General features: G+C 36.0%; 3 protein-coding genes across 3 annotated transcripts; 1 reads left to right on the top strand and 2 right to left on the bottom strand.

Moving 5' to 3' along the window:
* Window positions 1-42,238: 42,238 nt before the first annotated feature.
* On the bottom strand, window positions 42,239-43,583 carry LOC122278860 (probable LRR receptor-like serine/threonine-protein kinase At3g47570). Its single transcript, XM_043089066.1, has 2 exons — window positions 42,900-43,583; window positions 42,239-42,724 (listed from the first exon to the last, which is right to left on the bottom strand). Exons 1-2 carry the CDS (start codon window positions 43,336-43,338, stop codon window positions 42,711-42,713), a joined length of 453 nt encoding a protein of 150 aa, XP_042945000.1. The 5' UTR covers window positions 43,339-43,583; the 3' UTR covers window positions 42,239-42,710.
* An 8-nt stretch (window positions 43,584-43,591) lies between these two features.
* On the bottom strand, window positions 43,592-45,734 carry LOC122278458 (DNA damage-repair/toleration protein DRT100-like). Its single transcript, XM_043088647.1, has 2 exons — window positions 45,594-45,734; window positions 43,592-44,062 (listed from the first exon to the last, which is right to left on the bottom strand). The coding sequence occupies exons 1-2, from the start codon at window positions 45,732-45,734 to the stop codon at window positions 43,592-43,594; spliced, it is 612 nt and encodes a 203-aa protein (XP_042944581.1).
* Window positions 45,735-57,698: 11,964 nt separating this feature from the next.
* Window positions 57,699-59,150, top strand: LOC122278457. Its single transcript, XM_043088646.1, has 5 exons — window positions 57,699-57,764; window positions 57,859-58,068; window positions 58,180-58,272; window positions 58,526-58,621; window positions 58,739-59,150. The coding sequence occupies exons 1-5, from the start codon at window positions 57,699-57,701 to the stop codon at window positions 59,126-59,128; spliced, it is 855 nt and encodes a 284-aa protein (XP_042944580.1). The 3' UTR covers window positions 59,129-59,150.
* Window positions 59,151-72,089: the final 12,939 nt, after the last annotated feature.

Here is a 72,089-nt window from a genome sequence, read left to right as displayed (position 1 = left end):
ATTGGCGACACCATTTGGTGTAGAAGGAGTTTATTTTGACCACTGACCATAAGGCATTGAAGAACATCAACGGCCAATAGAAGTTGAGTAGGCAACATTCCGAGTGTGTTACCTATTTGCAAGAGTTTATGTTCTCACTAAGGCACCAATCAAAGAGTTCGAACTAGGTTGCAAATGCTTTGAGCCGATGTGTATCAGCTCTAACTACCATGAGCACCAGAGTGGTAGGTTTTGAAACCTTTAGAGACTTGTATGCAAAAGATTCTTAATTCATAAAAGTTTTTGTGGAAGCAATTGAAAGGAAACAAAGTGATTTTATTTTACATAACAATTTTTTTTTTTTTTTAATGGCCTAAACTTGTGTGTCCAAGATTGTTTTTCAAGAGAGCACATTGTAAGGATGTTACATGGGGATGGGAACTTTGGGTGATATAAGACTTTGGCTTTGAGCTCAATAGATTACTATTGGCCCAAGTTGACCGATGATGTTGCACATTACGTAGAGAGATGTTTTGTAGGGAGTCCTTTCCAATGCTGGGCTTCACACTTCATTACCTATTCTTGAAGGCCCATGGCTTGATGTTAGCAAGTATTCTTTTGTGGCTTGCCTTGAACCCAATGGGCCATGGATTCAATCTTGGTTGTGGATGACATGTTTTTCAAGATGGTCCATTTCGTAGTTTGCAAAAATAGCATGGAAACTACACAAATTGTCCATCTTTATTTTATGGAGATTGTTCACTTGCATGGCATTCATCAATTTATCACTTGCATGTGAAGTTTATGAGTATTTTTTGGAAGAGTTTATGCAAAAATATGGAAGCGAGACTAAATTTTAGTAGTGCTTACCATCCCTAAACAGATGGCTAGACCAAGGTGGTTAATCATAACTTGGGCAACCTTCTGAAGAGTGTAGTCATACAAAGCCGAAATAGTAGGACCTCGCCTTATCTCAGGTAGAGTTTTCTTAGAACCGATCAAAGAATAGGGATATAATCTTTCGGCTATACTTGACTTGGCACTCATTCCACATATTGGTTAAACATAAAGGCTGAGGAGATGGCTATGGCACTCCTAACCCCTGCTTAGGATTTAAAGGAAACTAAAGTTTCAGTACATTTAACACAAGGCTACATATCCTCGTATATGACAGTTAATATGCATGCACCAAGCATGTTTTTAGTAGTATGCAATAATTGTAACTAAAAAATTGTTTGTTCAAAATTTGTCCTGGAATAAACTAAAATTCCAAACATTTACATAAAACCATAATCCCGTAACATATTTTCATGCCTGACTAATCTTCATGATATGTACATATGTTTCATGAAAGATGAAAAAAAATATCATGATATGAATATTTTTGGATATGAGTGGAACTTCAAAACACAAACATAAATCGTAATGTGTGTTCATCAATATATAATCATACAATATTAAACTGTAAGTTAGCTAGAGGCTAACTTATTGACTTATCCTTAGTTTAATCACAAAAAATCTTCATAGGCTAAAATAAATGTACATTAAGATAAGAGACTTCCTAATTAACCAAAAAAATATTTAGAATGCATATGGACTTCCAAAAAGGGAAAATTTTCAAATCTACACCTTGACTCATTAAAATTGTAATTTGACCCCTTAATTAACAATAATTGAATTTCGGCCTCCAAATTTACCAAAATCTAAAAACTACATATATATTCCAGGAAAACTTGATTTATGTCCTCCTAAATAACATTTTGATATGGAAAATTTATAAACCATATTATCATCCTACTTGCATTCCACTAAGTAAGATGTGGCACATTTACCACTATTGAATGATCATTTATTGCATGCTTCTTTATCATCAAATGGTGATAAATGCACCACATCATATATAATAAGATACAAGTGAGATGGTAGTGTGGTGTATAACATTACTCTTTTAATATAACAAACTCAAAATAAATCCAAGAATTTGAGTATTATCATACACTAATTGTGATTAAAGCCTCGTGCCACACTTGTGAACAACTCAAACATGTTCACGTACACTCTTGATTCATACACTATATGTTCATCTTTGTAAAACACGTACAACCCACACAAATTTTAAACACCAAATATCAAGACCATATACTCAAAAGCATTCTTTCTTTGTATTGTGCATTTAATGCATAAACCATCAACGTAACCTAAAGCTATAAACAGAAAACATGTCCAAAAATCTGTCCATGAAATTATTGAGTCTAAATAACCATACAAAAATCGAAATGTGCATTGAAATAAATCATCTACGCAATCAATCACTACCAAACCAAAACATGTACAAATTCTTTGTTGCATTCTAGGTTCTAATATTGTGGATCTCATAAAAAATCATTTAACCAAGTGATGTACTCCATTTCATGTTTAAAAAGATCATCACGACTCCTCATGCAACCCAATAAAAATCCAATCTTCAAACAACATCAAAGCTCTAACCACCTATACCAACCATACATAAGTCAACCGAAATATATACCCACATGCATTAATTAGCCTTTCATTAATTTCTACTATCTTCTTAGATATTAACCAAAATCACATGTATACACACCAAACTCAATGTAGAGACTCAAATCGAAACTATAGTCATTAATAGCTTCATTTCAAGCTCACCATTAACACATAAAAACTATGAACCATCAATAACTGCATGTCAACCGAAACCTTAGCTCAACACCAACTCACAAACCACCCGTTTACTTTTATGAACACTTTTCTAATACAAGCTAGCATGTTCTACATCCAAGTACTGAAAATAGGAAGGAAAATCTTGTACTTACCAAAACTTGGAGGTTGAAGGAAAGTTAATTGATAAATACTCACTCCTCTTAATCGGTTTTCTAGCTAAGTAAAACTGCATGGGATACTAAGTTTGTGTGTGTGTGTGTGTGAGGAAAACTAAAGGATAAAAATAAAGAGTGGGTGTGGACGTGAGAAGAACCAAAGGAGAGACATGAGTCTTTTCGGTCAGGGCATGCATGGACGTAAAGGGAGGTATGGGTTGGTTGAAGTTTTCTTTGCACTCAAACTCTCACAAAATTTAACTTTATTAACATGTGTAAAGTGAAATCAAAATGGAGGGTGATGATTTCACTAAATGTAAGTTGTGGCAAGTTTTGGTTTTTTTTTGCGACGAATTCTGGCGCTGGAAAATGCCATTTTTCTTATAGGGTCCCACAAGTACTAATTACCAGCGCATTGGCATTGGTGCCCCATATATATTTTTTAATTTTTTATATTACATATATATGTATTATATGCTATATATATAAATTATACATATTGTAAGATTAATATAAAATGAGATTTAATCTTATTTTTTATGCTTATTTGATATAAACTTACTTTTAAACATGAATATTAATATTAAGTTATTAATATGATGTTATTACTTATCCTATATATTAAACATATATAATATTATATCAGTATAAGAGTACACTTTTGATTATATATATACAAAGGATATGGAGGGCCCATTTTTTATTTAAGCCCAATATATAAGCCCTCTGTAAGTAGGCCTAAACTGAAGAACCCGGGTCCAACAGGGATCTGCACACTACACACCGCATTACTTGGAAGGAGCGAGTTTCATGAACATACGTGATTGTTTCGGTTGCTTAAAGATGATCTAAGTCGATAAACACAGCACATGATAGACATCACGTGAATGTAATATCATATAGTACTGATCTAATCCAACAGGAACCCTCTATATATACCAGGTAATCCCAAAGACAATCCATTTTTGAATTCTGAATTACTTGAGGAATACACCTACTAACTTAAGTATTGGAGTGTTTACAGGAATAGCATGTTGGAGCCTTCTTAACATTTGCAGGTGAACAGTTACATTTGTGGTGGTGGGACATGTCCTTAACATTGGCGTTATCTGTAGGATTTGAATTTGGTCTCTCGTTACAGAACAACGTGGTTCTCACATGCCGACTGTAATCCATTCCTTAGCAAACCGAGAGATGGATACATTGTCAACAGCCATGGAAGCATGACTAACAGCAATTGAGGAAAAACTAAAGAAGGCGTTGGAGGCCATGGAAATCTTGAAGAAAGAAAACAACGATTTGCGGCAAAAGAATAGTGAATCTAACGACACCACCATACCTGGTCACAGCGGCGTTGCACCCTATCACAATGAGCAAGGTGAGGGAAAGACGCAGGGCAATGCAGAGTCAAGCCTAGGAAGGGCGGAGAAGAAAAAGATGCGTGATGAATTGAAAGAATTGGCAGGAAAGTATGAAGAGATGGCAAGGAGGATGAGGGGATCTTCCTCGGTGGAATGTTTGCTAAACTAAACTGACTTGCCATATAGTGAATAGATTATGGCCATGCCACTCCTTCCAAAGTTCAAGATGCCCCAGATAGACATTTATAATAGGTCCAAAGATCCAGTAGACTAACTGGAGAAATTCAATGCCCATATCACGCTCCATGGTTTTCCAAGGGAGATTGCATGTCGAGCTTTTCTTTGACCCTAAGTGGAACAGCGAGAGGGGGGTTTGGGACCCTCAAGCCAAGGTCTATAAGCAGTTTTGAAGAGTTGGATAAACAATTCCTAACCCAGTTTATGCCCAACAGGAGGCGTTGGTGTCCAGCCACCTACCTGCTAACAGTAAAGCAAAAAGAAGATGAGAACTTGAAGACCTACCTTACCCGCTTCAACAAAGGAAGGTTAACAACAGACAACCAGGATGAAAAGATTACCCTCGTAGCCCTCCTAGGCAGGATATGGCCACAGAGTCCCTTTATGGTAGAGCTGGCCAGAAAGACTCATTCCACCCTTAGGGAGTTCATGGATAGGGCGGATGACTTTTTTTAATGTAGAAGATACACTGCAGGCTCTGGTGGATCCTCGAAAGGAGGACAATATGGTCTAAAGGAGGAGTGGGCAGGTTGACAGAAAAACTAGTGTGAGTCAGCAAGTAAGGAGGAAAGAAAAGTGACCAGACCACAATCCCAGACTGATGCATAGTAATTTAAACATACAGGGAGAAGAGAATGAGAGTAAGGAACGACATCAACTTAAGACGGGTAGTCGCTACTGTAAATACCACCAAACAGAGTTGTATTGGATTAAGGACTGCACAACCATGACGAAATGAGTAACCATATTGGCGGGAATAGGAGATTTGGAACTGATGATGGCAGCACGCTCAAAACCCAGAAATGATAGGAGGAGCAATAGCCCTGAGCAACAACGTCAATACCAAACTGATGTTTGCCAAAATGATAGGGACAAGGCGCCCCCAAAGGGTGATAGGAACAGGGTGCCCATAGGAGAAATTCAGACAATAGTAGGGGGCTTTGCTGAGGGAGGCGTGTCCACATCTAGTAGGAAGGCGTATGCACGGAGAGCAAGGTATGAAGAGGTATACGTAATAGATAGAGCCCCTAAGCACCAAAAACTTAGTAAACAAATGAAAATATCTTTTATGGAGGAGGACTGGGAAGGAATGCTGTATCCATATGATGATGCTTTGGTGGTCACCCTTGTGAGATAACAAACTACACGACTAGGCGGGTACTAATCGACAACGAAAGCTTTGTAGGTATATTATTCTGGGAAGCGCTCGCCAAAATGGATATCAATGCCAATAAACTAAGGCGCTTCCCAACGCCACTAAAGGGTTTATCTGGAGATACAATATAACCTGTTGGGGCTATCACCCTCCCAGTAACCGTCTAGACTGGTACGTGGATGGCCACCACCATGACCGATTTCTTGGTGGTAAAAGCCCCATCTTCCCACAACGTAATATTGGGAAGACCAACACTCAACCACCTCGGGGTGGTGACATCCACATACCACTTCAAGATGAAGTTCCCAACTGATAGCAGGGTAAGAGAGTTGTGAGGTGAATAAACTCTAGCACGAGAATGTTATGTGCAAGAATTAAGAAGTGGCTGAAGCGAAGTTTGTGTCATAGCAAAGCAAAACGAAGCACTAGCACCACCCCTTCCACTGCCTTTGGCAGTAGTGTTAGAAAAGGCAGTAGTGTTAGAAAAAGGCTTGGAGGCCAGAGACTAGCTGAGTCAATAGCATGCTGAGACCAATGAAACGTTGAAACTTGTGACATTATATCTAGATCGCCTCGAAACTACCACACATATTGGGACCCAAGTCCCACTAGAGGAAAGAGAAGCCCTGAAGTAGTTGTTAATAGAGCACAAGGATGTGTTTGCATGGAGCCATGAAGACATGCCCGACTTAGATAACAACATCATCGAACACTGCCTGTGCATGGATCCCGCCCACAAGACACTTTGCCAGAAAATAAGGTCGTTTAGTGCGTAGAAGTATGCTACCATTAACAAGGAAGTAGAGAGACTACTCGCTGCTGGGTTCATCAAGGAAGCTCATTACCTAGAGTGGTTATCCAATGTTGACTTGGTAAAAAGGGCGAATGGGAAATAGAGAATGTGTGTGGACTTTACCGACCTAAATAAATCTTGCCCAAAGGACAGTTTTCCTTTACCATGCATCGATGTTATCGTAGATGCAACATCAAGACACCGTATGTTGAGCTTCATGGACGCCTACTTGAGTTACAACCATATATGAATGCATGTAGCAAATGAGGATAAAACCTTGTTTATAACGGATTGGGGGTTGTATTACTATTAGATTATGCCGTTCAGATTGAAGAATGCAGGGGCGACCTACCAAAGGTTGGTTAATCGCATGTTCAAAGAGAAAATTGGAAAGTCTATGGAAGTCTACGTCGATGACTTGTTAGTGAAGAGCAAGGAACCTGCTAGACACCTTGACGGCCCGCGAGTGGCGTTTGGAATCTTAGCCGCCCTAAGTAGATTCATAGCTAGGTCGACAGACAAATACTTTTCCTTTTTTTGAGTACTATGCAAGATGCACCCCTGGAATGAAGAATGTGATGAGGCCTTCAAAAATTTGAAGCAACACCTAGCTAGCCTGCCACTCCTAAAGCAGCTAGATAAAGGCAATAAACGTTGTGCATACCTAGCAGTTTCCCCACATGCAGTATCCGTCGTCCTAGTAACAGAAGAGGGGGCCACCCAACATCCTGTGTATTACATAAATTGGGCACTCAGAGGAACAGAAGTAAGGTACCCTTGAGTTGAGATGTTAGCCTTCACCTTGGTAACGGCAGCCAGATGATTTCGCCCATACTTTCAAGCCCACACTATAAGAGTGCTCACGGAGAGCTCGTTAGGAAAAACCCTAAGAAAACCTTACAGCTTAGGAAGATTGGTAGGGTGGTCAATTGAACTAAGTGAGTTCAATTTAGAATATATGTCACAGAAGGCGGTAAAGGGACAAACGCTGGCAGACTTTGTGGTAGAGTTTTCGAGTTTTCCCCAAGAAGACACAATGGCTCCAACGGGAAAGCCATGGGTACTTTTCATAGATAGCTCATCCTGTCGGGCGGGTGGGGGCCTGGGGATGCATTTGCTGAGCCTCGATGTTAAAGAGCGACACTACATAGCAACGCTAACATTCAAAGTAACCAACAATGAAGCTGAAAATGAAGCACTCGTGGCAGGGCTTTCTATAGCCACCAAGATAGGGGCAACCGAGATAGAGGCAAAATCAGACTCGTAAGTGGTTGTAAATCAAGTGTTGGGCCTATATGCTACAAAAGGGGAGAAATTGAAAAAGTATCTAGCATGAGTTTGGGAGGCATGTGACCTCTTCTCGTATTTCAATATAACTCAGATACCAAGGGTGGATAACGAAGTGGCAAATAAGTTGGCGCGAATAGTATCAGGAATGGGCTTTAATATCCCAGATTGGGCGAATAGTGTGATTGAGTACCTAGATGAAGGAAAGTTACCAGAGAAAAAGGAGGAAGCAAGGAGGGTAAGGAGAAAGGCAGCAAGGTTTGTGCTCATTGATGCAGTCCTTTATAAAAGGGGTTTCTCAACCCCGTTATGGCAGTGTATTTCCCTACAAGAATCGCAGTATGTCTTAGCAGAAATACGTGAAGGAATATATGGAAACCATTCTGATGGGAAAACTTTAGCCAGGAAGGCGGTAAGGGCAAGATTCTACTGGCCCAATGCATTAAGGGATGCTCAAGAATTTACTAAGAAGTGAGTCAAGTGCCAGACGTATCCATCAGTATCGCACGCTCCTCCAAAGGGGTTAACATCTATGATAGCATTATGGCCTTTTGCACAATGGGGCATAGACCTGGTTGACCTATCCCGATAGGGAGAGGCAGAGAAAAGTTCAAGGTTGTCGCCGTAGATTATTTCACAAAGTGTGCAGAGGCAGAGCCATTGGCAAGCGTGACAAGCAAGACTGTGATAAGGTTTTTATGGAAAAATGTAGTTTGCAGATTTGGAATCCTGCAAAGCATAGTGTTAGACAATGGGCACCAGTTTGACTCTAACCATTACAGAGAGTGGTGTGTGAAGTTGAAGATTAAGGTGAAGTACTACTCACCTGGCCATCCTTAAGCAAATGGGCAAGTAGAAGCAAAAAACAAGGCATTACTCTCAATTCTGAACAAGAGGGTCGTAGAAAAAAAGGGAGAGTGGGCAGACAAGCTACTAGGGGTACTTTGGGCGTATAGAACATCAGTAGAAACTCCAACAAGGGAATCCCCATTTGCATTGGCTTATGGGTGCGAGGCGATTTTCCAGTCGAAGTAAGGCTCCCAAGTTATCGAACGAGGCACTTCTCAGCTGCCTAAAATGATAAGAAAATAGAGGAGTACTTCGATTTAGTGGAGGAAGAAAGAGAAATAGCGGAAGCCAGAATGTTTCAAGAAAAAGCTAAAGCTGAACAATACTTCAACAAAAGGATAAAGACCAAGACTTTTAAGGTAGGATATCTGGTTTTGAAGAAAAGTGGGGTGACTACCCAAGATGAAAGGAAGATGGGGCCCCGATGGGAATGGCCTTACTTGGTGGTAGCAAATAATAGACTCGGGTCGTACTGTTTGAAAGACAACCAGGGGAAGGACCTGCAACACCCATGGAATGCAGAGCACTTAAGGAAATTTTATCAGTAACATTTGTAGTGATTCCATTTACTTTGATTTCATTTCTTTTGTGTTGATGCTATTACATTTATATATTCACATTTGCGGTAGCGTTTACATCTATTTATCACAACTTAAATCCTGTCACGCTCTGTTTCATTGATTATTTCCTAGTAGAAATAAATACACGTAGGCGGGCATTTGTGCAAAATTGGGTGAGCACGACATGAAAAAGGGGTGCGGAGGTCACTAGACCATGCCACCCTAAACACCTATGACAAGGCTTAACAACTTATGGTGCCATGAAAAAGGGGTGTGGAGGTCAATAGACCACGCCACCCTTAAACACCTATGACAAGCCTTAGCAGCTAGTGGTGCTATGAAAAATGGGCGTGGAGGTCACTAGACCACACCACCCTTAAACACCTATGACAATCCTTAGCAGCTTGTGGTACCATGAAAAATGGGTACGGAGGTCACTAAACCATGCCACCTTTAAACACATATCACAAGCCTTAGCAGCTTGCGGTGCCATGAAAAAAGGGCGCTGAGGTCAATAGACCATACCCCCCCTAAGTACCTATCACGAGCCTCAGCAGCTTGTAAGACAGAAGGCCAAAAGCAAGTAATCCAAATGAGACACAAGGCCAAAAGCAAGCAATCCAAATAAAACAAAATGCCAAGGGCCAAGGATGCACAGCAGAAAAATCAACAGATACTCATCATCAAGGCTTGGGTAAACCAAAGTCTATTATTAACAAAAAGTATCAAAAGTAAAAGTACAAAGAGTTACCATAATACAAGAGTAGTCAAGAAGCAAAAGAAAGAAAGCCGTCTAAAGGGAGTTAGGGGACGTCATTCCTAGTGGGCAGCGACAATGGAGGTATGCTTATGAAGGCATTAGACATCTTATCCCGCCTAAAGGTGGCTACTCAAGGCGGGGAGCTACTTTAGGGAAGAATAGGCCCCTGTCTAGAGCCACAAGATCTGTGCCAGGATCAGTTAGAAGGCGGGACCTGAGCCTTAGGATGCTAACACTATAACCATAAGCAAAGGCATGATTCCTAGTAGCAGGCGTGAGGACTAACTGGCCGCGTAGGGGTGCAATCTCTGCTTGAGCAGCAGCTAGCTCGTTCCTCTTCTCGATCAACTGCTGATCCTAAGCTCCTCATCCAAATTCTTGTGGCTATCCTTGTATTGTTGGTGGCATTCCTGGAGTTTGGCCAAGACCCCATGCACCTCAGAAAGGTCAAGGGCAGTAAGGCATGTCTTCTTCATAACAGTCGCCAACTCTTGAGCTAGCCCCTAAATGTGTTTCTGCAAACAGGTCAACTCCTCGGGGGTTGAGCCCAACTCCCTGCTGTGAGCAAGAAGCTTAGAATTAAGGTGGGCAAGGTCTGACTTGACGCCTTTCTGAGCATCAGAAAGTTGGGACTTTGCAGAGTCCCTTTCTGACTGAAGAAGCCTCAAGGCGTAGTCATCTCTAGCCTTCGACTCTTGGTCACGATGTACAACATCGGGAAGCTCAAGGACTTCACTTTCAAGGATCTCCATATTGCCGTGCAAGGAGTGAAAGTAGCCCTCCGACTACTCTAGCAGTATCTCCAACTCTTTCTTCTTCTCTGCCAAAATCTCAAACTCTAACCGGTCCACTCGCCATTTTTCAAAAGCAAGTTTGGCAACGTAGCACAACTTTTGCCGCTCTCTGACCTCCTCCTTAAGACGAGCTCGATCCACCATAATCCACACCGTCAGATGATTAATGCCCTACAAAGGAAAAAAAAGGCACTCAAGTAAGAAATGCATGAGAGCATATAGAGAAGGAAAGCAAATTGCTTGCTGGTGACACCTTAGAAAGCCAATCTTTTAGACGGCTAGCCATTTGGGTGGTGGCCTTAGCTTGGGCGTTGGCAGAAGAAGAGGAGGTGCTGCTGCTGGCCTATCCACCAAAGATCTCCTCAGGGCTAGGAACACCCCTTGGATGGGGGTGATGAATTTTCCAACACTCAACTTCTCATTTAAAACAACAAGGTATTATTCACTAATTTTCTTGTCCCCATATCCCTAAATAGAATGACATTGTTGAATGTTGTCATTGGAGCATCAGTGAACTCATTATGATGATGTTTTTCCATAGTGCTGTTTCGAAACGTCTTTGGGTTATATAGCGTTTGCTACTGCTACTTTTTTAGTTAATCGACTTGCCTTTAACACTTGATTTACAATTCCTTTTTTCCATACTTTATGAAACCTATCCCAACTATCGTTTCTTGCGTGTGTTTGGTTCCAAATGCTATCCCTACACTTGGGACACCAAACAAAACAAATTTGACCCCAAACCCTTACCATGTGGTTTTTTGGGATGCAATGATAAGCATTGTGGGTACAAGTGCTATCACCCTCCAACTTGTTGCTTATATTTCTCATCATGTTGTCTTTAATGAACATATTTTTCCTTATAAAAATCCTAGGAACCATCGCCTCCTCCACTTGCTGAGCCGACTCTTTCCACCTTTGACACTTGCAATTACCCCTCCCTCGACTCAATCTGCACCTACTACTATCATCCCTATAATCATTTACTTACCTATCCTGTTGCCTATTTCCTCCTCTCCCCTCCCTATCCATGATCCTCTCCCCACTACCTTGACTCACCACAGTCTCTCTGAACCTCCTACCCCACAGCTTGATTTTCCTACTCCACAGTTTGATCTTCCCTTTAGGCCCACTGAACACATCATGATTACCCATTCCAAAGTTGGCATACAAAAACCTAATCCAAAATATGCCAATCTTCATGACCTTGCTCCCATTCCAAAATAACCAAAAACCATTCACTCTACTCTCACTCACCCTAGTTGGTCCCAAGCCATGCTTGATGAGTTACAGGCCTTGTCTAAAAATAAGATATGGACACTTGTTCCTCGTGATCCCCCATGTTTGTTATTGGTTGCAAATGAAATTTTAAAACCAAACACAAAGTAGATGGCAACCTTGATCGATTAAAAGCTCATTTAGTCATCAAAGGTTTTCATCAAATTGATGGTATTGACTATCATGAAACATTTTCATCGATTATTTGCCCAAGCACCATTAAGATTGTTATCAATCTTGCCTTGGTCAACTGCAGGAACATTCGCTAGTTGGACGTTAAGAATGCCTTCCTCCATTATGATCTCCATGAATCTGTCTACATGGATCAATCTCCAGGTTTTATCCATCCAACTCTCTCTTCTTATGTTTGCAAGTTAAATAAAACACTATGGTTTAAAACAAGCACAATGTGCTTGGTTTGATAAGTTCAGTAGTTTCCTTCTCACTTATGGCTTTATTTGTTGTACTGGCAATTCATCAATATTTATTTATCACTCATCTCGTGGCTGTCTTATATTGCTATTGTATGTTGATGATATTTTACTTATTGGGTCATCCACTGCTTTTCTTAATGAATTTATTTCAACTCATCGTTGTCAATTTGCCATAAAAGATCTTGGCCCCCTTCACTATTTTCAGGGAATTCAAATTACCCAACCTTTGATGGTCTTATATTGTCTCAAACTAAATATGCTCTTGGTATTTTAGAATGCACCGAAATGACTGATTGTAAGCCCATGGGGACTCTCATGATGCTAAAGACCAAAGGCGTTACCTTTACCTCCCCTTTTTCTTGACCAAGCCCATTACTGTAATATCGTGGGTGCCCTTCAATATCTTACTCTTACCTACCCTGACCTTTTATATAGTGTTAATTTTGTTTATCAATTTATGCACTCTCCAATAGAAGCCCATTTTAAAATGTTCAAATGTATTCCTAGATATTTAAAAGGCACTATGGAACCTAGCCTTCATTTTAGGTCCAATTTTACACTTGATCTTTATGCTTTTTCTTATGCAGATTGGGCAAAGTGTCCTCTCACTTGACGTTCCACCACCAGATATTGCGTTTTTCTCAATAGAAACTGCATTTCTTGGTCCATTAAAAAGCAAACCACTATCTTTCGCTCTAGCTCTGAAGCTGAATACCATGGGATGTCTCAAACAACCGTTGAGCTCACCTAGATTTCTTTTCTCCTTCGTGACTTGGGCGTCAACCTACCGATTCCATTGTTACTATGTGATAATCTCAGTTCTCTTTACATGATAGTTAATTCTGTTTTTCATGCTCATAGAAAACACATTGAGATTGACTACCACTATGTCTGTGAACGTGTAGCTCTTGTTCTGCTTCAAACTTGACATGTTTTGTCCAAATTGCTGATCTCCTTACCAAACTGCTTTGTCATCATGCGCTCTCTAATCTTTGCACCAAACTTGGCCTTGTCCCTTGGAATAGTTTGCGAGGGCATATTGACATTTCTCACATACCAACGATGTGATGCCTTAAGCCCCCGCTTTGGATTGGAAGGTGACTAAAGTGTCGAGACAAGTAACTCAAGGCTACATACCTTCGTACATGACAGTTAATATGCAATGCACCTAGCATATTTCTAACCATATGCAATAATCATAGCAAAATAGTTTGATTCTATATAAAGTTTGGAGAAATTAAAAGCATGGTACCATCGTTATATAACTAAAAATCTCCAAAGTATTTCTTAAACAATCTTACTAATACAAAATAAGAAGGGTTTAAAACCATAACCCTTGAAATACCAGGTTCACAAAAGCCAAACAACTTTCACATAGCCAAACTAGGACCCTATGTGGCCTTGTCCTTGTTAATAATCTTTCATAAATTCTTAAAAACCTAAGTACTTCATAGATGAAGTGGTCTGTAGCTTCTAGCCTTTCCTCTACAGTCGGCTTCGTTGTGGGCTCAGGGCTCTATAGGGTTTCTATAACGTTCGGGGGACCCTCCCTCTTGCTTCCCCATGGTCCTTTAAACCTGTCACAACTTCTACCATTCTGCGTGAGGAATGATATTGGAAACTACCACAGTGAGATCTTAAGAAATCTCAGCATGTTAACCAATATCATACAAGAAGATAATAAAAGCATGCAAAGGCAAACCATGAGAATGTATGCATGGACGTGTACTTGACTTGAAAACTTGTTTCATGCTTGTAATCTTTTATTTTCTTTCTTTTTCAAGGAAACAATGGACTTGTGAACTTGTAAAGAATATAATCAAATAACAGAGTGTCAATTTCTTATTAATCTCTTGTACTTTTTTCAATATAATGTGGGTGGACACCTCACGGCTCCCTTATGCACCGTGGGCTCCCTACTAGTTACCGCATCACATAATCGGCTCTCTCAACTGGGTGTGAGTACGTCAAAATTCAAATAACATGGTAGTTTGCAATTCGGATTCACCATTTTCAATGTAGTGCACCCACTAGCGTTAGGTGCTATTTTACTATGCAATTCTTTAAAAAGGACCCATTCAAAATCCGTTGACTATTCTTCGTCAACCCCTAGGTTATCACTCCAATTTAAGTAAGTAGTCCAAAGTGGACAGAAGAGTTCCACTGGGATCTTATCCTATCCTAGCATTTGGGGTCATGACATAACATGCACTTGACTTTTAGAAAGGATGCACAACCCGTAATGCATGTGACATGTACTTGGGGTTAAGTTATTTTGTTCTCATGTATGACTTGAATATGCATGCTATGGACAATGAGGTTTTCAAGTCACAAAGCACATAGTCATTAATCACATGTCAAAGTGCACAATCTTTACGGGTTGAAGATATTATAACATACGTTAATCTTATCACAAAGCAAGGAACAAGAGCTCAAACACCATATAACAACTCGGTTTATGACATGTTATATCTAAGGAAATAAATAATTTATAAATCCGGTAATCAACAAGCATGACTGAGCATTACAAGCAATGATTTCCAACCATTAAAGGCATTTATTCAATTGCAAGAATGTACTTAGCCGATTACAAAGCATGTGACAAACAACCAATTCATATTCAAATTTAATCAATGACATGCAAAGTTCACTTGCTACATACAAACATTATCCAAAAGTAGGTTAAGAGCTGACTTAAAAATATCCAAAGAAATGAAATATCAACGACAAGCAAGCTATAAATATATTGCACAAATGGTTAGATTAAGTGAAATAACGAAACTCTAATTCGACAGTGAGTGTGTGTCATGCTTAAGGTTCATCCAACTCGCTTCTATGCATTCTTCTTCTCTCTATATGACCTTTCATGGATTTGGACCTAAAGGGAAAACCCTAGGCCGAATGGTGTTTGTGCCTCCTCATAGTGGTTCAGTCCTTGGAACCCTCATAGTAACTCGTGTGTGTGATGTATGTGTGAAATACACTTCATATGTGGCAATCTATGTTCATGGCTGAAAGCTTCATTAGAAGGAAGACCCTTCTTCAAAACCCTAGTGATGTCCATGTGTCATCTATCCTTCAAGGTTCTTTTACTTCAAATCTTGCTAGTTGTGGTTCGGTTTGCTTGAGAGAAAACCTTCTACTCTCACACTTGGTAAGATCTAACGTGGTTGAATGGACATTCATGAATCAAGACGAAGGGATGTTACACACCTCGCACTCACCCAAGGCAAAACCCCTTAAACCGACAAAACCCCTTAGACCAGCAAAACCCATGTGAGTGCGTGTGTGATTTAAAGAAAAGAAGTGGAGTAGAAGTGTGAAGATTTCTCACTGTGCAAATCCTTTGAGCGTGGTCTTCTTGCTTCTCTTCTTACCCTTGTGGTTGGATGGCAGGGAATGCTATGGGTGTAGGAGGTGTGTCACTGGTGAGAAAGTGAGCTTTTCCCTAGGGTGGTCGTGTGTGTGTGTGTGAGAGAGAGAGGGAGAGAGAGAGAGAGAGAGAGAGAGAGAGAGAGAGAGAGAGAGAGAGAGAGAGAGAGAGAGAGAAAAGGAGTGAAGTTCTGATCCAAAAAAGCAAGATGGTCAAATGACTCTTAGGTATCCCCTTTGGGTTCTGGGCCCATAAAGCTCCCTTTATATACCTCTTCATTTTCCCTCACAATCCCCTCATAGAGAATCCAAAAGTCTCCATGCATGGGCACCATATGGCACCATACCTCTTATTTGGCTGAAATCATTCCCTTATCTTCTTCATCATTGCCTTACATTGGGAATTCGAAAAGTCCCTCTGTATGTAGGATGATCCTTATGTGGTCTAGGTTCATCAAAGCTCCAAGGGCATGTAGGTCTTTTGTGACTGAAACAATAGTGTGACTCTTCAAAACTTAAGCCTTCTTGTCCCTAGGCATGTGCATGCTTGCCATTTGGCATTGGTGTGTGGGTGTTTCTTGCCCTAGCCGATCCTCTCTCTTCTGTTCTTGTCTTCATCTCCCACTAAGATTCTTCCAGAATCCTCAAAATACATGTGCCATATCTGAAAGGCATCTCTTCCTCTTTCTCATGATTGCATATCTTCGAAAAACTCTCATACCTCATGCATGCATGAAAAGTGGCAAAGTGGTGGTTGGCCTTCTTGGTTAGGCGTGTCGCTCCCTTGGCCGAAACTCTAGAGTGTCTTTGAGACTTGTTCTCCAGATTTTAAAGCCTCCCTAGGTGCCTATTTTCATTCCTCATCTTTCCATATCTTCTAGGAACTCACGAGATTGCTCGGGTGGGCATGTGCTCCGAAACCCTCTTTTCTCTCTCCTCTTTCTTCCTCTTTCATATCTAGATTCAAAATATTTTGGAGGTAGGTTTGTATGTGAGCCATGTGATACGTGGGTAGGTGAGATGGGTGTGTGCCCTATGTGGGCCTAGACTCTTCCCTCATCCAATTTGGCTCATTCTACAAGCCTCCATGCATGCTTGCCAAGTGGCAACTATGTGCTAGCCAAAAGTGCTTCTTCCCTAGGGTTCAAATGATGGGATTTCTAGGGAAAGCCAAAGACCTTTCCCCTTCCAAGTGGGCACCTCTCATGCCTAGGGTTTTTCCTAATCGTTGGGCCCTTAGTGGCCAACTCTCACTAGCCCAAGATGGGCCTCCTAGTGAGCTTGGGTGCCTCTTCTCTAAGATGGACAAGGTCCTTCCTACAACTCCTTTCATGCAAAAATCTGGGCAATATCTAAGTAGGCTAAGATTAAGATATTGAAAATGACAAGTAAGGACTTGGCAAAAGTTTGAGTTGTCACAAACAAACAAAAAATTAAACTCAAAACACTTACCAAATGAAAAGTAGTATCTTCTATGGAAATTTCACACCCAACAGCTATAACTCCATCAATGCTAGAAGACCAACAACGCAAGCACCCCAACGAGAGCATTGACTAGAACTTGCCTTTGTAAACCGATTGTGAATATCTTGTTATAGAACTTTCCATGTATAGTTTACTTTCTTTCCAACAGTAATATACATCTTGTATAATTGTAAGCCATGGTATAAATATGAATAGAGACTCTTAATATTCTCGTGGTCATTGAGAATCTTCATTAAACACTTTGTTTTCGCTGTCTTTATGTGATACGCCGTATGATAAGGATAAGGGTGAGTGATGTATAGGATCCCACATTGCTTGGAAAGAAGAAGTTCTTGTTCTTTATAAGATTCCAATGAGGCTCCAATTATATCATTGACTAATCCTTTTAGAGTATAGGTCATGTGGTTTAGATCTCCTACTGAAACGTTACACTTTATCTGTAAGAAATATGCATAGCAAGAGGCTAATTTTATTATTACGTGGTCATATGCATGCCAAATAAAAAGTTATTAAGTAACTTTCATTATGAAGGGAATTCCATCACTACAACAAAAAACATATTTTGGGACGAAAATTTTCGTCCCAAAATATATCGATTTCGTTCCGAAAGATTTTTTGGGACGAAAAAATTTCGTCCCAAGCTCGTCCCAACATCACTGTCCCAGAAGATATATTGGGACGAAAAACACAATTTCGTCCCAAAATATATCTTTTGGAACGATTTTGAAAGTGACCGTTCGATACCGTTCGAACGATGCTTTTTTTTGTCACGGTTAAAATTCGTCCCAGAATGGCGTTCGAATGCTTCTCATATACCGTTCGAACGTCAATGTTTGTTTTGAACGGTTATCAAGATACGTTCAAACGATCAGTAGAAATACGTTCGAACGTTAAATGAGACGATCGAACGGTATAAGAGATCGAACGGTGATGATCAACGTTCGAACGATATGGTAATGTCATGCGTTTGAACGGTTTTTTGAGCATCTGGTATCGTTCGAACGGTTTGCGAGTTGACGTTTGAACGTTACATTATCGTTTGAACGGCATGCCCATTAATGTTCGAACGTGACTTTGTCGTTCGAACGGATATTATTTTTATTAAAACCAATAATTATAAAAAAACTAAATAGACATCCATATTATTTGAAAAATATAAATTAAGAACTGTTTAATTACTCACAAAAGTTTTATAATAAGTGCGAAGAAATAAATAACCATAAAACTAGCATTGTTCATACATAATTAGATAATGTCATAAGCTAGACGTAAAAAACCATCAGTTGGTTGGAGGCCTGTACTGTTGCATAAGCTGTTGCATTTGGAGTTGCATATCTCTCCTGAACTCTGCTTGTTCTTCTTCATGTTGTTTGAGGCGCATCTCCATGTCTCCTTGTCTCGCCAATTGAGCCTCTAACTCTTGTTGTTTTGCAATCAATTCTTCAATTCTACGATTCGCATTCTCTTGAGCTATAGAGGCAGACCCGGAAGAAGAGGAAGAGGGAGAAGGTTTTACACAGCGACCCAAACCCCTCAAATATCCTGAACGTTCACCCAGAACTTGTGTAAAAATCTCAACATCTGTATTTGAGGAATTTTGATCTGACGCAGATTCAGCACGCAGGGCAACCATTTTATCCTACACATAAGATAAAGAGTTAATATCATCATAAATATTCAAATATATTTATTTAAAACAAATTATAATACTTACATAATTTTCACGGGCATCAGGATGACTCCACTCTCCATTACGATTAGTATGTGATGCAGCATATAATTTTGTCAGATCATAATTGGCATCTGAATCTTGCTATAATAAAGATTTGTTAAGATATAAAGTCATTATGATTGATATATTCAGTTAACTATATACAAATGAAAGAATAGCAATACCAATTTTTTAGAGAGGCGGTGGAAAGATCTTGAGCCTGCATGATGAGTAATCTTCAATTTTGATCTATTTGTTTTGTTTATAGAACTTCGCTCCTACATAAGAATTGAAAATATTAGAAAGCGAAATTAAAAATAGGACTAAAATAATTAAATTAATTATACCTTATATGATGAATCCTCAAACATGTCACAAAGTTTTTCCCAATCAGAAGGTTGCACATCTTGAAAAGGATGTTGGCGTGCTTCTTCACTATTCTCAAACTTATTATAATGCTCATGACACCTCGCCTTATACTTGCGGAATGCATTACTCATAAGCTCTTCCACAGTTTTACGCTCCTCTCTCCGACCAAAATTTATTTCGAAATCATCCTTACAGACAAAAGTTTGGACAAAAATATTATCATTTATAATATTCTAACTTTAAAGTAAAATAAAATTATAAGTCCAATTAAATTTCGGCATGTATCATGTATCAATCAAGGAGTATGCCACCTTACACCGGGTAGTTGGTCCTATCCCATTCGGAACTGTAAGATCATAGTCGCAAACCTATCCTCTATAATCTGTCACGCCCAACAAAATTTCGGCAGCATATCCCCATAGTTCTCCAAATATGCTCGTCTGGTTGTGTGCACCGACTTATCCATCGTCGATACAACATCACCGAAACTGCATATCCGGAGAACAAGGGATAAATCTGCCAAAATCTTAATGCTGGACGTATAACAGATATAGCTCGATAGTTTGCGAGAATGATCTTACAATTCCAAACTGTCCACTCTGGACAATTCAAGAGTTATCAATCTTTCAATTAAGGCGGATTGATAACTCTCGAACGGGTCTAAGGCTAATATTGATGAACAAGCAATATAAGATATGCCAATATTTAACATGTATCAAACAAATAATTCAACATCATAAATAATTAAGTTTTGTAACAAATCTTAGATGATTTGTAATTTAATTCATTCTCATTTGATTATTTGAATCTTTTAAGTATTTAAGTATTATTAAATGTAGATTATATATATTTAATTTTTAATTACACTCCTGCATTTAAAATGTTAATTATTTTAACACTGCCCAAGAAATCGTTCAAACGGTGTTCGTGACCGTTCGATCTCCTATACAGTCGTTCGAACGGTACACGTACCGTTCGAACGGTTTACATCCAGAAATCACTCGTCTTCAACCTCCGAAAACCCCAAGTAATACAGTCCATATTACATCAAAAGATAGCAAAATATATGACTAACTCATGTAAGCAAACGAAAACACTTATATAAAAACTAAAATGAGGTCAAATTTAAGGAGAATACCTGATTTGGAGAGATAAAGCTTCAAAAATTCCAAACGGTAAAAACTCTTCACCAAACGGTAAAAACAACCTCTTAATCCGAAAATATAAGAGATTGATAGGAGTTTGTAATATTTGAGGGCTAGATTGAAGAATAATGGCGTTGGTTGGAACAAAATGAGCGTGGGAGTGATGCTCGGTCGACTGAAACGAGTCCGAGATTGTGAGGTTCTGTCGTGTAAATGCAGAACATTGCCGTTCGAACGGTTGTTTAATGAACGTTCGAACGTCAAATCGACTAGCGGGAAAAATTTCCCCCGCCGATTTGACGTTCGAACGTGAAAATATACGTTCGAAGGCTAATAATTAACGTTCGAACGGTTATATTATACCGTTCAAACGTCAAATCGATTAGCAGGAATAATTTCCCCCGCTAATTTAACGTTCGAACGTTAATATAAACGTTCGAACGTACTATTAAACGTTTGAACGCCAATAGTAAACCGTTCGAACGTTTAATTATATTGTTGCTTATTGTATTTTTTTTGCACTATACCTTTAAATATAATAATTTCTAAATATACTATAGTTTAGAGCCATAGTAATATAACTATATAATATATAATCAAACATATATTATATAGTTTAGTAACATATATAGTATAAAATATCATATTACATCTAATATAATCAACAAGTACTACATATATTAACCTATTATATATAACATATATATGGTATCATAGCATAGGGTTATATGTATCACATGCATATATATAATGTTTATTTCTATAATATTAATAGTAGATATTTAATAATAGAATATCTACTATTAATATATATAGTGTCATCTATACTAGTATATATATATGTGGTACTAGTTAATATCACATATAATATATATGTTATATAAATACATGAACATGGCTTCATGTATATAGTAGTCTATATTATATTAATTATACTATATAATATAACTTATACTATATACTATATAATATTCAATAGTATAATATATTTTAATTAAATATAATATAATATATACTATAAATTGCCAAAAAATTATATATATAATACATAGTGTTTAATAATATATAAGTGCATTAAATATATTGCATTTAATATTTTTAACAATTAAAATATATTATAATTGAATTAATTATTATATTTAATATAATTAATACGGAATATTGCATTTAAATATTTGAAAACCGATTAATTAGGGATGGCAATCAATATTTAGTTAATTCGTTCGAACGGTATAACGTACCGTTCGAACGGTACTGCATATATAAGCCCATCCCGACGTCATTTTCACGCATTTCCTCCGTGAAAAAGCCTCCAAACCGTCGATCTCCGCCGTTGAACGCCGTCTTCGCCGCCGTCAACAGTGCCCACTCGAAGCCCCTACCTCTAACAACCGGTATTTTTCATTTTTAAAGCATTTTACCGTTTAGATTTAGGTTTTTGATAGATTAATTGTTTAAGTTAGGGTAAACCGATTTATACATCAAAATAATCGGTAGATTTGCATAAATCCATGTTAGGAACATTTATTTAGGTTTCTATTGCATTTATTTTGGTGTAAAATCCAGGGAATCGAAGGATTCCATGGATTTCAATGGCCGAGTCGACTCGGCCTGGAATCCCGATCGACGAATATCGTTCGAACGCTATGCTTAGCGTTCGAACGTTATAACTTAACGGTCGAACGGTCTGTCTGTAACCGTTCGACCGTTACAGTAAACGTTCGAACGATATAAATCAACGGTCGAACGGTTTGTCTGTAACCGTTCGACCGTTAAGTTACATCGTTCGAACGATATAACTAAACGGTCGAACGGTTTGTCTGTAACCGTTCGACCGTTACGGTAAACGTTCGAACGGTGTTTAATATTATATTTATATTATTAATATTGATATTGAGTGACATATTTATTGTTGATAATGTTGTTCAGAATGGCAAATATTATTAAATTGCTGTTTGTTTCAAACTACTGTAAATAGTTCTTTATTGTATTTTTCTTGTTAATGTTATATATCTAGTTTGTAATTATAAATTTCAGGTTGATTATAATGTCTACTTCTAGACCGGCACGTAAGCGACGCAATCTTGGTGAGAGTAGTAGTGGTCCAGTTCGGGAGAGGACAGTTTCACTGGAGCGACCAGTGAAGATTTCTGATTTCCAGAGTCTTATCTGGGAGGGTCATTCATTGCCCTCAATATTCAGTGATCGTGGTTGGGGACCTATCTTGGATGAACGGGAGGAAGCATGGGAGCCAATCTCCTACATTGACATTGTTGCTGAGTTCTATAGAGAACTCGGCAGTGCCAGCGCAGATGATTCTGGGGCCTACAGTATCACTGTCCGAGAAGTACCCGTTGTATTTTCACGAGATGGACTTGCTGAGCATCTCGGTATTCCTAGGCTGCCAGATGCATATCCGAATGTGGTGCCTAGAGAGTCTGATCCTTCAGTTGAGGCGGAGACAGCTGAGGAGGAGGCATCAGTTTATACTGATGAGGTCGATACCCTTGCTGATCACGAGGTGAGGGATTTGGTTGTCGGTCCAGATGCTCCACCGTATGACGGGACGAAGAGCATCAAACAGGCAGATTTATCTTCTTTCTTTAAGATATTAAATTTGATAATTGCCAATAATATTGACCCTCGGCAGCACAAGACAGAAGTTGGCATTGATCGGACGAAATTTATGATACGGGTCGCTCGTGGCATTCCTATCGACTTGGTGGGATATATATTCGATAGGATTCGATCAGAATCTCGGTACATTTCGATGGATATACTACCATTCGGAGTCCTGATCACCCGATATCTACTATGTGCTGGTGTTGTGCCAGATGTTGCTGAGCGTAAACGGGAGCCGATGGGACCGATAAACAGCACCACCCTCTCACGCAGCACGGGACACTCGAGACTGCGTTTTCGTGCACATGTTCCAGAACCAGTTGATCCTCACAGAGATGCACAGCCGGGAGATCATGGAGTCTCAGCTGCAGCTGCAGAGACATCTACACGGGCCGAGGCATCAGTCCACAGTGTTACTCGTGAGGAGATGGCTGACATAGTGCGTGCAGCGATCAGCGAGCAGACATCAGCAGTGATCGATGCAGTGCGTATGGAGATCCATTCTGCTGTGTCTGAGCTTCGTACAGAGTTTGCTGCCATGTCTGCGACTCAGGTCACCATCAGTACTCGACTGACACAAATAGAGGAACGTATAGCTGCAGTCGAGGAAGTGTGCAAAGACTTGGGGTCTTAATTACTTTATGATAAATTTTATTTATTTATTTCCTGTTTTTTGTATGGACAATATTTTGTGTTTTGTAAATTCAGTATTTAAGTTATATGCAATGGTATTGTTTTATATTTTCTAAACTAATTCTTAATTTAGATTATTCATATTATTTAATTAACCAATTTTTTATAATTACTAGTTAATCTAAATATAATTTGGCAAAAAACTTAAAAAATTAAAACTCTGTCACCGTTCGAACGATTCAAATAACGTTTGAACGGTGAATATGCATCATTCGAACGGTTAATATTAACCGTTCGAACGGTTTATCAATTTCCCTCCAAAATAATTTTGCCTATCGCGCCAATATTACGTTCAAACGGTGAAAATTAAACGTTCGAACGGTTAATCATTAACGGTCGAACGGTTAACTTATTTGGGACAAAAATATTCGTCCCTAAGAATACCGTTCGAACGCGTTCGAACGGTATGGCATAACCATCGTCATTTTGGAACGAAATTCAAATTTCGTTCCTAAATCCCACTTTTTGGGACGATTTTCAATTCGTCCCAAAGTAATTTCGTCCCAAAAAATCATTTTTGTTGTAGTGCATCATAGTGATTGAAAAAAACAAACAGAAAAAAAGAAAAAGAAGAACGTAAGAGAGGAGTGTGCATTTCAGAAACAGTGACAAATAGTTATATAGTTTTTTATTTTTATTTAGTCAACATATTAACAATATATGTAGTGATTTGTTGTTATCCGCGTACATCACAAGCGCAAGAGGCTAATTTTATTATTCACTAGTTGTATGCAGGCCAAATAAATAACGGCAAATTAGTATACGTAAATCGTGACAATAAATGCATGGCTGCAAAGTGTTTTTCTTGACAATGTCCGCGCATTACTCCAGGCTGTCACCCAAGTCTCGCCCAAAGCACTAGCATCAGCTTGGAATCCTTATGTATTTCTATTTTTTTTGGCTAGAGTGGAGCCATTGGTAATGATACAATACAAAATGGATGAACTCAGTTTCCATTGAAATCAAATAACATAAATTTTTTCTTTCTTTCATTTTCTTCTCTATTTTTATATAGCACACTAATCCATCACCGGCTCTTCGATCTACCATGTCAGCAGTTGTAAGCATGCTTGAAGGCCGAATTGTTGTTCATGAGTTGATTATGGATCCATGTATTTATGGAGACAAATTGAGCTAATTTAAGAGTTCAAGAGACAATTTGATAAGATCCCGGGATAGAGCTCAAGTGACACTTAGAGTGAGGTTCCAAGAAAAATTTATAATCAAAATCATAAAAAATAGCAATAAAATCCCAAAGAAAATAATGAAAGTAATTGTAATTCCTAATCAAGTTTAGGAGACCAACAAAAAATAACCCACTATATACAATAATAAAGTATAACCGTACCACACATATAGTATGATCAGGAACCATTCACACAACAAATTATTATCCAAATAAATGGTTAGATTATCCTCAAAATTGATAACATGAGATGAGTTGAACTTGAGAAATATGGTTTTATGAAAATACTAAACCAACATCTCAGAATTTACAATAAATGTTTGGTTAAGTTCCAAATGTGAACTCTAAGGTGCTGTTTGAAAATATTGAACCAACATCTTACAAACTGACATGGTTTAATGGTCATTGCAAAAATGTGAGAATCATGTCATTTTTTTTAGATTATTTTTATTTGAGCTTGTGGTATTCATTGTAAGTAAATGCTACTTTGATCCCTATGAATATCTCTAGGAAAATTGATAGAATCCGTATGAAATTTTGGTGGGGCTTTGATCATCACAAAAAAACACAATTACACTCCAAAGTCTAGAGCTTTATCCCCGGTTAGAACTTGAGTAACAAAGACAGAACTAGTCAAATCTTTATTCTGTAAATGATAGGGATTTACTGATTGATCATCACTATGCATTTTATCTGAGCTTGCATTGCAACTAAAAAAGAGATGGAAGAAAGATGAGGATGTATCTATTCGACAGAGAGAATAAATTTATTCTCCGTTCAGTATGAATGGAGTTACAACAGGTCTCTGTTTTTATACATGTAAAAGGATAAAGGCTGTAAAGGTAAAGGTAAAAGAAGTAGAGTAACTAACTAGTAAAGAATAGAAAAGCAGTTACTTACAGACTTAACTGAAAATACTTCAATTAATGTCTCGTTTGTTTTGTTTTTAGTACTTTTTACGTATATTCTCGCTTTATCTCATCTAATCATTATAACTTTTTCAAATTCCTATACAAAATAAAATAAACAATTTAATTTTTTTAAATTTTAAAATAAAAATAATATTAAAAAATATATTTTAGCAATGTTTTTTTTCAACTTTCAATTTTTATCTCAACTCATCTCATCTCATCTCATATCTAATATTTACCTATATAATAGTACAAGGACCAGGCTTCAAACTCTGTTTTGTTTGTTGGCCTTACCTGACAACATTTTTCTCGTTCTCTTTACTCTTTAGCAACTTTTTTGGTGACAGTTTGACCCAAATATGTTGATAACGTTGAATCCTACTATCCCAATTGTAAACTTGTGACAAAATCGAATGGACTTCTAGTCTCCATGTGATTTTACGCGTAGTTAATTATGCCTGCTTTTGTTCCTGACTACTAAACGGACTAATATTTGGATAATATGCTCTCTAGTTTCCATCTCAATGGAACTATGTCAATTTAATTTCAATTGGCTCTTGTATTTGTTGCCATCGAAAAAGATCTCATTGGCTTGATTACGGCAAAAGAACCCGAAAACTAGCTTAAGACTTGCTGGAAAAGGCCAAGAATTTGGAATCAGGTTTAAAGATCCTGGTTGCAAACTTGTATCCACCGTGTCCAAAGCCAGAAGTAGCAATGGGCATGCCTTCTCATTCTGATCATGGCCTCTTGACCCCTTCTCATACATAATGGGATCTCCGGTCTTCAGGTGCAAAATAAAGGGGAGTGGGTCAATGTAAATTCCATTCCCAAATATTGCACTATAGATATACACACATTCGATTTTATTTCATTGATATAATCTCTTTACATCTGCAATCCATTAATATCGTCCCATCTAATTAATAGAGCATACCCATTACATTAAGTGATTCGACCACCAAATCATGATGACCAACACATTATGCTAAAGGCCTGTTGAAGAATTGTCCAACACATTTAATTCTTTTGAGAAATAGAGAAAAGACAACTAATCTGCATAAATAACATCATTGACATTCGCATAAGTATTTTAATTTTTATTTCCAGAGAATAAAAGAAAGCTTAGGTTGAGATTCTCCACCATTTGATGAAATTCTTGAGTAGTAGACATAAATCTAGCAGAGTAATGGCTTCCTTAGACTGACTGCTTTTCTGCATGATATAATAATGACGACTTTGAAGATTTTTATTTTTTATTTTATTTTTCTAATCAATGATTTTGAAGATACTGGGGTACAAAATGGCAAGAATTCATGCTGCTCTGTACTTATTTTCAAGTAACTGCATGTACAGAAAAATGTAATATTTCATGTATACATAGAAACATAAATGCTAAAGCCACAAACCGGGATTCCAAGAGTGGTTTCTGTTTTTCTATTTAGTGATTAAGGAAGTATTTTTATAATGTTGTAAATTTTTTTAAATATTTAAAAATATTTTAAAAATGCATGAAAAAGAAAGCAAAAAATAAAAATATGAACTGTTAGGATCCCAGTCGGGGATCCCCATGTGTGGCTGGCTATAGAGCCACTCATACTTGAAACCACCCTCACCTTTACTTAATTTGTACCAAGCATGTCTACAGGCAATGATATATACAAATAGGGCTGTTCATCCAGGCCAGTTTTTATCCGACCCAGCCTGGAACCCGGAAAACTGAATTTCCGGTTGCAGTTTTCAGCCTGGATGAAATCCGGGTCGGACCCCGCATTTGCAAAACCGGATACATCCGGTCTGGACCCGGGTATGAAACCTGGGTTCCGTTTTAGAACCCGGTTAACCGGGTTTGTATAAAAGCTTCAAAAAACCGTCTCTCTCTCTAAAGCCTCGTCTCCCGTGACCCCGTTTCCCAACTTCCCAAGTCCTCTCTCTCTCTCTAACACACGAAACCCTAGCTGCCCCCGTAATCTCCTTCGTTCTTCACTCCCCAACTCCCCCACCAGTGACCACGATCTCTCTCTCGTCGAGCTTGAGCTTGGGATCCCGCGGTCTGAGAGTCTTCATTCTAGTGCCGATGCAGAAAAACCCTCTCTCTCTCCCTCTCGGTAAGTCTCTCTCCCGATCTGTAAACAATGAATGTAAATGTGATAGATCTAGTGATTTGGTGAACTGGGTCTCTCTGCGCTTGGATAGATCTAGTGATTTGCCGAATGGGAGTTTTAGGGTTTTTTTTGGGGATTTTTCTTTTCTATCTTAGTGGGTATTTTTTTTTCGTTTGGTTCTTGTTCTTTATTGCTTTTTTTCCTTACAATCTAAACAAATCTCAATAGATTTGAAGAGATTTTGTTTAGATCTGAGTCATTTTGGTTTCTGTTTCCTTACAATCTAAACAAAATCAAAGCAGTGTATGAAATGCTCGTTGGATATGATTTGGGATTTTTCTCTGCAGGGTCCTTTGCGAGTTTAGGTTTTCTGTCATTATACTTAATTAAAGTATTTGATCGCAGAGGGCATGTGGCAAAACTATGCATTGTTTTCCTTCCACTGCTTGTTGCATCCCTCATTGGCATCTCACAGGTTAATGACTATTGGCACCATTGGCAAGATGTATTTGCTGGAGGTGTTCTACGTATGTTTTTGTATCATCACTTAGAAAATGAAATCAAGATCAGATTTTCAATATATAACTTTAGCAGCTTTATGTGGTTCATCGTTTGCAGGGCTAGCTGTGGCAGCATTTTGCTATCAGCAATTTTTCCCACTTCCATCTGATGATGAAGGTATCCATCCTTTTATCTTTTGTTCTTTCAAGAAGTGATTCATTCTAATTGGAATTTCAATTTTTTTCTAAAGAATACTCTTGCTACCTTTGTCTCGAAACATTAGTAAAAGTTTTATGGTATCACGTTTTTAATTGGTAAAAGTAAAGTTTGTTGAAACATAATGAAAAGGTTGCCCACATACACAAAAAGTATATACAAGAACATACCTAATTATAACAAAGGAACTAGAAAGTACACAGGAAGTTTTATAGTATCATTACATTTTTATAGAAAGTACACAGGAAGTTTTATAGTATCATTACATTTTTATAGAAAGTACACAGGAACTAGAGATTTTTTAGATCTGAGTCATTTTGGTTTCTGTTTTACATGGGTATTTTTGTTTAAGTGTTTTGCTTTCTGAGTCGAAATTTCCTACAGATATCTGTCTAAAAATTTCGAACAGTTTTTATTTTTTATTTTTTGGGTACAGATCGGAGTCGAAATGTTGTCTCTGTTTTTCCTTATATCTGAACAATTTTAGATGTCCTCTCTGTTTTTCCACTCAGGAACAAACTCTTTTTTTTTTTAGATCTGAACATATCTATGTCTCGAGTCATCTGAAGGAAATCTTTTTTCTTAGTTCAGATCTGCATTTTCTTTTTTCTAAATATTTGTGTGATTTTGAATCTGGGTTTAATAAGTAGTTCAGATTATTGATGACTCATGCATGAAAACTTATGCTCATTTAATATTATAATTGTTTTTTTTTTTTCCCAATCTGGGTTTAGCAAGTATTTCAAATTATTGATTTTGGGAGAATTTCTTGGGTTTCTAAGCATGAAAGATGAAAACTTGAGGGAGAAACCATTACATTGTAGGAATATACTTGCTCACTTTTCACTTCCCATGCCAGCATATATTTCGTTATTTGTGAGTACTTACACTATTCTTCAATTGACTCTTTTGCATAACTGTCCAGCCTTTTATCCAGATCAATAATGGTAGCCACTATTCTAGAGTGCTATTGTGTATTTAATTCCCTGATATCAACACATTTGTTGACCACAAATATGCTTTAAAATTTCTTTCTTGGCAGTTGGATGAGATTTGTTCAAGAAATCACCTTTGACAATCATGGGAAGGTTGGGAGTGAAGTTACTCATATGGTCCTCAAAATCCTGAACTCAGGCGTTCTTCCAACCCATAGATTGCAATCCCACATTGGAGATGGGGTAAATGTTCAAATTAACACCCTAATTAGTACTACTCAATTCATTTCAACATCAAAATTATACTAGAAATTGGTGTTCTTTTTCATGGTTTGTGTTTTTCTCTGCTGAAATATCTTCCTTCTCTTCAGTTTGGGTGGCTGCGGAGAGTATACTAGGAATTCAATGTGGCGGTTGTCTCCAGTTTGGGTGGTTACAGACTTGAAGTTGTTATTTTGGTGTGATTAAACCACTGATGGAGGACTATGTTATTTATATGTAACTCTTATCTTGTAATTTTTATATTTTGTAATGTAATGTATACAATACAAAATAATGAAATATGTAGTGTGCTGTGTGTTGCATGCATATCATGATGAATATTTGTTTTTGACATAAAATTTCGTTTTTCATTTTTAATATATTTTTATTATTATAGATAATCTTCAATGTATAAATATTATGGCTTTCAAGATGACTTCTTGAAAAAATATATATATATACAGGCTTTGTAAGAAAAAACATTAGTAGAATATAGGCTTCAGATTAAAAAAATTGCTTTTCACCATTATCCTTTACTCATAAAAATCTAATAATATAGCCTTTGTTTAAAAAAAAAAAAAAGAAAAACGGGTTCATCCCGAAACCCGGATTTCTGGGTAGTGTATCCAGGTTTTGGACCGGATCACAATCTGGATATATACGGGCCGAAATTTGACCCTGATTTGAGATCCGGATTCCGGGCTGAGTATACCCAGATATCCTGTCCAAAACCCGGATGAACAGTCCTAATTTTTATGATTCTATTTAAATATATATTTATATACAATTTATATTTATATACCAATACATATTTAAATAAAATAATAAAAATAATAAATTACATATTAGTGTGATATTGTAGAAAATAATAAGCAGAATGTTTTTTTAATAATAGAGATTTTAACAATATATTAATTACCATTATCTTACGGCCTTTTTACGAACGGTTCTAACTCTATTCGGATAAATTCAAACTATTTCATTTAATAAACGTAGTTTTAAATTGATAAAACTTCGTATTCATGAATATTTAAAAATCAAAAGAAAAAAATAATATTATATATATATATAGCAATTTATGTAGAAAGACGGGACTAATTCCGTAGTTTGTTCTAGGACTTTATAAAAAGTTATAAATGGTTTAATTATTAAAAGAATCAGATTTTATATAGAATTATTCTATTTTCAAGTTGGTAAACCATATCATCCATATATATTATTTCAATAGTAATATTTAATTTGTAAAATTTAAATTTTAAAATTTATTATATGTGTTCTATATACAGGCCGCTTGATATTAGAATTTTTCATTTATTATATAATTAAATAATGTAGCTCGTTAATGATACAAATTATAAAATATATATATATATATAAAATTTCAATAACGGCATTTATTTCTTCTGAAAAAGCATAAATCAACTAAAAATTCATGAATAAATTAAAATTCGTTTAAAAAAATTATTTATGAATATATGAAATAAAACCCTCAGCTTACTTAACTCGATTGTCGATACAGCTCAAGCTGCAGCAAAGCTACACCAATTGCAATTCTCATGTTAAACCATTGTTTTGTGCGATGGAAAAACACAACTTTTTTCTTTTTTGAGTGCGTACACTAGAGGCAGTTGATAAACTGAAGCCGCGAGAGTACGGCCAATAGGTTCTTTGCCCAGTAGCACGGTCACGAACATGCAGTTTTCAACTGACAAGACCAAGCTAGCTCGGCTTTAAGGTTGCCGTGCACCACTTAAGCTAGGGGCTAGAAAATGTAAATATTCCAATAAAAAATCAAACAGCACTTTTAATTAAAGGGCATGTCCTCTGCATTGATAAGAGGTCTAAATTAAAGACAAGGGCATTGAAGTAGGTATGACAAAGTTAATGCACTGTATATTAATCCCGCAGGTTGTCACACAACGCCCACTGGCATCCATGTCATCAACATAACCTTATCATCATCTAATTAAGGAAAAGACACAAGCTTTCACAACGGGAGCAGGATTTTTTTTATAATTTCATGACTTAGATGTTTTAAAAGATTCGAAAAATTGGACAATATCTATATCACCATGAGTAATATGAATTTCAATATTAAATATAGTGTGGTTTTGACACCTCACTTCCCAAGTTTAAAAATAATATTGCTTTTAAAAATTTTCAGGAAAGCCAGAATGCTACTACTGAACTTAACTTAAAAATATTTTCTTTTTTTCTAAACGGAGTTATAAATACAAAGATTCTTTATAATAAATAGAAATATTTTGTATTAAAATACTGAAATCATAAATAAGAGTAAGCAGAAGTATTTATTAAAATTTTTCAAAGTCCATGCTATAAAAATCATAATTTAAAATCTTTATACATCATCTAGGTCTTTGTCAAGCATCCCTAGATTAAGTCTTGACCTGCAGCTCTACTTTCATAAATATTCTAACTTTGGGTGATTTCAAAATATAAAATAACTAAAATGAGTCGATAACTTAGTAAGAAACTTATCATAACATAAGCATACATGATTTTAGATTTTTTAAAGAATATTTAATGCTGAGAACTTAAAATCATGACTGTTGATAGGTATGCTATGACATGCATAAATTATCTAGGCTTATCTGACTTATCATACTAGTTTACACACTTAATCATGTGTGCAAGATTATTCACCAAGCCCACATCCTGCAACCGCAAGGGGAGCCGCTAATAATATTCTAGCATGCTATAGTGGACCACGCTTAGCTCCGTGGCTTGCACATCCACCCATAAATCGTATTGGTATTATGTATCTAAATGACTATTTGATTAAATGTTCAAAGTTTATCTTACACTTGATCTTATGAAAGCTTACGTGTCTTAAGCAATGTGAGATGCATAATAAATGCATAACTATAATATGTGGAATGAAACATAATGAATGATTTGCTTGCAAATATCATGGCATGCGTGATACATAAGCAATAGCTTTCAAAAAACTAGCTTTAATAATAGTATATATAACTAGCTAAACGTATAATAATCATAAGTTATGATCAAGCTACTTGTCTTGTAACGCTAATCCGATATTTTCGGGGCTTGATTTATTTTCTTTTATGGGCTTAGTGCTAGCTAAAGAGAGAAATAGATTAACCGAGAGCTTGAGAGAAAATAAATGTGAGAGAGAATCAGAGAGAAAATGTGAACGATGTTATGAGAGGAATGAGGCAATCATCTATTGGATTGGTGAACATGGGACAAGCACGGTGCTGGGCTAGGTATCTTTGGTTCGGCTGCTGCACTTACATAGGTTTGTGATTTTTTCCAAATAACACATGGAAGGGAGATGTTTATAGAGAGATTAGAGAGATGGTGCTAACGAGTTTGCGTTCGAGTTGGACTCGATAGCGATCATTCAAGAAAAGAGTTTGAATTTAAAAATATGATCTAGTAGTTCATTCAATGTGGAATTAGCAGTGATTGAGACTACGTAAGAGATTTCAATCAGCCATATTTTAATTAAAAAAATTCTAAAAGGATTCTAACCCATTCAATAAATAATGAATGAGACTTAACCTAGTTATTGAGCCTAATTAAAAGATCTTGACGTATGGAATCTATTAGTGCGGCGCGTGTAGTCGATGGACGCATCATGGCGCGGTAGTGCTTGAAGGCTACGTGCAGAGCAAGCCGCTTGTGAGCGTTATGCGCCGAGACTTTTGTTGTGGCTCTACTTCATCCCGATAGATCGGTGGATGGAGAGTTACATGGTAGGGCATGTGTCAATAGTCAGTTGTTGGAGTGTGGTAGATTTGACCAAAATTCTATGCTACAAATGACAAAACATGTCTCTCGGTGTCCAAGAAGGGAGAGAAAAATTGGCGGAAGCTGGTTTGCACATAGAAATCATCAATTTAGGGCTCGTTTAGATTAAGAAACTGTTTCTTGTCAGATCATCTTATAATTACAATTTATTTAAATTTTTACATAAAAAATAATAAAAATTCAACTTTTTCACATCTCAATTTTACTTTTTCAAATCTTAAAATAATAATAATATTTTAACTTTTGTTTGTTTTATTATTTATTGAAATATCATATTTTTTTATTATATCCTATTATAATCACAACCCACCAAGTATTGTTTATTTGAATATATATTTTTTTAATAATTTTTATAGCTTTTGGTTTTCAATGATTTTTTTTATTACCATAGCTTTGGGTTTTCAATAATTTTTCTCTATCATGTTTACTTTGAAGAAAATTATAATTGAATATCATATTATTTATATTAAAAAACCTTTTAATATAATTTACTGTTATATATTATTTAAAAAACTTAAAATTTAGTTTATTCTTCGTATATAAATATCTCTTTTTTATAATTTTATACAGCTTGTTTTCAAAATTTAGCATTTTTTTAATTACATTATATGATAAGCCTACACGTATAATTTTTAAAACAAAACTTTTATGTATAGCCATTTTTATGTATTTTTTTACGTACTCTACTGATGTGATTAGTTAAGTATTAAAAAAATTAATATAGCTAATCACATCAGTTGAGTATACAAAAAATACGCAAAAGTTGGATATCATTACTTTTTTTAAAATTATTCAAAAAAATGAAAATTTGAAATTTATAATTTTTTCTTATATAAGTACTCGTGATTTTAACGGTGTTCTAAAAAGATTTCATTTAAATTATTTATTCTAGGCTAAAAGTAATTAACGTTCCAAACTTTTAATCCTGAATTCGAAAGCTTGACACCTAAATTGTCATCCAAAAATGTCTCCCCCTCCCCCTTGGTTATCTTCCTGTTACAACCTTCTGTAATTCCAGCCTTTTGAAAAGCCTTACCATATTGAGCTTATTGGTTCTGAGAATCACCGGAATCTTCAAGTTGGCCCTTCTTTGATGAACTGCCAGTGGACTGCAGCTTACTAGCCTGAATTGGACAAGTAAAAGGATTCTTAATACTTGCCCGCAACCAAGCACCATATTGTAGATCAAAACCAGCACTAGTAGCTTTTCCATTTTCTAGTTTTTTGCAACCACCAGAGGAATGTTTAAGCTTCCCACAATGATAGCAAAAGTTAGGAAGCCTTTCATACTTGAGCTTTATCCAAAACTTTGTATCACTTATAGTAAGAAACCTTCCCCCCGCTAGAGGTTTGGTAATGTCCAACATAACTTTTACTCATAGAAACTGACCCCAACAGATTCCACTATTGTCAGTATCCACATGAAGGACCTCACCCAGCGATGAACCAATATTGAACCCAGTACTATGATTCACACCAACGAAAGGAAGATCATGGCACTGAATCTAGAATGGTTCATGTTGAAACTTCATCTGCTTCACTGAAGCAAAGTCTTCATAGTCTTCCATGCATAGTAAACTCTTATTGAAAGACCATGGGCGGCCTTTCAATATCTTCTTCTTATCTACAATATCCTTAAACTCAATTAAGAACTTGTTCCACCCCACTTCTTTGATAACAACCTTGCCTTCCACTTGCCACACTCGAATCATAGTATTCCTGAGAGCACCTCTATTAGCCTTCCTGTCCAATATCACACAAATCATAATGCAGTGTCTGCTCTTATCAACAGAAGACAAAACCTCCTCCTTACTGACCACCACCTCTTGTTGTTCCTCTTCTGTTAGTTTCAAGCCTTCACATAAGGATGACAATTCACCCTCCATCCCTCAAACCTCCACAGACCAAGTCCAAGAAGAAAAAATTCTAAGTTTGCAAAGAAACTTAGAGAGAAAACCTTACCATTCACTCAGTGAAATAAGGATTCTTTTGTTCAACAAATATGAATGCGCTTTTAGTTAAGTATATTTTACTAAGGAGTTTTCTATGAATATATGAGAAACCAAATTAGAATCCAACATGATTTCATATATATATAGAGAGAGAGAGAGCGAGAAAGAGATAGATACGTACTATATGTTAAGTAAATTTAATATAAAGTATTTTATTACGTCTTATTAAAATTTATAGCATCACTACAAGAAAACAAGTCTTTTCTAGCATTAGAATTTGTCGCAAAAAATATCACAAATCGCCGCAAATAAACATTGCCAACGTCTTATTAAAATTTTTGCAGCAATTTTATTTTCGTCAAACATAAAATTGTTGGAAAAAGACATTTTTCTTATAGTCCATGCAGGAATATTCTGTCTCTCCCACTTGATAACTCTCTTAAATCAAGCAAAAATTTGAAGTATTTTTGTCTTTATAAACTCAATAGATATATAATTATAAGGACAGCTCTTGGTACAATTATGATGCATGCTACCGTCTTCATCAATGGATTGGGACACTGACTGACCAGGAGGCACGAATTTTCTTGTTTCGTCTTTAATGCACGTTAATTTACTGATCCACAGAAGACCTTTGAATTTACAAATTTATAAGGTCTAGCTTGAAGATCAATTTCATTTTGTTAAAATTCATTTATCTTTCATGCATGTCATTATAAATGTCTCGATCAAGTACCAATCCCACAATAATGTTCACTTTGAGATACTGATCATTTGAGTAGTCTTCAAGAAAATTATTTCACCACGTTGGTGGCAGAAAATTCAGAAGGATCTACACCCTACGAGAGAAGCTACCGACAAGGCCAAATGGCCTTTTTATTATTATTATTATTTTTATTTATTTTATACATTTATTTTATATTTTTTTAAATTCATAATATTATTAAAAAATACTTTTTTAATTATTAAATAAAAAAAAATAGATAGACTTTAAACTCATTAACCAATTCAGAAACATCCCCTGCAGGCCGCTTCACGTGGTGGCGCGGTCTGCACCGGCGGTTCTCATTAATACGCTGTTAGCGACTCTTGTGGTGCAATATAGGTTTAGCATCCATGTTGCAATCAAAATCAGTGTTATACTCTTATCAAAAAAAAAAAAAAGTGTTATATCCTTGGGAATTGATCTTATTTATCTTTATTTATTATGATCATTTTTTAAGCAAGCATACGTGTACACACACATATATATCTAATTAATAGGATATTGATAATAGTTTTTAAAATTTGTGACATTTTGGTATTCATGTATATACAAGAACATTGATTATTTGAATTTGTAAAAATATTTTGAATTTCTTAATAATAATTTCCCCCCGCAAATATAAACTTCTAGATCTGCTACATGTCTAGTACTAATGCAAATTTAAAAGATTCTAAGCATGACATTGGACTAATCAATTGTCAATGAAATATAAAATATGGCTAAGTTTTGTATAAATGACCTATATTAGACTAGCTAAACACCTTTAGCCTAGACTTTGAGCTACCATAATTCAAAAAGAATTTTTAAAGTTGGAGTCACTATTTACCCATCAAACCCATATTTTATTCATAAATAATCAACAAGACTTTATTAAATTATTTTTAACACTTTCATTAATAAATAAGCCCTACTATATTATGTCCATATTTTTTAGGAAATATTTTTTAATAAACAAGGCTATATTATGTTGGATAATTAAGATGATATAAAAAATAGTTGAGAAATAATAATTTTTAAGTAAAAATTAAATTATTAATTAACATATATAATGTATTTATAATTTATATAAAAGAATAATTGATTAAAAATATTATTATTAAAATATATAATATTATATTATTATTTTAATTTTAAAATAGATAATCCAAAATCTTAACTTTTAGGCAAATTGTAAACTTAGCAATAAATCATTACCAATGCTCTTATGTGATCCTAATGTCAGTCCACTAATATTCATTACGAGGCCTGGGGGCCCGAATCTGGGTAGTCTGATACCCTAATGTTAGTAATGTAATCAAAGCCCATTAAAAATCATATAGACTTGCACATGGATGGTTCAGTCTGGGTTCCCGCCCATGTTGCCTCGGATTAACAAATAAGGCTCTCAACTCCAGTTGAGCCCATCGATACTTGCGGGATCTGATCGATCTCATGCAGTCTTAAATTAAACACTGATTCGTCTCTATATATGATGCTTGGATCCATAGAATCTAAGGGGTGTTTAAAAATAATTTTCAACTTATTCTGTCTCATCTTATTTAATTTTTTTTTCTTTTCAAACATCATTTAAATATAAATATTTTTAAATTAGTCCCTATAACTTTTTTAAAATAATCATAACTTTTCCAAACTTCTAAACAAAAAATAATTTAAACTTCTCAAATCCTAAAATAAAAATTATATTCTAATAATATTTTAATTTATAACATCTTTTATTTAACTTTTTTCCTGATTTTTCAAAACACAATAAATACTTAAACCAAACTATTTTATTACTATTCACAAATTATTAATCTACAACTATTCAGCCTTCGAGCATGCTTATTGCAGCATGTTGGCATGGTGGATCTAGGCTGCATTTGGGTAGTGGACTATTCATTATTTTATTATTATTTGTCACCTACATTTTATTATCATTTTATTACTATTACTACTATTTAAAATTTTATTTTATTTTTTTTAACTTTTTTACTACTCATCTGAGAGTACCTCACTATCTAAACGTAAACTAAGAGTTAGTTGGAAATGGATTCATACAAAGTAAAAGCTACTTTGATCATTCTAAGACTCGGTTTGGTTTTGGTAGCAGATATTTCATCTCACTTTTTTTTTATGACTTTATCAAATTTTTATATAAAATATAATAAATAATTTACATTTTTTAAATTCTAAAATAAAAATAATATTAAAAGATTTTATTTTCATAAAATTTTATTTAACTTTCAACATCTTATCTCATCTTATCTGCATAATCAAATCAAACCTAAGTTAAAATTAGAGCCAAACTTTGGACCCACCAGCTTCAATATATTGCCCTCTCATTGTAGAACAAGGGTTTGAATTAAGCAAATGCGTAATAATGGTAATCTTTGTTTTTTCTAATCAAGCATGATATAAATATATATATATATATATATATATATAACAAATACACGAGATCAACTTCAAGGGAGATCAAAAAGAAAGAAACTAAAAGAATTATCAAGGGGTATGCTTCCAAAAACTAGATTGGTAGTTATCCATTGCACTACAGAGTGCGTGCATTGCTTTGCAGATTGATGAATTTTGACTAGTTTCCAGTGCCTATGGATTGCGAATAGGTGTTGAATGTCTTTGATGATGGGGAAAATATTCCAGTTTGGTGCTGAGGATGGGTTGCCACTACTGCAAAAATCAATTGAGAATCTCCTTCGAACAAAACTTGAGTGTGCTGAGAAGATGCCGCCAGTTTGGTGGTAGTTGCCGTTGCTTCAGCCACTAAAGGGTTCTGGGAATGGATTTTTTCATTTTCAATTTTCATAATATTTCTTGTGTAATCATTATGAAAAGTGGCATATCAAAGTATGAGAATGACGTAGCCAAACGTACACAATAGTATTTGTCAATCCAAATTAAATTGCAAGTGCTAGTACTTGCAGGTGGAGGGGGATTTGAATTGGTCCTCATTGATAGGCTGTCAAGTGGTCTACTATGACTGTGAGTATTCTCAATAGTGGTCAAACCCCATACACCCTTTTTGTCCAAATGAGCATTTACCTTCGCCTTACAATCAGTTTTAATTGTTGGTCATGGCTTCGAGATATTATTGTGACTCGGATAGTACTGTCCACCATGTGCACACACAATTGTCACATACTTTGGTTTCCCATATGCATCTCTAGCTCTTCGTCCTTTGTGTGATAATACCAAAACCTTGTTGCTTCGCACATTGCTTATAATATGCCAGAAACTCTTTATCAGTGGTGAACTCCATACCGGGTTTTGGCTCCTCAACTCATTCATCATCATCCAATATTTCATTAGTTCCCTTCGCCTCTGCCTCTTTATTTACGTTCAATGAAGTTTCTGAAAATGAAAATGTATGTTTCATATTAGAATTTATATTGTAACACTGGATGTTTACTAATTGGGTTAAAGGTCTAATACAATTAGTCAAGTGACAGCTTTGATCAGTCGTGTGTGATGTACCTCCAAAGTTCCTTTCACTTTCAGCACCCAATGGCAATGGCACAGTTGATGATTCACTTGCTAGTTGGATAGTCTTTTTAGATCTTGTTGACTCTTTCGAATTACTTGACGGTGACATCGATGGAGGCTATAACGAGGCATGGTGTTCAAATAAATTCAATGCATATAAGGCAAAAAAAAAAACTAAAAAAGTTTGAAAGGAATATACCCGATAGGTATGTTAAACTCGTGTGGACTCCTCCGAATTACTCAATAGTGGTTAGGGCATCGTTGGTCCAAAAGGTAACATCGATGGTGGCTTTAGTTAGGCACGGTGTTAGAACTTCCCAAATGCATATAAGAAAAAAAAATTAAAGAAGTTTTAAAAGAATCTACTTGGCTACCCCAAGCACATGTATATGGATTTGGATATGCATTTTGAGGCATGATAAATGGTGGGTAGTACGGGTTTCCTAGACCATAATATCCCTATAATACACAAATAAAAAAATAGATTTAACTAAATGGCAATATCGGACACAACCACATTTGCAAATGACCAATATGTTTCATACCTGAGTCGATGAAATCGATGCAGAAGGCGTAGGTGGTGTTTCATCTTCCTCTTTGTCCATCCCTCTATTTCAAATGAAGATATGGAAATTAAATTGTTACCCAACTAAACAAAAAACAAAAAACATGGTTACCCAACTCAAACAAATATTCTCATATGGCTCTGATCATTCAATTTTGGACTTGAATCCAAAGCAAACAAAAATTAGTTCCCACTCTTATAAAGCGCATAAAAAAAAATTACCCTGCACTAACACCCCAAGCACCCCAAGTCCCAAGTTCCTAAACAAATTGAGAAATGAAACCTATCAAATATATAGACAAAAGAGTGAAAATTAATGTAATGAACTTGCAAAAGCCAATTTCAATGCTTACATTTTACATGATGATTATATAGCCAAGTCACAGTTCATAAAGTTCGATAGGAAGGAAAAAAAAAAAAGACAAAAACAAAAACAAAAGCAAAGAAAAACCCAAACTTTTATCTACTGTCTCGATGCTTCGATTTTCTTTGTAAGTGCAAGTTGACAAAGGGCAATAAGTCTCTAAAGTGAGAGCCACAGTTAGAATCGAACAACAAGCACTAGTCTGGAGGCCTATAACCATCACTTAACTTTAGCCATGAACGCGAGCTGAATACCTACGTGAGTTGAAAGAAAAACACAAAATAGGGGATAACAAAGAGATTTTAGGACATAAAAGTTAAGGAAGAGGGAAATGGCTCAAAGATTATAAAACAGGAAAAAAAAATAAAGAAAAGAAAAGAAAAGAAACCAACCTATGAGGTTCAACGTGAAAGTGTTGAACATGGAGGCGAAGATTCACAAGCAGAATGTGGTGGGTCGGTCATGGCTAGGATCTCTTCGGTAGTCCTAGATGGTGGTAGATGTGAAGAGGCCACTGTCTGAGGAAGAACGTGGTGGCAAACGTGAAGAGGTCATTGGCGTAGGAAGAAGGTGGGGGGGGGGGGGTGGGAAAAAAATTTGAAATCGATGATTTGGGTATGGGGGGAGGGAAAAAATTTTGAAACTGATGATTTGGATATTTTCTCTCTAAACGCACATTTAACTAAAATAAAATTAAAAAAAAAAAAGCCACATTACGCTTTGTGTGGTGTATGTGAGGGAATGCGGCAGATGAGTAGAAGCTCTCACTTAAATAATCTAAAGATGCCTCGAGAGTTATTATAGCTAGCCAAAATTGAACTCACCTAAAAATCATTGTTGGAACATTGCGAGTGTGAGAATTGATTTTATAATGAGAAAATGATAATAGCAAACTCTTTAATTTACAACTATTTTAAAACATTGTTTTAAATGGAATGTAGTTATTTGATAGAGATTATTTTTAATGAATGGCACGAGTACATAATAGTTATTTGTAAAATAGTTGTAGAAGAGTTATGATTGCATTTTTAATGAAATGGTATGATTGCATTGGTTGAATTTAAAATAGTTGTTATAAAAGAGTTAGAGACGTATCGCTACCATTGTTAGCAAATTGTTAGTATTTTCGATGAAAACTTTTTTTTTTTTAATTTCTAATTTGAAAGTTAGATATTATTTGCGAAAGCATTCCAACATAACAAGAAAAGGTACATGAAAAAGATTATTTCTGGTGACTTTACCTATATATATTATTTCTCATTATCGTATATGCATGAAATTAGTTATTAATTTATGAAAAAGTAAAAAATGATGAAAAGTGAAAAACAATTACATAAAACATTTGGCAAAAATTCGGTTATATATACATTTGGTATGCTAAGTACGTACTAGTACCCATAATTTTTATTCACTTCAGCATATTTATTTTTATTTTTTATACCCATTACGGAAACTTTAAATGTATTCCATTAATTCTCAAGGACCATATACTTATTATATACTGTAACTAGTAACTTCAACAGTACAAGTTCTCTCTTCTTGACAATCTCTATATATACCGTTTTATCATTAGGAAAGACATAATGAAAACATTTAAACAAACACAAGGCTAATGTTAGTGTTCTTCGACATCTCTTAAAGACTTTGTTTTGATCTTCTTTAGCGTGACTAAAACCATTTTCATGTTGATTCTTTGTTTGGGCAACTCTGCACAACAATCTAAAGCCAATCCCATAATTGAATATATGCACTCCTTCAAGGCAACATGATATCTTTCGTTTCCCAACAAACCGGCATCAACAATATTATCAATTGTTGAGATAAGTAATGCTTTATTTACCCAACGCTTCAAGCTCATTTCTCCTACAAACATGTCATCTGTAGGTTTTTTTCTTGTAGAAGTCTCAATTAGTAAAATGCCATAACTATACACATCCCCTCTCATAGAAACAACTCCTCATAATCCATACTCTGCTCATAACGTTACAACATATTGTTAGAACTTCAATATTTGATAGTAGTGAAAAACAAATTGAAGCAAAATTGATCAACTGCGTAAATGAATGTTCTATCATATGATAAGACTTAATTGTGTAAAATTAAAATAATGAATAAGAGAGTTTTAGTGATAAATTAAAAAAATTACCTGGTGCCATATACCCCAAACTTGTAAGAGTCATGGTAAGCATCGTAGAATTCTCATCACCTAAGAGTTTGGCCATGCCAAAATCAGCAACATGTGCAACCATATCCACATCTAACAAAACGTTGCTTGGCTTCAAATCACAATGAATGATAACTTTTGAATAACCGTAATGAAGGTATTCCAACGCTGATGCAACATCAATCATTATATTCAACCTTTGTAAGAAATTCAAACAACGATCATGAGAGTATAACCACTTCTCTAAGTTCTCATTTGGCATGTATTCCAATATAAGTGCTTTGAAGTTGACGTTGCTACAAATGCTAATGATTTTGGCTAAATTGCGATGACGAGCATTCTGTAATACCTCGCACTCTGCATCAAAACACTTAAATGCCCCTTCTACTTGCAAGTTTATAACTTTTATTGCAATATTCATCCCATCTGAAAGTGTTCCCTTGTATACTGATCCAAAACTTCCTTCACCAAGTGAGTTGCTTGAGTTGAACCTTTTTGTTGCCAGTTGAAGTTCTTGGTGAGAAATTCTTCTTCATGTAGTTAAATTGTACGAGTCTGCCTGTAGTTGAAATCCAGGATTCTCTGTTTTGCATCTTTTATAGGCTAATGAAGGGATCACTACAAGCATCGCTAACCCAATTGCTGGTAACAAATACTTCATTAAATGTGATACTTTAGCCTTTTTTTTTGTGAGGAGAATCTTCTTCGCATGGCGGAACTTGTAATCGGGGTTCACCACAAAATGCATCATTTGAGATAAATGAAGTAGGCCAGAAGTGTACAAATGGTCCTCCTGTTGGAATTTTCCCTCGTAGATTATTGAAAGAGACATTTAGATACTTCAGGTACAAAAGTGCTTCTAAGCACTTGGGAATTCTTCCAGATAAATTGTTGTAGGAAAGATCTAATATATCCAAGCTTAAGAGTGCACTAAAAGACTCTGGAATTGAACCTTCTAGCTGATTGACTGCTAAAGAGAGATCAGTTAGATCTATGAGGCCACCAATTGTTATCGGGATATCTCCTAATAGTTGATTGCTTGATAGATTCAATATCTTCAGGACTTTCATATCTCCAATCTCTAATGAAAGAACGCCAGTTAATGAATTGGATGACAGTTTGACCTCCAAGAGATCTGTAAGGCTCTACAAGCTTGAAGGAATCGTGGAAGTTAATTGGTTGAAACCTAAGTAGAGATATCTTAGGGAAGTTAGATTGCTTATGCATACTGGAATATGTCCAAAAATCTTATTTCTCTGTAGAATCAAGGTATACAAACTCTTTAGATGACAAAGATAAGATGGGATATCACGCTCTAGTTCATTAGTAGAAAGGGACGAAGCTTGTAGCATGTGCAATCTTCCTAATGTAGTTGGAATAGGTCCTTTCAATTCGTTGTTGGCTAGGTCCAAAAGAATCAAACTACTTAAATTCTCAATCTCTACCGGAATGCTTCCTTTAATATTGAAAGAATGTAGGTATAGTCTTTGAAGAGAGAGAGAAAGGTTACCAATATTGGAATTGGGAAGGAAGCTATGAAGGGGATTGAATGAAAAAGATAATATTCTAAGATATTTTTAATTTGAAAAGTAAAAGGAAAGACTCAATTCTTGACTTCCCATGGTCAAATTATTTAATTCTAGGTTGAGCCACTCGAGGAGCTTTAAATTGCCAAGTGCTTCTGGAATTATGCCCGACAATGAGTTATTACTCAAGTCTATGAAAGTGAGCTATGAAGCATTGGAGATGGAGTTAGGAATTCTTCCGCTCAATTTATTTCCACTAAGACCAATTTTTTTGAGGTTTGGAAGGAAGAGGCCCATATCTGATGGAAGATGGCCTGAAAATTTGTTGAACTCCATGAAAAGTATTTGTATTGTTGAGCTATTGAAGATCTTGAATGGAATTGGACTTGACAAAATATGAATTCATATTTACATCTATTAGAACAAAAAGAAGGAAAGAAAAGTAGTGATTTTAATAATTAAACATACACAAGTTAGTAGTAAGAAATCCAAGACCTCAAAGACCATGTAGATGGCATATTTACTGGTTGAGTTATTGCCTACTATTTTCTTATGTGGGCCATGGAGGTGTAATTAGTTGTAGTGAATGATTTGTCACTGTGATGTGGAATCTCAACAAGTTCCCTCCTATTCAGAGCATTTGTGAGCATTATATTTTCTTGATGTACTTAAAGAACCCTAATTACATATAATATTTGAATTCTTTCCATATAAATCATACCCGGTTGAAGTGGTGAGTAATAATATTGTTCGCAAAAATCTTTGGTGCTTTTTTTTATTGCCTAATCTTATTCTTTTATTGATACACATCGCAACACTCTCTAATGGATTTCTTGCCCTACTCTTGTCATGCTCTGATGCGCATTCCAACAGAAATAAACATAGTCCTCACCTTTCTCCAAAAAGGCCAACAGCCCACACTTCTCTCCCAATCAACACAATTAATCATTTTAACACACTAACCTACTTAGACAAGACATGTAAAAGCCCTTTCCCAGTCCAACCCACCAATAATCCAAGCCTTAATAAGGAAAATGTGTTGCACTCCAAAACTTGGCCCTAAAATCATGGCCATATCATGCCCCTGAACTCAAAACCAACACCACTTGAATTGACCTCCTTTCCAAAAATCCATTCACTGTCGCCTTACCATTGAAACACCTCCACTATCCGTTGTCGCCTTCTCCACCCACCTTTTCCAACTACTCAGCATAACAGAAACCCATCCAACAATATACTTTGCATTCTCTATAACAATTGAACAATATGTCTCGACAAATTCCTCCTCCATCTCCGTCTCCAAATCAGATATTTCCGGCCCTTAGCCCAAACCCACTCCTACCTTCCAAACAATCTCAAACCCATTTCAACATAATTCTAATAATAACTTTGGCTTTGTTTCAATGTGCATAAGGAATAACTTCAACATGGGAAGTTTCCTCCAAAAATGGCTTTACAAATGGCTACGGGCACTTCATACTACAAGATTCAAAACCCCCTCTAACCCACAAGCTACTTCAATTTGATGAATTTATTTTTGTAAGATCCTTTTATGTTTCTATAACTTGCCATTAGATAATATCTCTTATTATCTACTTCTGGCCAACAATTATTAGGAATTGGCTTAGAGTTTTTAGATTTTGACAGAGCCTTGGGTGACCATTACAAGGCCAAACTCTGACTCTACCTCTGGCCTCCAACATTATTAGATGTATGCTATATAATAAATATAATATAATAGTATATTGGAAATATACTATGATATTATACATGCATAAACTATAATAATAGGTCCGATCGATACAGGGTACATATATTCAATAGTAGCATATCTACTTTTAAGGATCATAGAGTAAGTGTTAATGTTATATTATGAAACATTATTAACATACTTAATTACTTCTAGCTACAATTAATAATTCCACAACTACATTCCAATTATAGCATCATGTACTCATAAACGATTAACTAGATTTATACCTTTGTTATAATTTATTGCAAGCATCGATCTTGGAGTATATCATTATAGCTTATAAGGTCACTACTTTATTCATTTTTCATATTATAACCATGAATATTTAACTATCAACTTAGTTTCTATTGTCTGAAATTGATACTATCAGGACATATATCTTCTTAATTTATATATGATATATTATATCCAATTGGTTTTTATTCACGAACAAATTAAAAAGAAAAAATTAAAAAATATGAAAAAAAACATTGGAGTGATGAAAGGGTGGTGAAAAGGTTGGTTAACTAGCATTTTCCAATACAAAAAGTAATCACTACAAGAAATCGGGGATATTCCGGTGATTTAATAATCGCCGCAAAATATTTCGTTGGCAAAAGTATGTTTTGCCGGCGAGTTAAAAATCCCCGCGAAATTCATGATCTAATAATACCATTTACTAGCCGGGGCTTATAATAACTATTGCAACGATTATAAAATCGCTGCTATATTACAATATACTTTTCCCATCGCCTAAACTTCGTCACTTTACCTCTATCTTTGGGCGCGAAGTATTATTTTTCATCCTCGTCCCGCGTCCCCCCCTACAACCACCAAAACCCACCCCCCGATTCCCTACTGCCTGCTCCTTCGTTCTCCACAGCCGAGTAAAACATACTGTCCTTCTCCAAAAGACCACCGACGCCATATGCTTACCTATTTCAGCCGAAGGAAATCTCCAGCGATTTAGCCACACCACCCCCACGCCATTTTCTTCCCACGGAGGTTGAACCAGAGTCCATACGGCTGAAAGCTTCAGGTTCCATTCTTCGTCTCTCTCTCTCTCTCTCTCTCTCTCTGTCTCACACACTATCTCTCTCTCTCTCACTCGTGAAAACCCTCTGATTTTGTAATCCTAGGGCATTCAGTTGTTTCCCCTTCTCTATCTCCACCGAAGATTGAATGGGAAAGTTGGTGCTGCACGGCTTGTGAAGTGCTTGGAGTTCTGAGTTTCCGACCACTGGTAAGCACCTTCTCCTTCCCTGCTTCTCACCACACACCCACGTTCACTTCAAGTTATAATTTTTGGAGAAGGATCCTTTTCGTTCGGTATTAGACAACTGATTTTTTGCTTCCTAATTGAACTATAGTTTTAAAATTTGGACTTGAATGTAAAATGGTTAGCTCTATATTCCATTCTGAAACCCCCAATTGCAGTTCAATAATGATGCAAATGGTAGCCGACCTGCCAAGATAGATATAACTGGCTTTAGTGATTTTAAATTAAATGCTGCTGGGCTGTTCTCTGGTATTTAGTTTATCTGATTTTTTAATCGCTATGGAAAATTAATTATTGAACTGTTTCTTAGTTTTTGACCTATGCAGCCAGTTGCTTAGGGTTTTTATTTGAAATCTGTGCTTCTCCAGTTTCTGTATATAAGAGTCCCTGACATTTTTGAGTTCTCATCTGTTCCTTTGTATGGTTTATACTTTATTTGTTGCATGGATGATTTGTGTTTTATTGGTTTGTTTCTGTTAAAGTACCCTGTGGGGCTGGTTTGATGTTGGTGGTTTGTGGTGATCATTTTCCCTAGCCTTCAGACAGTTTTTATTTGTATTGTGTTAAGTATTCTTTTTTTCACTTAAATAGGTATGTGATTTTAATTTTGACAAGTATAAAAGAGATAGTATAAGAGAACTCCTCTACATGATTTCTGATGGGACTATTCCATACAAATCAGGGTTATCTCTTCCCTCAACACTTTAAACTTTTGGGCGAGTTATCTTTTAAGGGATATCAACATTTGTAATGTTTTTCTTTAGTTCTGTTTCTGCTTTAGATTGTACTTAGGTTTATTCTCTTGTATACTACCCGTGTACTTGGGCTATGCCTATTTACTATGAATAAAATCCATAATATCTATCAAAAAACATATAAAACCTATGTGTTAGTTAGCTGGAAAATGTAACCCTTGTACGTGGGTCCCAAGTATATAGTGGTTCGGATGCCTAGTGTTTTTGACGGCTGTTACGTGGAAGGAATCTAGTGGCTTTTGTCTCTATATATGTTAGCGAAAATGGGACAATACCAGCCCATGATGACAGTCTTTTCAACTCGTCCATGATCATGATGTCAAGAACCAAAATTCTGTCTATTAAATCATATCTAAATTGAATACATATCGATCCAAATATATATATATATATATATTAATTCATGAACCAAATATTTGTTTTTCATGATTACTACTAATTTGGATGATCTCCTTATCATTTAGAGATTTATTTGGTCAATTTTTCATTAATGTACATGTGTATCACACAAGTAGTACTCATGTGACGTTATATGCAATATTTTATACAGGTGAAAATATAACCTATTCAATAGTGACTATTTCATGCATTTCGATTATTTAAATATCATATATATACACTATATATGTTGCAAGATAATCCCCAATATTATCTATATATCATGAATCTCAAAAGCGAATTTAAGATAATTGAGGGAAAAAACACACAATAATTAACTCGAAACGATATGGATGTAATGCGGGGGAAATATTGAATTATGAGTTTTTGATACAAAGAAAGGAGAGGGCTATGTACTAAAACTCATGTAAGAGGGCTATGCCTATTTACTATGAATAAAATCCATAATATCTATCAAAAAACATAAAAAACCTATGTGTTAGTTAGCTGGAAAATGTTCAACAGAGTTTTTTCCAGCTAGACATTTTTGGATGCCATATGAGTTTTGGAAAACGGATGACAAATTACCCTTTTGATTGCTCTATGTTCATGATCACTAATATGATGTAGAAGAGTCTTTGAATCATTTATAAGAACTTAGATCAGCAAAAGAGTACTCACTTTTGCATCATGCATTTAGAAGCCACAGTTTAGTTTTTTTCAAATAGGCGAATATGGCATAGCATTTTTTGTGTTTTTTTGTTAAGAGTAGGTTACACATTTATTACTTGCAGATATCGCTTGCTTTAAGTACTCTATCAAGCGTTTGTAATACTGTAAATAGTTACAGTATCCACATTTCACGAGTTTTGATAAAAAACTACCGGGCTAAAGTAAATCTCTTTGCTAAATTTTAGTGCACATGTATTAAAATATGTATTAAATAAAGTATTAAAAATGATTAATTTTTATTCTCTTATATACTTATTATAAACTAAAGTAAAAGTGCAAAACTGACAACTCCATTTTTGGATCAAGATGTATGGGGGTTCTTCCTTTAACTTGTTTAATTGAACATGCATATGATTGTTAAATCTATTCTTCCCAAATATTTTATACCCACACCAAAAGAATAGATCATACATCAAAGCTATTTAAATTGACCAACTTTATGAATAAGTTTAGAGAAAAAAGATGTGATGCATATCGCTAACATCAATTCACCTGTAATAAAGGAACTTCCTCGATTGGCAGTTCCGCTCCAAGGTCTCCACGAGCAACCATTGCCTGCAAACTAGTCAAAAAAACTAGTTCTGTTGCCATAGGAAGGATGATATGTCTTTGAAGGTCACAAAAAGATTCTTTCAGATCCTTTAATATGTTTCCTCTTATCAAAAAAAAAAAAAAAAAAAAAAAAAGATTTGTCCAAAAGATTGCTAATTTACAAACAGTGAGTACAAGCATGTTATTTTTATGGTTTCCTTTTTTTTTTTTTTTTTTTTTTTTTTTTTTTTTTTTCTGGGGGGGGGTGGTGACCATAAATTCTGTCCTGATTTCTTTTGTACTTATATAATCATCTGTTTTTAATTCTTTGAGAATATTAAGCAGGCAATGAACTTAATGTAAAACTTCCCACAACAGTTTTTAGTGAGATTAGGGATCACCTGTCATAACACTTCTTAACTTTTAACAACTGCGAAACACCTGCAGTATAATATGTTTTACTACTAATATTGTTTTAATAATTGGTTGCTTAGGCCCTGTCTCTTTCTTGGAAATAATTGTGTGTTTCAATTTGCATTTGGTTTGAATTTGCAGCAGATTGCCCTTGTGCAGCAATAGCCTGTCTAACATCACGCACATCCTGCCGCGACTGTTGTTGCTAAATAGGTAACTATGATTTTGTATTTTTGGCCTACTTTCTGTCTTGATTTGCTGTGAGTGGCAAAAAAGTACAAGAACTTAGATCGCTGAAATCCTAGATGCATAAACCAGTGGACTTGGTATGGACTTTTTGGTTTTAAAGACTACCATGTATAATGCGAATAATCCAAAATTTCAATACTATTTTTGTCATCCGTTTGTCTTCCATGTTTAAAACAGTATTTTGACTCTTACATATAGAGCTAAAACATTAACGACCAATTCTATGTTTACACTTATATATATGGCCTGTTTAAAACAGCTTGTTTTTCTCCTATGAATTCTTTGTACAATGTGGGATCTGATTATTTATATGTTGATTATAATATCACATATAAATAATATATATATGTTATAACTAGTGTGTGTTTTATATAGAATTATTCAAATTTACTTTTAAAAATTAAAAGAATAGAACATCATATCCTAGTATTTTAGATTGTTTAAAGTTAATTTATCTTTTTACTCGTTTTGGGATCTCAGATAACAAAATTGAGTCTTTTGTTATAAAAATTTAATTGAATGGAAATATAGATTTTATTTTATTTATTTTTATTAATAAACAAAAGACTCAATATACTTTTGTTTATCTATATGCCCTTCTTCCCTGATCATTCCAAAAAAAGGGCAAAAATCTGAATTACTTTCCTAGACTTTTTTTTATTTTAATTTTTGGTCATATTCAGTTAAATAAATTATCAACAATTATTTAAATTTAAGATAGATGAGACTGAGAAAAGAGTTACCTTAAATTGAGAGTCATAATAATAAAATCATTATTTATTTATTAAATAATAATAAATTATTATTTAATTTATATTTTAATAATAACTTGGATTCATTAAATCTTATAGAGTTATTTCAAACTACCAATCAACTTCAAGTATTTTTCTTATTTATATTATATTAAAATCAATTCTTCTAAAGTCAGTCGCATAGAAACACATTTAATTATTAAAGAAATCCTCAATTCTCCTAATTTTGGCCCGAGTCCGACTCAAATGCATGGACTGTCGCGTCGTGGTGGGTGTCAGCTTCGTAACATATAATATATTAAATTAGGGAGACAAAGGTGTCGGTTGTAAGATTTGAGAGCTTTTTTTTATGTATTTTTTTTAATTTCCAAACAACCTATCTAATTAGTGATAAGGTATTCAACATAAGTTAATTAGGTGTAGCACCTACGTACAATAATAATCCACTTTAAATTAATTTTAGATGAAATTAATTAAGTTGTTGTCAACTTGATCATTCATTAATTAATTTCCATTAAAAACAGAAGGAAAGTTGCAGCATTAGTAGCAGTAATTACTTAAGACCTTGAGTGAACTGATGTGAATAGATATAGGGATTTGGGGAGAGATAAATGTTCCCATGATCGATGGGGGTACTGGAGGGCCTGGGGCAGGCAGCTGGCCCTGCTGTACGTACTTAAAATCGTGTCTACACAGACAATGACTGCCCCTTTGCTTTGCTTGCTTGCTTGCTTGCTTTATTTGATGTGATCAGAGTCCAAAGTCTGGGCACAAAGCATTAAAAATAGTGCAGAAGTAATAAACCAGCAAGTAAAAATAACATTTATCGCTGGAGAAGAGGAGGAGAGGTCCCCTTCTATAATGCAGCAGTGTATAGATATAGATATATAGGCCGGCCTCCCTAAGTACTTAAAGCTTAAGCTTTTTGTCCTTGTCTATGCAAGGTACATGATCATCAGCTAGATAGCTACATCCATCTTTTATAGCTGAAAGCTATTGTGTTTGTGGGTGATGTTCCCTAGGAGGCTGGAAGAAGGCCCATCCTCATGAGTCATGCAACCACGAACCAATGAATACTAGAAATCATGGATTGATATACCAGTTATCCCCCGAAAATGCTTAGAGTACTTAAAGTTAAACATTTATACTCCATTCATGAGGTCCACGCTATGTTCGTTTAGGGATCCAATTGGTAACTAAATTTAATCACTCAATCAAGATTGTGATACCATGTGATCAGAGGCTTCTCTTATTACTTGATGTCTAATGTACAACTCAAATTTCCTCACTCATTCCACTAACTCAACTGTGGACTCTATGATACTTGTAACATACACACCTTTCTCATATGAGCAAGGCTTTCAACAGATACACATGCTAGACATATGAAGGATGAATTGAACATTTCATCATGTTCAAATTTCATGTACTATACCCGTCATGCAATTGCATGATGTTCCCAAAGGTCATATATTTTGCATAAATTTTGACATTGCCTTGTGAAACGTGACTTCATCAACTACCTGGTAATCATGGGCTCTGTTTGTCTAACTCTATTCCTCACCCACTTTTTTTAGATGGACAAAAGTTGGATGAATGAGCCCGATAGACTATTATCACCTGCATACGCCGAAGGGGTTAACAATTTCCTGACACAAGCCCAAATTCATGCAAGTGGACGGGATCGCATTCGGTGTCCTTGTCGTACATGCCTTAACAATCTGTGGCTTCCTATATTTGAGGTGGAAACCCATTTGTTCATGAAAGGGATCAATCCAAATTACACACAATGGATATTTCATGGGGAGGAGGATACAACACAATACGTCAGTGACGACGATATCTCGAATGAGGATATACCCGAAGATGATTACATTGATGACATGCAGCAGATGTTGGATGACATGCGTGCAGGCACCTTTGTTGATGTGCCACAAGAGAACACTGGATCATCAAATAGGCCACCAATTCTTGAAGATTCACCAGCAACGTCTTTTGACAAGCTACTGGAGGATGCCCGACGTCCTCTTTTCGACGGGTGTACAACATTTACAAAGTTGTCTTTCATTGTGAAGTTATTACACATCAAATCAATCGGTGGATGGTCAATTAAATCATTTGACATGCTCCTTGATCTGTTGCGGTCTTCCTTTCCTGATGCGCTCTTACCACAATCATATGAGGAGTCAAAGTCTTTGGAGCGCGGGTTGGGTTTCAATTACCATAAAATCCATGCGTGCCCCAACGACTGCATCTTATTCTGGAAGGAATATGCCACGCTTAATGAATGCCCCGTATGTAAGGCTTCGAGGTGGATGCCAAATACACACGGATCACGCGTCATACCTCAAAAAGTGTTGCGCCATTTTCCGTTGAAACCGAGATTGCAGCGTCTTTTTATGTCTACGAAGATAGCAGGTGATATGAGATGGCATAAAGAGCATCGGGCAATAGAAGATAGTAGTATGAGACATCCGGCTGACTCTGAGTCTTGGAAGAAATTTGATGAACATCATAGTTGGTTCGCTGCGGATCCTCGTAATGTTAGGCTCGGATTAGCAAGTGACGGCTTCACTCCCTTCAACAACTTGGCTAAACCTCATAGCATTTGGCCTGTGATCCTTGTCCCGTATAACTTGCCGCCATGGTCATGCATGAAAGACCAATTCTTTATAACATCTCTGATTATTCCAGGGCCAAGGTCACCAGGGAATGAGATCGATGTTTACTTGCAACCGTTGCTGGATGAGTTGCCTGAACTCTGGGAATATGGGGTACCCACATATGATGCCTCAAGTAAGGAGACGTTTACGCTGCATGCTGCATTGTTGTGGACAATCAATGACTTTCCTGCCTACGGGAATCTCTCTGGCTGGTCAACAAAGGGAAAATTAGCTTGTCCGTCTTGTAATGCTGACAAGGACTCCAATTGGTTGAAATATGGCCGAAAACATTGTTATATGGGACACCGACGTTTCTTACAGCCAGATCACATGTGGAGAAGGAGGAAAGGGTTGTTCAACGGTAAAGAAGATCATCGCATGCCACCAAGGGATTTGGGAGGATACGATATTCTAACTCAATTGCAGATGATTGGGGATGTGACGTTTGGCAAATCTCTTAGGAAGAGAAAACGTATTGCCGAAGAGCTGAATTGGACAAAGTGCAGCATATTCTACACGTTACCTTACTGGTCAACACTTCGACTTCGGCATAATTTAGATGTTATGCATATTGAGAAGAATATTGCCGAGAACATCTTATTCACTTTAATGAACATTTCAGGAAAAACTAAGGATAATATCAATTCAAGGCGTGACCTGGAGTTATTGGGCTATAGAAAAGAATTACATTTGAGGCGTGAAGGTGATCATGTAACAATGCCGCATGCACTGTACACATTACATGGAGATGAAAGGAAGAAGTTATGTGAGTGGCTACGCGATATCAAATTTCCAGACGGGTTCTCTTCCAATATCTCGAACTGTGTTTCTACACGTGATAGCAAAATCACTAGGTTGAAAAGCCACGACTGTCATGTTTTCCTTCAAAGACTACTCCCAATTGCTGCAGGGGGGTTTTTAAGAAGTGACATTGCCTTGACTTTGACTGAACTTAGCACTTTCTTCAAAGAGTTGTGCGCTCGCACACTGGATGTGAATCGCCTATCCCAGCTCCAAACTGATATAGTCACCATTTTATGCAAACTGGAGATGATATTCCCTCCCTCCTTTTTCGATGTCATGGTCCATCTAGCTGTCCATTTGCCCCATGAGGCTATACTTGGAGGTCCAGTACAATATAGGTGGATGTACCCATTTGAGAAATATCTAGGCAAATTCAAGCGGTATGTTAAGAATAAGGCCCGACCAGAAGGTTCAATAGCCGAGGCCTACATTCACACTGAATGCTTGACATTTTGCTCCATATACCTCCAAGATGTTGAGACGAAGTTCAATCGAGCTGACCGCAACATTGATGCTGATGAAGAGGAAACTATAGATGGATTCCGAGTTTTTAACCAGAAAGTTCGTCCTTTGGGTATAGCTTCCAATGTGCAATTAGAAGATAAACTCTTTAAGGCAGCCATATGGTATGTGCTCAACAATTGTCCGGAGATTGGACCCTATATACAGTAAGCATCAATCTCTTTTAGATCAAAATCTACTTCCATCTCAAACTTAACAAGTTTTTATATATGCATGCCCATAACGCTTGTTGAACTGTGTTGCGATTATGTGCTCCAAATTCAGGGAACACTACGAGAAATGTAGGGTGCAACACCCAAACAGCATCGTGAGCACGCATCAAACCGAGTTTGCAACTTGGTTCAAGCACTGTGTAAGTTCTCCTCCATACTTATCTATGTTGACATCATAAATTTATTTGACATGTTTTGGAATTATGAAAATAATAAAAACTTGTAAATCTTCAACAATATTGCTATAGATCCAGGAACATCGTACCAAGAACCCACTTGATGTGTCAGCTAATCTGTATGCGTTGGCTTGCGGGCCTGACCGTTGGGTTGCATCATATGATGCATGCATAATAAATGGAAAGCGGTTTCATACGAAGGGTCGTGAACTTCGCCGGCGTACACAAAATTCTGGGGTTTTGGTAACTGGGGACGAGGCCACAAATAATGCAGACTTTTACGGTTGTCTTAAAAATATCATAGAGTTACGCTACATGGAGTGGCGTCGGGTGTACCTATTTGAATGTGATTGGTTTGACGTTGGTGATCGAAAACGAGGGGTACGGGTGGACGACCATATGATTAGTGTCAACTTGAGCAGGACTTGGTATAAGGATGAACCGTTCGTGTTGGCAAGTCAGGCTGATCAATGTTTCTACATAAGAGATTTAAGGGTGAAAGGGAATTGGGGTGTTGTGCAGAACTATACAAATAGGAATGTATACAACATTCCGTCCATGTCGAGGAGTAACGCAGATATTAATGATGGCGAATCAAGTACCCATGAGGCCGATCAAGAAAATGAGTCATCATATTATTATGAACCAGTGCAGTGTGATAACTCTGATCCAGTGTCAACTCCACTGGATCGGCTTGATATACCACCTAGCCATATTGATGCACGGGAAGTCATGCATGTGGATGGTCAATGCATAGATTCATCAGACTTTATTAATGATGACATGATGAATTCTGGCTCTGAAGATGCGTGTAGTGAGGGGGAATATTCAGATGAGGAGGACCTATCGACAGACGATGATGTTGGGTCAGATTAATCAAATATGCCAGGAACTTCTTTGCATTAAGGTTGGTACCACAGATTGTGACATTAAGTATTCAATACCTTTTGTGATTAGTTGGTTTTTTTTTTCCATATTATATACTTTTTGATTTCTTTGACTGAACTAATATGTAGAATATCACTTCGATGTTTTTATATTCTTATTTGCTGTAAAATTGTTTGACTTATGATTGATGCTTTTTCTATGATTGATGCTTATTCAGGTGAGGGGAAAACAATACTACGTCACATTAAGGGAAAACCACTGCACAGACAAGTTTTGGTCGGAATTGCTTTCTCCTACTAGACCAATTTATCATGCAATCCCATCTTCAAGCTGGCGACATGAGGAGCGCTATTAATTATCAAGGTATATAATTTATACTAATCTCTTCATGGCCTTTGTAATTATATGTGTATCATAGTGCAAGGGTTAGTCTACTAACACACTGTTGAAATTGGTAGATAATTGATCTTATTTCGAACCACTCTCGTATTACAACTAAATTTTTTCACGGAATGGACCTAACGTTTGTTAAAATTATTTTGTAATAATACACACGCAGGTGACCGAGCCGGACCCAGTTCTAGAGGCGGAGGGAGGCTGCGAGGTATTCGAGCTAGGCGCCATGTACCGTACTCGGCTCGCTACAACCGACCAAGGGGAGCGAAAATTGCCTCATATCACAGCCCGGAGGAGTGTAATCCTGGCTCGTCGGATGACTCCACACAGCCCCCAAGTCCCCCACCATCTACCAACCCAATCCCCACACCAGCGCCTACTCGGGAAGCCTCACCAGTGCGCGAACAATCACCTCCTAGAGAAGACGCGAGATTGGAGGATGCCAGTATACCACAAACTGGTATATTGACTTTTTCGATATATATTGAATGCATTGACAAAATATGTGTTTGTTATAATTATGTTTCTTTGACATTACATATACTAATCTAGTGAGTTTTTCAATACAGTTGCGGACGCCCCCACAGAACCTGAAGTAACGCAGCAACAAAGAAAACGATTTCGCGGGCCCGCTAGATGCATCGAGTTTGAGAAGGTGAGAAAGTACGGGAAAATACTTTTAAAGATAAATGATGGTGAGACTGCCCCGTGTTGTGAGCATGCTTCTATGTTCACGACACGAGTATCCTGGATTGTTAAACAATATTGTGACATGAGTTATGCGCGCTGGACCGATGTTCCAGAAGCCATGAAAGAGGAGCTCATTGATCGTGTTCGGGTAAGTGATATCAATTCGATATCATATGATGAGTTTGAAGTGGTTTATATGTCTCATAATCGTAATATTAATACTAGTTTGCTCTGAATTGTAGTCTGACTTCGTGCTCGACTGGGAACGGGAAAACCACCGATTGATGGTGACAAAGGCACTTCGTAAGCGCTTCAACTCCTTCCATCACGATTTGCACAAGATTTACCAATCATTTGAAAGCCATGAAGAGGCGTTAGCTAGTGGGACAAGCTTGGTGGACCCTCTTGTATGGGTCAAGTTGTGTGGAAGGTGGGGCAGTGATGCATTTAAGGTATATATTAACCAACTCAAATTTCTGTAATAAATCCTTCCATTAGTATGTCTAAAGAGGCAAATATAGTGGCTGTTCAACATAGCTAACCAAAAAACGTGTGCATTGCAGAAAATTTCATCTCAAAACCGGGAGAACAGGAAGAAGCAGGCAATTAATCACACATCAGGACGTAAATCATTCGTCCGAATCCTTGAGCAAAAGGTATGAGAATGCCTCCCAACTGACCATGTTCATTTTAATAATCTTGATCGCATTCCAAACCCATATTTTCTATAAAAACGTTCCTCTACATGTGAATCCATTTTCCTTTGCATTTTTGTGATATAATTACCAGCAAGTTGGGTAGTGGTTGATTAACACGATGTGCTATTTGTAATTCCATGCACATTGTTAAACAATAAACTTATGTTTCTACCTCGAAAAACTTCTTATAAGTGTTGCTCATCTTCTGTAGCGCGCTGAGAATGGAAATTTGGTTGACTTCTATAAAGAGACGCGCTGGTCGAAGAAGAAGAACAAGTTTGTGACAGATGCTACAGAAGAAACATACGTGAGTAGCTTACATACAGTCCATCTCCCTACAATGTTAATTTATTTTTGACAATAATAAATGAGTAATTTTTTAGGAAGAACTTATGTTAATAATCGTTGTTCTGTGCATGTGCAGAAGGAGATGACAGGTAGGTTGGATGGCCTAGAACCAGAGCAACGTAATGATGAGGCAGCAGCGACTGTCTTCAGGGAGGTCCTTGGCCATCGACCTGGATATGCGCGAGGACTCGGGGAGATGGTCATTCCCGAGTCAAGTAGACAACGTGACCAACTTAAGATGCAATGCTACCTGTCTGAGATTGAAAGACACAAGAAAGACTCTGAACAACATAAGAAAGATGCTGAAGCGTATAAGAGTCAGCTGGATGAAATGAGATCAGAGATGCGGGCTCTTAGGGCGCATCAGATGCAGACTGATAGATTGCTTCAGGAGTTCTTTAAGGATCATCCTTCATTCACTGAGTCGTATCGACAGACTCAGTGTAACGATTCCCCCGACCCATAAGGGGGGTGACATGCTCCTTGGTTTTTTGTATATATATATATATAAGGGGGTGGACATGCTCCTTGGTTTTTTGTACTGGATTGGGTAGTTTTTTGTTAGACAATATCACAATTGGGCAATACATATATATATATATATAGATATATATATATCTATATAAATATATCCATCTCAATATATATAGATATTACTATATCTATATAAATATAACCTGAAAGGAATTGACATTTTGAGTTATGGAGGTATGATTTCTGTCCTCTGAATTTTTAACACCTAATTTTTGCTTAGTGCAGTTTGGGGGGTTTCAACTTTTGAGGTTTGAAGTGGTGGTGTTTTATTGCTACATTTGGCAGGGGAAATTGGAACAAATTAGATCTGTTTTTACGAGGCTGACACCTTGCATCATATGGTTCCAACAAAATGATGAAAAAAAGGGAGTAACACTTTTGTAAAAGCTTGAAAGTGTGAGGGAAGCTGTTGGAAAACGTGCATGGTAAGTGGGTTTGGTTGTATGTTTCTTCATGTAAATGGGGGAAAACGAAAAGTTACTTTTTCTAAGTTCGTTGGGCTTGTTACCATAAAGTTTATATTTAATTTGGAGTTGTTCATTGATCTCTACCTGTTTTGTAATGAGACCCAGTTCTATTCACGTAGAGGTTGAGATGAGAAGCAAGGAGGACGCGTACAATCTTCCATTTCAGACTTAATCAAGATTGAACAGAGTTTGGAGGAGAGAGTTCCAAATGAATCAGATAAGCTGGAATGGTATTTCTGTATTTACATTTTTAGCTCCCAGCTGATACTATTATGTTTCTAGATCTCATTTATTGTCTTCAAGTATATCATACAGTTATATATAAATGTAAGTTATATTACATATTATCTTAAATAACAGAACTAGTAGCTTCCATAGGGTTTTGGTCAAAAGGAGGATGTTTCAATTGCAACAACAAGGCATTGCAAGATGAAAGAGCATTGAAATTCAAAATTATGTACAAGAAGGGAAGTATGCATTTATATGTCTTGAGGTTGCCAGTGGCAACCCATACTCTCTGTTAATGATATTCAACAGAGATCAACCATTTGTGCATTAGACAGGTTTTAGGTTTTTTCCCCTCTATTATTTCACAAATATCTTGCTTCTTTCTCCATCTTAGGACTGAAGAAACCCAACAAGTGCTGTAGGTTTATTTAAAGTAAAATAAACCTATTCCACAGCAGTTAGAGATTTACTAACACCATCGCTAAGATGGTACTCATTAAAGTCACTTGTCAACTTAATCCCGTCTCCTTCGGACATATTAACATATTAACAGAAACCAGACCTGAAAATTAGTTATGAGCGCCCTATATTTTAGATACTAGACTAACTTGTTTATTTGGTTTGAATTACCATGCATTATGCACATGGGGAATAGAGTGAAGGTAAGATCCATAACCAATTCTAATGTCGCTTTTATTGTTATTTATCATTGTATGTTTTACTACTAAAACATGTTTATGGATCTGAATGGCTTCATTCAAAATAGGGGCAAGAGGTTGCCTTGGAACAACCTTTTTAAATATGTGGCTGCAAAAAACGTGTAACTAAATTTAAGTAGAGTTAATGCTTATCTAGAATATGAGAATGTGGCAGAGTATTTAAGGAAGCCCCGTGGAATCAGATTTATAATCATAGTAGGTTATACACTTTTCCTTAGCTTTCAAGCGTGTGCTGTAGGTTGTATCGTGCCAAGTGTTTAGTTCTTTCAGATAATGATCGTTGGATGAGTCTCATGTATCAACTATTTAGGCAATGAATACTTCCTTTGTTGGTGTTTTACAGTTTTAAAGGCTGAAAGCATTGGGACTGAATGATGAAGCTCTTCGACATGTCCCAAATAATGATGGTAAGCTTCATTAACACTGATTGCATACAAGAAGTGATTAAGTTCTGTTACAGTACCCTCACTGCAGTAGTATAACTTAAGTTTTGGTTGTGGTGCACCTGTCATAATGGAAGGGGACAAAAAGCTGGTCATGCCAATATCTCAACTTAATTGCTGAGTGCTGATTTTGCTGCTGACTTAACATATTGGGTTATTTTGACAATCAGGGTTATTTTGACAACCATCGATACACACCTTGCTCATGCCATTCTTTTCAGATTCTGCCTGGGGAGTGAGTTAACAAATTGAATCAACATTTTGCTTATTTAAATTGAGTCTTGTTTCATCAGATTTTTGGCCAAGATTGTTTAAATTGAGTCTTGTTTCATCATCCAAATGCTAGGATCAGTTTCTTATTTGGCCGAGATTCTTCCTCAAACCGCTTATTATAGTATGAGATGAAGGGCACTCTATGGCTTCTGACTTTTTTGCCACTTTCTGTCCAAGTCTTGAATCGCCCGACAGTAAGATTTATATGTACAAATGTTAGTAAGTTATTAGTCTCACCATTAACAACAAATAAATCTCATCTCTGCAAGACTTAATACACTCTCAACAGCATGCCATAATTAGTTAGTTTACCTTGTGCCTCTATGATTAATACTAAATCCACTGCATTTATATTTTCTTAAACTATCTCAATTTCTGATGGGACTGTTGTCAATTTCTGAACCCTTGTGGATATCTCATGTTATTTTCAGGTGATATGGCCAACCACCTTTATGGGCTGACCGTTGTGGGAGCGGCGTTATCTTGGTGTTCACCACCTTTCTTTGTAAAAGTCATCTTGTGAAAATTGGATGTTTTAATTGGTTGAAAAGTCCTGAACTAATATGAGATGTTTTACTGGTAGTTGTTGGTTTTAGTGAGAGTAGAGTCATCTAGAAATAACTTATACTAGTGATATTTATCTTTTGAGTAATTAGTAGCTCAGTTTGTAATTGATATGATACGTATAATGCACCACCCAATGTAAAAAGATATTATATGATTGTTGGTCAATTCATTTGATGCATATGAGTAAATTTTTAATTGAATAGAAATGGTTAGCTCAATTTTTGTTTAAGTATGGAAAATTAAATGATCATGTCTATCAGGTGCTATTGGATGAATGGAGAAAGTATAAATGAGACCTAGTAACCCATTAAGAATATTGGGTTACTAGGTTATATAAAATTCGATTTTCAGGTTTCTCCAACGATTTTTTAATCGCCGTCAATAATTTTAAAAAACCATTTAATACGATAGATTCCCATTAGAAAATACTATTGCAGTGATTTTTAGTCGCTGGAAAATCATATGGCAGCGAGTTTTATCTCGCTGCCATATGCTATTGAAACAGAAAACTATATAGCAGCGATTAACAAACCGCTGCCATATCATATAGCAACGAATTTTTTATCGCTGCCATATAATTTGAAAAGTAGAAATGGATTTAGCAGCGATTAAGACAGCGCTGTCATATCATATAGCAGCGATTTTAGGATCGCTGGGATAACATTTTGAGCCAGGCAATGTATATAGCAGCGATTAAGGAACCGCTGCTATATAATTTGGCAGCGATTTTCCTATCGCTGCCATATGATTTTGGAAATTGAAACGTATATGGTAGTGATTACGTCAGCGCTGCAAAATCATATTGCAGCGGTTTTTTAATCGCTGCCATATATTTTTGAAACAGGAAAACTATATAGCAGCGATTAAAAAAACCGCTGCCTTACGATTTGGCAGCGATTTTTCTATCGCTGCCATATGATTTTGGAAATGGTTACGTATTTGGCAGCGATTACAAAAGCGCTGCAAACTCAGTTTCCAGCGATGTATGTATCGCTGCCATATGTTTTGTAACCATGGATAGTATATGGCAGCGACTATGGAAGCGCTGCTAATTAATTTTGCAACGATTTAGTAATCGCTGGAATAGAATTTGACGCTATTCACAGTATATGCCAGCGATACAAAACTCGCTGCGAAATATTCATTTTTTCACGGCGATTTTCTTTATTCGCCGTTATATAGGTAAAGTGGAAGAATAATACCGGCGAATTAGCGACGATTAGGTAATCGCTGGAATATAACTATAGCGGGGATTTATGTCTATTTGCCGGCGATTTTACAACGCCGGGAAAAGGCAAATCTGTTGTAGTGAATGCTCCATAATCTCTAGCTATAATCATGACCCTAAAAAAAGATGAAAACATGTAATGAATCAAACAACATCAATTTAAGCCCTACACCAAGGCCGGTGATCGACCTCAAATTAGTGGAATGAAAATTAGAATTTTTTTTGGAATTATATTTTTTTATCTGGAGTCAAATGACAACGTAACCTAAAAAATCTAAAAAACTACTAGTTTAGTTTTTGAGGTAGTACCATAAGTTAATAGTTCAGGTTTTGAGCATTGGAAACTTAAAGTCACACCAAATTGAAGAATATTATAGACTATAGGATATAATTTTTTCATTGTTAATTGATTTTTTTCCATCCTCTACAATTTTTTTTTTTTTTTTGGAATATTAGACTCACTAAAATCTTCGAGTTTCCACGTGATTGACAACGAATTTGTGCCTATTAATTAATCATATACTATCATAGAACATATTAATTTACTAAAACAATGGTCAATCGGATTCATATAAATATATATATATATATATAATTGACTGAAAACAAACTAATCATACCTTTAAAGTTGTTGTAGCCAAGATATAACTTTGTAAGCATGGTTAAGTTCCATATCTTCGGAGATACCCTTCCATTGAAATTATTCATGGAAAGGGATCATAAAACTTGTAACTGTTTATGTACACTTGTACAAAGTGGACGGAAGTTGACCATGATAAGGTGTTTCAACTTTCTAGAGAGGTTGTGGATATGAGAGCGACACAGCCATGTTTCAACACATGGTAGGTAAAGACTAGAAGAAAGATTGAGGCATAAAGCACTATTTAATTTAAAATTTTAATTTTTTTATCTTATTATTACCTAATTTTATTATTACCTAATTATTATTGAAACGAAAAGATTAATATTTTTTTAAATTTCAAAACAAAATACAAAAATCAATACAATTTTGCCAAACTTCAAAATAAAAATTATATTAATTTTTTTTAATTTAAGAATATTTTTATTTCAACTTTTTTCTCAGTCATTTCCCAAATCCCAATAAAGCATTTCACTCAAACCATTTTACTTTTATTAACAAATTTCTCTGATACTCCAAGTCATGTTCAAACATGCTCTAAATATCCATCCAAAATTGTGGGTGAATTCAAGCAATACTATTAGCCTTATTAATTAGTTCCATATATATTTCCGAAGTTACTCCTAGTTCTGATCCTTTTATATATATTTTCAATTGAAAGGCATTTAATCTGATTGAGTGAGAGTCGTTATACCTTCAAAGTTATTGACACCCAAATTTAACAGTTGTAGGTCTTTGCACTTGAACAGGGAGCTGTATGTGATGATACCTGTAAAAAGTTCAAAATTTAGAAACAAATTTATATTTTGGTAACTGACTAAATTAGAAAATAACTAATTATTTTAAACTAGAATAATGGATAGATAAGGTGAACTATCCCCATTATAACAACTCTTTATAACAATCTTACAATACTATATAAAATGGTTGGCATTTTTGTAAAATTAAAGTCCATTTTTAATGAAATGATCACTTAATTTCAACGGTTGAAGAGAGTTAATAGTTCAGTTTTTGAGCATTGGAAACTTATAGTCACACCATATTAACGAATATTATTGACTATAGGAAATAATTTTTCATTGTTAATTAATTTTTTCCCATCCTCTACATTTTTTTGGAATATTAAACTCACTAAAATCTTCCAGTTTCCACACGTGGTTGACAACAAATTTGTGCCTAATTAATCATCAGATACTATGAGGGAACATATTTATTAAAACAATGGTACACATACTCATATATATTATAAATATATATAATTGACTGAAACAAAACTAATCATACCTTCAAAGTTGTTCTCGTTAAGATATAACTTTGTAAGCATGGTTAAGTTCCCTATTTTCGGAGATATCATTCCATTGAAATTATTCATGGAAAGGGATAGAACTTGTAACTGCTTACACTTGTACAAAGTGGAGGGAAGTTGACCATGAAGTTGATTGCAACTCAAAGAGATAATTCATACTTTAGGAAGATGATCAAAGATGTACATTGTTAGTGTACCAACCAACATGTTGAAGCTTAGATCAATGTATTGCAACAAAGACATGTTGACCAAGATGGATGGCATCAGACCCATAAGTTTGTTTCCTCTAAGAATAATTTTTTGCAAGCCAAATATGTTGAATATAGAGGAAGGTATGGATCCTGAAAGTTGATTATATGCAAGAGAAATATGTTGCAACGAAGTTATGTTAGATAGGGATGGTGGAATAGTACCTCTGAATTTGTTACCAACTAGACCCAAAAATTGAAGTTTTGTTAGCAACCCAATCCAAGATGGAATTTCTCCGCTCAATTCATTGAATCGAAAGTTTAAGTATTCCAACCGATAAAGACGTGACAACTCATTTGGCAATGAGCCATGAAAACTATTGTTGCTAATGCTTAGGCTAACAAGGAAAGAAAGGTTCCCAATGTGCAGAGGAATGGTACCAACAAGGCCCATGTAGGAAAGGTTTAAAGCTTTGACTCGGAGATGTTTAGAACCACAAATGACACCGACCCAATTGCAAACAGAAGTAGAGGTGGACCAATTGTTTGTTAAAACATGATCTTTCAAGGCCAAAAGAGCAGATTGATCAGTAGTAACGTTGAGAATTGGAGGATTAGCAAAGTTAAACATGCAAGACTGTAACAAAAATAGCGTAATAAAGTGGAGGATGAGGAAACAAGTTGATCGGCTGGCCATGAGTAATTCGTAAGTGGATTGAGGTACTCGATTCGTGTTGCAGTTGTACTCAAATGAAGAACGAGTGAGGCTTATATTTAAAGAGGCTGTGGCCGGGGTCTAGAAATTCAATCAGGAGAGATCAAAAGAGATTTAAAAAATAAAAAAAGAGAGACAAAGGAGAGTCGAGCGCACGGGTTTGTGTGTTGAATTCTTGAATAACTTCTGGAATAAAAGTAATTTAATTATTATTATTGTTTAATTTAATATAACCGTTCTGGGCGATTAGATAATGATAAGGTTATTGATCACATGTTAATGGAGGTTGTGTGACAACCTACAGGAATAATATACAAGATATTAAATTTCTCATATCCATTTTGTCAAAGTCATTGGGGACTACTTACTCCCCTTGATTTTTAGACCTCTGGTCAATGCAAAAGACATACCGGCCCATTAATTAAAAGTTGTTGTTGATTTTGAGTGGAATATCTGCATTTTCTATTATCTGATTTTTCTAATTACATTAATGTGGCTTTATCCATTATTTTTAAAAATTTTTAAAATAAAACATGATAAATGATGTCACAGTCATTCAGTTATATGGAGAATGAAATGTAGCTATGATAGTATGTATCATTATTCGTATTTAAAAATATATCTCATTTTTTCCTTAATTTGTCAACAATATTATCATTGCTACAGTAACGTAAAAAGAACTCCATCTAATAGATGAATTTTGTGCGAGCTGATGATCAGGTTCTTTTTTTTTTTTTTGGAAGAAAACCTCATTGTATTCATATTCAAATCGTATAGGTTTCATCATACATTTTGTCTATAACAACTTGATTAGCAATTGCCTCAGGACCCTCCTCAACCCAATACCTATCCTCTTCACAATTCAATGCTATCTTAGCTAATTAATGAGCAACTTCATTGTCCTCTCTTTGAATAAAGCTCACTTTCCATCTGAAAAATGATTTTAGTTTCTGCTGCAAAGCCTCCACCAGATGTCCTGCACTAGAATCATCCCTTTCCCCCTTTCTTACTGCATCAATAACTCCCTTCGCATCCCCTTCAAGCTAGACATCCCCTAACTCCAAATCTTCACATAGTGCCATGGCTTCCCACAAAGCAAAACATTCTGCAACAAAAGCACAACCATTTAACACTTTAACAGCACATTTTGCAGCAAAAACATCACCCACACTATCTCTGATTATCACCCAATCCCCAACCTCTGAGAGGACACACAAATAGCAGCATAAAAATTAGCGATGATTAGGTTCTTAATTATCGTATTCTTTCTTTTTTCAAACGTCAAATAATAGTTTAAGAAAATCATGTGGCGGTAGATTCTGTCGAAATGCTCTATACTATTGACGTTTGGCAAAGTTGACGTTTGTAAAGAAATTCAATTTTAGGGATACAATTACAGAAAATGGAGATTTGTTACTTAAGGCCGATTTTCTATAATTTGATCAATCGAGACAGATATAATATATGGACCACATTATATATTTAATCTTGAAATTCATATTATATATGAGTACTAATATTCAATATCATGAATTACATATTATGATCTATTTTTTTAGAACCTTTCAAAATATCTGAATTATAAAATTATAAAAATATATTGTCATGGTCATGACAACTAGCTTGCCTGCGGTCTTTAATTATAGACCATGATGGATCACATGCCAATAGGTATTGTGACAGCTAGGAGTAATATACAAGGCATGCATTATTTTTGCCATATCCATTGGACCAGATTACTTGCTCTAATGCATTTTTAGGTATGGTTTGGTAACAAAATTTTTTTTATCTCAAATTCAAAATTCTCATCTCATTATTACAATTTTCTCAAATTTTCATACAAAATATAATAAATAATTTAACTTTTTCTTAACTTTTTTAAATCTCAAAATAATAATAATATTAAAATATAATATTTTAATATTTTATCTTAAATTTAAAATTTTTATCCTACTTATCAAGCATAACCTTAGACCCTCTAGTCAATACAGAGGACATGATGCCCATTAATAATTGCGAGCTGATGACTAATTTGTGAGATGATAAGAGAAAAAATCAAAAATTTGATCCATTCAATATAATATAATAAATAATTATTTAATAATAATAAATATATCATATCTTATTTAATAGAATAAAAATAAGATAAGAATATTTTTAATTTGCAGTGCTCCGCATTGACCAGGTCACCAGAGAGAAAAAATTAATCAAGGATATTCACATAATCTGATCAACAACCTTATTATTATCTAATTAAGAACTTCTAACAACCTAATTTCTGTCTTTTTTGTCTCGCTGGATTCCAGTCCAAATGAAAAACCGTATTAAATTCAACTGCCCATTTCTTTTTAATATTTTTTACGCACCATTATTTTTTGCCTTTTGCGGATTTTCCGGTTCTTTTTCAAAAGGCTTTGATTGTTGGCCGACACCATATTCACTTAACCTTAACTCTCACCCACCTACTCTAAATTTCCTAACAACTCTATATTTGTTTTTCTCGACCTTTCTTATAGCATTGGCTTTACTTCATCTAATCAAATATAAAATATGATAAATTTATTTAAAATACAGCTACATTTGAATTAGTCAAAAGAGTGTATGAGAGAAGTTTTGAATTACAAGAAAAATATGCGTTCTTTCAAATTTGAAAGAGTTACCATTCATCCATCAAATATGTAATTTATTTAAATTTAATCGACAACGATATCTTTTCTGGAGCATTTCTTCTAAAGTTCTTTTCTGCATACCCAACTCATTGACTTCTTTCAATGCTTTCATGGCCTGTTTCTCTTGCTCATCAAACTTAGATGCCATTTCCTCATAAATACTTCTCAACTCCTCATGGAGACGCTCAACCATAATATACAAATTAAATTATGTTCTTTTATGATTAAGTATCAAATTAAAGTATTCATATACATATAGTTAGTGTAATTGTAAAATATGAAAAAAAAATATTAAAAATATTATTATTAAAAAAAAGAATATCTATTTAGTTATATAAAAGCGAAGTTTAAAATTGATTACTTGGCATTCAGCCCGCACTATTTGGATTAACTGCCGGGTCAAGTGGTGATTTACAAAGAGTGAAGGGTTGCAGGTTTTGGTGCCTGCACTATTCGGATTAACTACAGGTTCAAGCGTTGGTTTGCAAAGTTGCGAGCCATTTATTTGCAAAGAGTGAAGGATTGCAGGTTTTGGTTCCAGCACTATTCAGATTAACTAGAGGTTCAAGTGTTCGTTTGCAAAGTTGTGAACCGTTTATTTGCAAAGAGTGCAAAGTTGCAGGTTTTGGTGAAACCCAGCACGACATTGTCAAGGAGTTGTACAAGAATGGTAGTGGGGATTGTTTGGACTCCACAAAAACGTCGTTTTATTGAGTCTGAACTACGCACTGTGCTCTGTTGAAAATGGAACTTCCGGGTGAAGAATTTTCAGATAGGAAGATAGGCAACTGAGAAAAAAGAATGCAAATATTCGGATTAACTGCAAGGTCAAGCGGTGGTTTGCAAAGTTGCAAACCGTTTATTTGCAAAGTCTCAAGTGGTGCAATTACTCAACATATTTACAAAGTCTCAAGTGGTGCAATTAATGGTGCAACTCATACGAAAAAGAAAAAGTCTGATTTTAAGCATTGATCGTGCTACAAAAGACAAAAAAAAAAGCTCTCAGTTGTTAGTCAGATTTAAAGTGGTGCAATTGGTCAAGAAAAAGATTAAAAAAACAAAAGAATCATCGTTTGTTTTTACACGCACATATATTGTGCCTAAATAACCATCAGGACTCATAAAATATGTTGTGTTTCAGATGATGGTGGAAGTGTAAGCTTTGGAAAAGGTTCCGATAGGACTAAGCAAATAATAACAATTGTTAGCATTACAGTCGATATAGTCAATCTACTATCAGGATTGTCTATCTGTTTTGTTTGGAAGCGGAACTGATTCTAAATGATATGGAAAGGAAAGACAGAGCCTGCAATTTAAAGCATGGAAGGTAGAGGCAGTGCATGGAAGGCTAATTTGCTCTTGGAGTATATCATCCTCCTGAAACTCACATAACCTTATATTTATTAGAAACAAAGAAACTCCTCTGTTTTGGTGGGTAAAAAATGGAGCCTTCCACTTGCAGTGAGGGTGCACTTCGTGGGAGGTAAAGGCCGAGTTACAGCTATTAAAGCCAACATTCTGTTTTTTGCCAGTAAAAGTAATGCATGTGCAGAAAATGCAAGGCCAAATGATGGGAAACAAATTATTTAGCCAAAAATTACTCTGGCTTGCAGAAAGCTCCACTTGATGCCTTCAAAAACAATGCCTTATATTTTTGTTGTCACCCCGAATTCGTAATCCAGTCCTAAACTTTCATTTGTCTCTATTTGACATATTTTGGCCTCAACATCTCCAGAAACGACCTTGCTGCTTCTGTTCTTGCATTCACATGCAAATTACATCACATGATTGATTGGTTCGTGCGGCTTCATTGTGTTGGTTCATCAACAAATCGGTTACTTCATCTTTTCATCATCACAGTTTGTGCGTTTATGATCAAAAGCAACATATGTTTCAACCATCCATCCTCGGCTACACCATTCAACTGAGGCACACAATAATTGAAAGGAAGTTTGACGGACGTGCAAAAGCTCTCTGCTCCAGTTATGATGATGAACTAATGGCCAACCATGTTATGGTTGCCGATAATGTAGTAAATCTTGTAGGCACTTTGAGGGTCCTGGTCCTCCAAATTGTAATTCGTAGTTGCTAGAAAATTGTTCAATTCATTCATAACAGAAAGCAGTATTTATAAGGACTACAATTTAAACTTGGTCAACAATGACCCACGGACTAAACAGATAACTTCCCACTAATTAACTAACTAACCCATAACACTTAATAACAACCCACTACCCAATAGACTCTCTAAGCCCATCATGGCCCACTATCCTACGGACTCAATACGTGCATAACAACAATTGAAATAATTGAAATGGACTAAGGAAGCCCAGCCTTTCAGACATCACCCTAGAACTTAGGGTCTTTGTCTTATGCATCATAACATAACTGCCTCCTTCAGAAGACCTTGCCCTCCTGCAGTTCTTCACAATCCTCCCATGTTGCACTGTCTTCCGTCATTCCTTTCCATTGAACTAGCATCTCCACTCTAGCCCTTCGTCCCTTCTTAAGCAACCTTCTGTTTAGTATTTTTTCTGGCTCTGGTTCAAGGGTTCCCTCACTCGTCACTCTCGGTAGCTCGGTAAGAGCTTTTATTTGTTGCCCCACCGTCTTTTTTAAGCAATAAACGTGAAAGGTTGGGTAGATCGGAGATTCCAATGGTAGATCTAACTTGTAAGCGACCTTCCCGATCCTTTGCACTACCGTGTACGACCCATAGTTCCTTGGTGACAACTTTAGGTTTCTTCTCAGCGCAACTGACATTTGACAGTAAGGGCGAAGCCGTAGGTAAACTCGATCTCCAACTTGGAACTCCCTGTCTGTTCTCTTTTAATCTGCATGGATCTTCATCTTTTCTTGTGCATCCTTCAAATTTTCTTGAACTAATTTGTTAATAAATGGTCTGTTTTTTAGTTCCTCGTCTATTGCTTGTACTCTTGTGGACCCTGGCTCATATGGCAACATTCGTGGGGGTGATTGCCCATACAACACCTCATATGGTGAAACCCTAGTTGAGGTATGCTCTAAGTGTTATATGCATACTCCAGCTAGTGGTAGCCACTGTGCCTAGTCAAGTGGTGTGTCTCCCGAGAAGCATCACAGGTAAGCTTCTACTCCTTTGTTCATTGCTTTTGTTTGGTCGTCCGTCTGTTGATGGTATGTAGAGCTAAGTAGTAGCTCTATGCCACTGATTCGAAACAATTCCTTCCATAATTGACTTGTAAAAATTGGGTCTTTGTCACTGACAATGGTTAGTGGAAAACCATGTAATTTAAATATACTGTCAAGAAAAATACAAGCCACTACTGCTGCTGTGTATGGATGAGAGAGAGCCATGAAATGAGAAAATCTGCTGCTGTCACCCAGATTTGCTCAGACCGAATGAGTTCATAGTCATATACTTTATTGCTAAGTTAATACTTTGTCGCTTAGTTGGAATCAGATCACTAA

This window comes from Carya illinoinensis, chromosome 10, assembly GCF_018687715.1.
Source record: "Carya illinoinensis cultivar Pawnee chromosome 10, C.illinoinensisPawnee_v1, whole genome shotgun sequence".
In the NCBI taxonomy this organism is placed as follows: domain Eukaryota; kingdom Viridiplantae; phylum Streptophyta; class Magnoliopsida; order Fagales; family Juglandaceae; genus Carya; species Carya illinoinensis.
This window is presented reverse-complemented; position numbering and strand designations above follow the sequence as displayed.

Bases quoted from the DNA above. Each gene is read 5' to 3' on its own strand.
- LOC122278457 (XM_043088646.1), top strand. From the start codon at position 57,699: ATGAGTTATGCGCGCTGGACCGATGTTCCAGAAGCCATGAAAGAGGAG. The intron at 57,765-57,858 runs GTAAGTGATATC...TCTGAATTGTAG, and splicing joins AGCTCATTGATCGTGTTCGG to TCTGACTTCGTGCTCGACTG. The intron at 58,273-58,525 runs GTATGAGAATGC...CATCTTCTGTAG, and splicing joins TCCGAATCCTTGAGCAAAAG to CGCGCTGAGAATGGAAATTT.
- LOC122278860 (XM_043089066.1), bottom strand. From the start codon at position 43,338: ATGAATATTGCAATAAAAGTTATAAACTTGCAAGTAGAAGGGGCATTT.
- LOC122278458 (XM_043088647.1), bottom strand. From the start codon at position 45,734: ATGGAGGAGGAATTTGTCGAGACATATTGTTCAATTGTTATAGAGAAT. The intron at 44,063-45,593 runs GTAAGGCGACAG...TCAAGCTTGTAG, and splicing joins ATAGTGGAGGTGTTTCAATG to AGCCTTACAGATCTCTTGGA.